General features: G+C 40.8%; 1 protein-coding gene across 1 annotated transcript; it reads left to right on the top strand.

Moving 5' to 3' along the window:
• The first annotated feature begins 17427 nt into the window (after nt 1–17427).
• HSPA12A (heat shock protein family A (Hsp70) member 12A) lies at nt 17428–58361 on the top strand. The gene is made up of 12 exons (XM_053984314.1): nt 17428–17491; nt 19286–19371; nt 21230–21357; nt 27600–27786; nt 28630–28734; nt 30579–30695; nt 45536–45707; nt 48743–48829; nt 49364–49468; nt 49962–50220; nt 51844–51947; nt 53217–58361. The coding sequence occupies exons 1-12, from the start codon at nt 17476–17478 to the stop codon at nt 53849–53851; spliced, it is 2001 nt and encodes a 666-aa protein (XP_053840289.1). The 5' UTR covers nt 17428–17475; the 3' UTR covers nt 53852–58361.
• The last annotated feature ends 9058 nt before the right edge of the window (nt 58362–67419 follow it).

A 67419-nucleotide genomic window follows, 5' to 3' on the forward strand; every position in this document is an offset into this window, starting at 1 on the left:
TTTCTGCAGTTGGCCTTTAAAGTTCTTTCATTCCTCTGTCCATGTGTGTCTCAGAGGGATCTCTTCTACCCCCTAGACAGAGGGTGAGATGGATGAAATATGATGTGCATCCCAGTTCCCACTTTTCCAGTTCATTCTGTTCTAATCTGGAGGATCTGGGTGACATTTTTATTAGGTTTGGATATTCTCCACACAGTTTCTCAAACACATTAGGGAAAAATCCCCAAAACCATTAAGCTGGTATTTCCCTACATAAAACCTAAATGTCTGTTTATGAGCAAACAATCTGTGGAGACTACATATAATTCTAGATTCAGATTTTCCCCTCGGATTCAATTTGTTTTGGGTATCATGTCAATCATGTGTTGCTTGTCTTTCAGCGTGCTGCCTTTTCTTTCAGCAGCTTCAGGAAGGAGCCTGGTAGCTCTCATATGTTCTGTGTATTTCTGTGATGACATTTTTATCTGTCACAGGTGCACAGTGAGAGAATGGACTCCCATGTCACCTCATAAGTCTGATAATTTTCTGAGTCCTTTCCCCTTTACATTAGTAAATTTTGTATCCTTGAGCTGCTTGCTGCAGGATATTTTTAAGGGACAGAACCCTTCCCTACACTGCAAAATAACCCTGCAATTTTACTAATGCTGTATAATTCAGTGAAGCAGTCTGCAAAGCAAGGGTGTGAACAATACCTAAACTTGCCTCCTGAGGGGTACAACTTTCTCTGAAACAGAGAAATAAGACATGAAGTAAGCAGATGATTTTGCAGAATTTTGTCCTACTCAATCGTAGTACCTTGGTTTTAGAGGTGGCTGAGCCATCTGCCACTTTTACTGACTTCAGTGGCAGCCAACATGCTCATCACTTACTTGAGCAATGTACATGTTCAAAAGAGCCATGTCACAAAACTAAATTAATTGTTTGATGCATTTAGAGCTTTGCTTCTTTTAGAGTGATGAGAAATGAGTAGTGAAACAAGCCAATATGGATGCACAATCTGGCTGATATTTTAAAAATGCCTTGACAGAACAGCATTTTTTACTGTATATGGATGGGAGCATGTTTGGAGAGTAATGATGGGGTGACAACGTTGTTATATAATAAATCTGTTTCATCTGTTATTTTGTTGTTTTTTTGACTTTTTTTTTTTTTTTTTTGGCTTTAATACAGCCAACACAGAGGAAATGGCAATGAATTTAAGGAAAAAATGGTGTTCAGGACACTCAGTATGAGTGGAGATTTTTGGGACTGAATTAATCTTTTAGTTCTGTGCACACAGCAGGCTACCACAGACCACTGGGTCCAGGAGAAGACTATAAAACATTTATATTTTGGGAGTGCTGGTCACACCCAGAGAGTGTGAGAACTGTCACACTTGAAAGTACTCTTGAGATAAGTAAGTGAGCCAGAGATCTGTGAGCACGACACACTTTCAGTGTCTCCAGCCCAGCAGTTTTCCTGAAAAACCATCCTGCTGAGAAATGCAGGAGAATTCTTTGCAGGCAGTGTTTCCAGAGTGATACACTTCCAACAGATGTTGGGATACTGGGAATGAAAAATGTATAAAAGACAGGTGAAAATTATATAAGCTGTTCCTTTTGAAGAAACCCTTCATGTTCCTCAGTGCACAATAAGCTTCTTTATTGAAAGGCTGTGGCAGTGATGAACAGTTTTTTGTTCTTCTTATCTTTATAGAGATTTCTTGAGTATTAAAATAAAAGGCTGGTTTTAGGGAGGGGGAAGATAAAATTGCATCTAGGGAAACAGATTGCCAGTTGGTTCTGTAACAAAAATAATTTCTAAGTTTTTATCCCAGGAATAAGCAGAACTGGAGAGGTTAAAGTGCTGTAAAGGTGAAAAATTGAACAGCTGGAATGAAGGAGGAAACGGCAATAACAGTTATACAGGTGACAAACAAAACCCAGGTATTGAATGTTTAGTGATACTCCAGAAACTACATAGGAGGAAATTCTGAAGCCAGAAACCGTTACTCTAGGAATTTTAATTGAGCAGATGAACACAGGGCTTGATGAGGGGTTCCTGAGCTGCCAAGATGCAAGGCATGCTTACCTGCCTTCTATTCTTTTGTTTTAAATGTGGTGTAGTTTATTTAAAGATTCAGCTCTCCCTGGGGCCAGTACTGAACTGGGTGTTGGCTTCAGTGGCTCACTGCTTTCTGTGCCTGTGATGTCTGGACATCTTGTTGCCAGGTGCATTGAAAACAATATTCAAATAACTGTATTTCTTCCAGATCTCTGTGCCTGGTGTTTCCAGCTCACTGATTTTCAGTGCTACCCCATCAGTGCCTCATTTAGACTCTTGTACTCAGGAGTGAGAAGCACGTAGCTCTTTTCACTGACCAGACACAGTCTTGTGCAGCTCTTACCATGTGTGGGAATGGCCCTGAGAGGACACTGTGCTGATCTCCAATTCTCTCATGAAATTTTTATTGATGCTAATGGATAACATCATGTGGTAGCTCTGCTGAAATCAGGGCTAGGTTAAGCAGCTATTTGTCTTGTACTGTCAGTTTATGCCAGTGTGTCTGAACCCTTTGTGAGATGAATGGAATGGATTGAGGCTGCAGCTTTCTGGGGATCTCCTAGGGTGCAGACAAAGAATACAGTGTATGAAATCACTTGATTGCTCCTGAGAGGTGCTCATTCCCAAGCAGATACAAGGGGGAATTAACTGCCCCAAGCTTCTGCAGAAACCTTGCTTTTCTCCATGGTCAGAGTAACACAGTAACAACTGAGTTGGTGCTTGAGTTGAACACTGATGGGTGCCTTGGTTGTCTGACAAAAAACCACTTTGATGTTTCAGGGTCAAAAAAAGGTTCTTCCTTTCTGCTGCTACTCCTCTGAAGTGTACTAAGCCAGCTGATGTCAGTTCCATGAGAAGGAAAGAAACTCTTTCCAGACCCACACTAAAATTGTCTCTTGTGCAAGGGACAAGCTAAGGCGTTTGTAAGAACAGGTGTTCAGAGGATGAAGATGACTACTCGTGGCATCCTTTTCAAAATTTGACCATCCATTTTTACATTTTGATCACTGTATTTTGACTAATTTTCTGTTATGCTTGTAAGATAACCTTAAAAACCACAGATTCCAAACAACCTTGCAAAATAACCATAAGAATGATAAACTTCCTATGGAGTAAGTAACAAAAATAAAACCTCACCAGCCCCAGGGCAGGCTCACTTGAGACAGTGACCTTTTCAAAATGTGTTTTTCTTTCACATGAAATGTGCCTTTTTTTCATTTCCAAGGGAGAGAGACATGACAAGAGAAAAAAAATGTATTTTATTGTTCTAGAATTTATTTTTCTACTATTTTTTTTGCCTTTATAAAACAAAATTAAATTTAATGGGGTTTAGTGCTAATTTTATATTTAAGATTGAGAATCTAATTTTACTTCAAATGCTTTTTTTTTTTTTTTTTTTAATGTAGTTCCTCTCATTAGGTTTTAAAAAGGACATACTAAGCTCTCTGGAAAAGGGTCTAATTTCTGAAACTAGCAGTCAGTCACATGCCTTCAAATATTCTCCTTCTGCATTATTCAAAACACCTACAGCTGAGTGTGTAACTTAGGCAACCTGGCTTGATATTGACTAATGTAGTCACTGCCATGACATTCGGGAAGATGTCTGTACCCAGTAAATGCTATTTTTGTGTGTTGTCTTGTTGCTTGAGGGATCACAAAACACTAGCCTGAGTACTACATTTTTTTTCCCCCAGAAAGTTTATGATTTGGATATGTGTTTACGAGTTTCTTGGTTGCTTCTTTTCTTTTGTCTGCCCTTGTTAATTACCTCAATACACGTTTAAAGCCTACCATTAATTGCTATTGTAGTGCATTTAATCTGAAGCAAAAGTTTCTGCTATTTAAGTCTCTTGTCAGGAAACAAAGTATTAGAGTTGTTTGGTTTCTTATTTCCGAGGCTGTTTAATGACAGCATAAATATTCAGCCTGACTCTGAATAGGTAATTAAAGCCGACTCTTGGCCAGATGTTCCCCTTTGTTGCCTGGTGTGGAGCTGAGGGAAGAGCAGGAAGCCGCAATTCCAGTGCCCGCTGTCCCACTGCACGCTGTCCTTGGCTTTGGAAATTGTGTGAGGGATCCCCACGTTACTGAGTGTCCCCAAGAGCAGAAGGTTACCCAGGAATGAGCTGCTGTCCCCATCCCAGTGTGCTTCTGCCCTTTCTCCTCCACAACAGTTTAGAAAATCCCTTTGTGCAGCTGATTTTGGGAGGTGGGAGAAATGAGTTCTGCATTTTCCCTGGATGAGACAATGGATTTCAGGATGAGACAGTCTTTTAAGTGTGTGCAGGGTAGGTGAGGGCTTTTGAGATGAGTCAGGTGTGTAGATGTGAAGATGTTTATTGCTTTAATTTTTGTGCCACACCTTCAGTCCTCAGAGGCAATAAAGCTCACAGGGAACAGAGCAAATGCCATGAGAGCAAGAAACCAGGGAACAAATGGAGGTGCTGAGTAAGCACCTGCAGTGCTGGGGGCTTTGCTTCAAAATTCCCTGGTCCCCAGGGGTTTCACAGGGATCCCACCTTGTGTGAGCAACAGCTTTGGTGAGGGGTCTTGGGAGAACTTTGGGTGGATTTTACACTGTCCTGAATATCAGTGACCTCCTGAGCACAGGAGTCAGCAAGGAACTGAGGCTGTGCTTGCAGTGAATGCCCTTATTTATTTCACATGAAATACCAGCACTGCTTTCAAAAGATGAATGGCTGCTGAGGCTGGAAAGTAAAGGAGAATTACACCAAGAAGCACGGGAGGACAAGAGGAAAAACCTTTTCTGGCTTCAAGATTGTTCATGGGACGATACCAGCCTTATTTTTACTCTCTTGTGTTAGTAATGGCTTCTTACTTAGTTTGTAAAACTCTTAAACTTCACCATGGATCAAGTGACAGTAGGGGTGTCTCTCTCCCAGGTCCTGGAGACAAGTAGCTAAAAATCACATGAAACAAGAAGTTCTTGGCCTGACAGCACTGCAGAACCATGTGTGAGAGTTCACTCCGAAGACAAAATATAAAGAATCCCACGCCGTACAAGCTGCCCTGTAATACGTGATGTCAGGGGACCCGTCCATGATTTCTGCCTGTCCGGGTAAGCTGTACCTACGCTCCCCCGATAAGCGGGGAACAGCTGGGGTAACCTTCGCAGCCCTCTCACGCTCCGTCTCTGCAGGACTCCAGCACCCTTTCCCGGCGCACGGGGCTGAGCCGGGGTGTCACCTCCGGCCACAGACAGGGGTCTCTTTCTATGGCTGTCACCGCGGAGGGGTTTCCGCTTCAGTGGCCGTGAAATCCGCATCTGGGGCCGGGCCGGCCCTCGCAGGCGCCCCCCCCCCCGCCCCCGCCGGTGCCTTCCTTGTGCGGCTGCGGAGCGGGCGGGGAGGGGCGGCGCAGCCCCGCAGCCGGCGCGGGAAGCCCGTCAGCGCCGGGCCGGGCGCGCAGCCTCTTCCCCTCGGCTCCGCACCGGCCGCAGGAAGGCGCAGCGGGGCGGGGACTGGAGCGAGCAGCGGAGCCTCCCCCGGGGTGGGCAGCGCAGCTCCGCCGCCGGCCCGTGCCCCGGCGAGCGCGGCGGGACCGGGCCATGTCGGAGGCGGAGAGCGGTGCCGCAGGTGAGGGGGCCCCGCCGCAATGCAGGAGCGCTGCCGGCGGCGGGCGCGGCGCGGCCCGGCGGGGCGGCCACGGCTCGTGGGGGAGAACGGTCTGGAGCCGGAGGGAGCCCCGTCCGGAGCAGGGGGAGGCGGGAGGCTGCAGACAATGTCCCGGCTGTGGCCGCGCAGGCGGGGCAGGGCAGGGCCGGGCCGCCGGCCCCGCGGAGCCCGGCTCGGGGGATGCCCCGCGGGCAGGGCCGGCCGCGGCGGCGGGAGGCGGCGGCTTGGTGCGGATCCCCCGCCCGCCGGGCAGCGCCGCCGCTCCTCCACGTGCGGTCCCCGGGGAGCCGGTGCCGCACCGCGGGGGGACCCAGGTGACCGAACAATGCGGCGGCACGGCCGGGCGGGGGCGAGGCGGGGCGGGCGCCCTGCCCGGCGCCGGGGCGCTGCGGCGGGCGCGGCATCCCCGCCGGACGGGCCTTTGTGGCTCCGTCCTCCCCGCGGGTCGGGGTCTCTCCCTTTCCCAGCATCGGCCGGAGGGAGGAGGGCTCGGACTGGAGCTCGGGAGCTGCTGCTAACATAGAGGCAGCACCCCTGTATAGCGAGAAGCCTGATACACTGGAAGAGAAAGACCTGGCAGCCGGGTGGGAGAGACGGCGCTGTCTGGCTGAGCGCCTGAGCATCCTGGCGCAGCCCCGGGGACCAGGCAGCTCCCGGCGAGGTGTAGGGGTGGGGGAAACCCCCACCGGTGCCGTTTTAACACGTTAAGGGGGCCACACGTCTCCGATTCTGCAGACTTGACTCGAGCTGAGCTGAATCTTGTTTTGCCTGAAACAAGGATGCTGTGGGTTTGATCCGTTTGGGGTTACAGCGCCCGATAGAAACGACACAGCCTTTGCAGGACGGGGTGGTCTCTCCTTGTGTGGGAACGGCGCTGGGGGCGGGAAGAGGGTTCCTAGGATACAAATGATATGGGTGAATAACCCTAAGGGAAATGCAGACTCAGCCTGATTTCATCCGATCTCTCCATGCCTTCTTCCTCACTCTATGCTGCAAAGGCTTGAGGAAACTGCAATGCTGAGCCAACGGTGTTGGCAGAATTGTATGGGGAAACTTAAAAGTTTAAGTTTGATTATAGTAGGATTTGGGGAACATTTTGAATGACATAGCTTAATTTCAGTGTAAGTGGAATAAAAGAGTCATAAAGTGTCCATTAAAAAACCCCAAACTAAACCAGAAAACACTACTTAGGATCTAGTTGAATCTTCAAGATGCTCTACTGGGTTCTTCCCCCTCCCCACATCTAAATGTTCTCTCAGTGCTTCCTAAATGAAGTCTCTAATGTCTGTTTGCTTTGAAGTAACCTATAACAATTTTCTAGCATGCAGCTGACAAAGAGAAGAATAGACTGACAGATTCATTTGTCTTTCAGATGACAGGGTATCACATTTTTTTTTCTGCCCAGGTTGCAAGGTTGGTGCAATGCAATACTGAAATGAAGTAACTTGTGATACAGGGAGAATCTGTGCAGGAGGGATTTGGTTAGAAGACAGAAGACCAGGTAGTAAAGCAATGATTTGTGATGCCAGAAATCTTTATGTTCTTTCCATGCTCTGGAATGCAGAGGCTGTCAGGGGAAAAAAAGGCTGGAGGGATAAAGTGTGATTTAGTGCTTGTTATATTGACAGTATTGAAGCTGCAGCCACTTCTTGCAGCACAGTACAATGCATAAAAGAAAGGTCTGTATGTGAAATAGCTGAATGCTGTATGCAGTGCCTGCCCATCATCTTTATAGCTCCACTTAGCACAGCACTGCGGTATCTGCAGCTCGGTTAGTGAAGTTGTTCATACCCAGGAGCTACTGCATGTAAAGCTTCTAATTATACTGATTTTTGGCATTTTTCAAGCCTTTGGCTTGTAATTGGGTAGTGCTGATTGAGCTGACAAGTTTTCCTTCATGACAGGCACCCTGTAAGCTTTCAGTCTGAATGTTTAGTTCACTCCCATGGGGACAGCAGTTGGTGTTCAACAGATCTGCCCTGCTCTGTACCTGCAAAGTCTCCCCAAAGCTCCAGTCAGCTGTAGAGAGGCCCCAAGAGGTCTATTCTGTCCAGAGGCATTTTCAGCTCATGCATTTCTGGGTGAAGGGGCTTTATCCTGGTCCACAGGGAGTGACCAGGGTTTCTGTCAAATGGAACTGTCACCAGGAGCTGGAAGAGGATGCTGCAGCCTTGGATGTCAGCTCAAGTTAGAGCAGCCTCTGGGAGGCCAGTTCTGTACAGCAAGACCAGAATCCTGCCTCAGCTATAAAAGACCTGATCCCTTCATGAGCATGTCAGGGTTTAGGATATGTTTTGCTTTCTAACTGTGTCACTGGTGGTTGGGGTTCTATGGGACTTGACTGGTGTCTCATCTTGTGCTTTTTTTTCCTGCCAAATGCTTCTTTTGTTGGTTGAGTTGATGTGACCTGCCATGGCCAACTTCTCCCACTTTCATGGCAATGCTGCTGAAATTTTTTAGGCCCCTTCTGGACATCATATCTGCTGTTGCACTTAAGTCTGGATTTCTTTTCTTTTTTCCTTTTAAAGTTACAGATCTGGTCAAATATTTTAAAATTTCCAGTTACTTATTCTTCTAAGCTGTTCCAGGGGATTAATTCCTTTTTGCTCCCCTCTACTATGATTTCACTTATTCTCTCTATAGATGCACAAAGCAACCATCCCTTTCTTTAAAAAAATCTGAAGAATATATTTTTTACTTTAAAACAATAATATTAAAAGATCCCATTGTGTCAGTTTTCTGTACCTGAATTGGTTCTGCCTTTTGACGATGTGTCAGATGGGATTTCACAAGTATTTGACTTCAAAGAGCATACCAGTTATGGTTTTAGAAACTTCTCCCTGTGGCTGTTTTAATCTGTAGGTATTGTGAAGAAGCAATTTGGCTTTTTTTTGATATTTAAAAAAGCTGTGCTGGCTCCCAGAAAATGTGAAAGGAATAAAAACAATGCACACAAACAATGCTACTTTCAATTAGGAGAATAAGGGTAGTCATGACCTTAATTTGGTTTGAAGCAGCGTGACCTTTTCAGGGAGTTTGCATCTGTTCCTTTTTTTTAATTTTCCTTAAGTGAATTAGCTGTTGATATTTTCTTTATGCAGCTTTAGTGAAATCTTTGTCCATCCATAGATGACTTCTTACATAATTACTCAGCTTTTTTTGTATGGCACTTGTCACGTTTCTATTAAACAGCCTGGCTGGTTGAAAAGCAGGATGGGTGAAGCTCCAGGTTGCATCAGGTTGGTGTTTCTGCAGTGCTGAGAGAGGTGCCAGGAGGACTTGGACTCTGTTTCAGGGATGAGCTCTGAAGTCCATGGGCCGTGGCTGTAAATGGTACACTTGCTTCACAGATGTTCCACTGCAGAGCGTGCAGCTGTTTGGTGCTGTAAGGTCACAGATGCTGGTGTTGCACTGAGGGAATGCTGCTGCCAAGGCTGAGCCTCGGTGATCTGAAATGCCTGTGACAGGTCTGCAGGCTTCATCTTCCTCGCTGTGACAAGTGTCCTGGCTCCTGGGTCATTGCATCCAATCTGCCTTTTCTTAGTGACCAGGCACAGTTTTGATATTGGAAGAACATTCCATAGCTCTCATTATTCAAAATGTGTCAGCTCTGGCCCATGTGCTGGGCTGTTAAGAATCATAGTAATACGCATTTAAAATAAATAAATGCAAGTTTAAAATTTTTCTGGAACTGCTATTAAAGCAGCGACTTCTCAGTGTTTTAAAATTAGTATGGCAGTGGTGATCTGTGTCACTAATCAGTATTAAAACAGGAAATTCCTTCAAAGGCTGTCCCAGAGGGATTTGAGAAACATTTTCATGTAAATGAAGAGGAAAATGCAGTCATTTCTAAGAAGTAAGCAAATAAATAAACGAAACTCCTCAGAATATGGTGGCCAGAAAGCCCAGAATGCCTTTGTTCTTCACCCGGGGCTGCACGAGGGTGTGTCAAGGACTGCAGAGTGGCTTTGTGAGCAGTGTTGGTGCTCCCCTGCCCTGGCTCACTGCTCTCCACTCCCCTGTGAGTCACTGGGTGCTCCCTGGCCCAGATCAGGAGCTCTGTTACAGATTTGCAGGCTCTGAGCACATGGATCAGTTCCAAGGTACCTAAATTTGCAAGAATGGGAGACCTGGAGAGGATTTTGCTTTTAGCTTTTAACTCAACCCTCTCAAGCTGTGCTCTGCAGATGCAGTTTCTGAGGAATATTGAGAGAGATTTCTAGTAATCATTACCAGTTGGAGTCCAGAAAAGTGTGGATGTGAATGTAGTTCAATAATAGCAATTCCATGTCATGTGAGGGAGTTAATCCACATTTTCTCTCTGAAAAAAATCAGTTCTTATTGCAGGAGCCTGCCCAACCTGCACTAGTTTCCTTGGGGAAGGAAGCAGAGATAAATTATTCTCCCCTTGCTACTTCCTTCTCCCAGAGGGAATGATCTGGGAACACAACTTCAATTTGTCCATTTCTGGATACATCCCTAGTTCTCAGTGCTATTCAGGACCAGTCTCTAGGGCTGAAGCAGTTTCTCTCAAAGGGTTTTTACAGGGTTTTCCTGTGTACTCTATGTCCACCTGTCCCTGCGAGGTTCTGTGCATTTGTATCCATGCTTTCTTTTTTTTCCTGTTCCCTGTGAGGTTGGAAGAGTGAATATTTGGGTGTCTCTTTCCTCGTTACAGGGATTGGGATATTCTTCTCTCTCAAGAGATAATAACACCATTAAAATAACAGTTCTTCAGTGCATCCTTGCCCCCTCCTTTTGTCATTGTTTGGGAAATGTGACCATTGGGTGGAGGACTCTTGATGCCTTCTCCATGATTAAAGATCAGAATACCTGTGGTTAGACTGGGCTGACTGGCAACTAGTCCCATTCCCTGATGCCAAACAGATCCAACAAATTTAACATCTATTTCTCAAGTTTCCATGGATACCTGAGTAGAGCACTCGCAGTAATCAGAACGGCAGGGCATGCCACTTACAAAAGCTTTCAGTATTGGCACTGTGGAAGTGCTGCATTCAAAAATCGACCTTTTGTAGGAGCTCTCTTGCTTACTCAGCTACGCTCCTGTTACAATTTTAGCCACAGGAACTCCTTTGAAGGTGGTGCCAGGGGCTTGTCACCGTGACAGTGTAAATTTGCAGTTGATTTTGTGGCTGGTCACTGTGGTCTCTGTGCATGCACTGTCATGGCACTTGAATGTAACCATGATGGGTGTTAGTATAAAAACCTCTGGAAGTGGATTTTGGTTGGTGTCTGCATTATTTTGTGATCTACTCTACAAATAATAATCAGGTAATTTCTTCTTTTCTCATAAGGTATTTTTTCTTTAAGCTTTTTTAAAGCCTGGTAACTGTGTTTTCAAGACCATCAAATAAGAAAGAAAATGTGGTTTTTGACGTAGCAATGAAATATTGCTCAGAAGCTAAACCAATAGCCACAGACTATGGTTTCATAGATGACTTTGCTAATGACTTTTCAAATGTGATACCTATATTTGATGTTTTGTCACAGTTACTATTTTATTTTTCCATCTTTAAACTTAATAGCCTTGAAGAATATGGAGGGATTTATATACAGCATATACGCTCATGCTGACTACTATAAGTAATGGCTATTCTAGTTTAGTTTTTCTTTCTACCCTGCCCTCTCCTTATACTTTTTTTTTTTTCTGTGAATTGATGAGAGTGGTTGGTTTTTTTTGTCAAGACTATAAATGTGTGAATCATGTTAAGCCTTCCAGAAGATTGTCAAAATGAAGACAAACATATTCAAATTTTTTTCCCCAATTCATGTTTTAAGAAAAAGGTGTCACTACATTCATCCAGCTTGATGCATTGCGAGATACTGTTGGAATCTAGGAATGCTTGAAAACTAAATAACCTTTTTGCCTTCTAAGGGAACAAATGCCCTCCAAAATGTTCTTATTCCTGTGTGCTGGATGCACAGTCTGAAAAGCTGAACACTGATTCTTTGACTATCTTGTTTGAGAAAGGTAGGATTGCATTCTTTTCAGGATACAATTGCATCTTGACATGGTTCTTAAGTAGAAACTTGTAGTAAAACAGGTTTATAACTGCAATATTTTGATGTTGTTTTTTAAAAAGAAAAAGCAGCGAACCAGTCCAGTTGAGCTGGGAAATGGTGTTTCTCTCAGAGTGATTAACATCACAAATGATCTGTTTTATGAGTATGGTCCTGGGAATTAGAGCATAATCTTAGTAGTGCCATTCCTGACAACCTTGCAGTGAACCAAGTAGAGGAGGTAGATGAGGACAGACATGATGATGAAGGAGAAGCAGCAGGAAGCCTTTTCCAGGAAGGTATCTTTTCACCTAAGTTCTGTACATCTTGTGGTTTGTTTTCTGTTCCTTACGTGTTCCTGGAAGCAGTGAGGGAGGAGGTGAGAGATACAGGAAGACAGGGCTTGCTCAGAGGCAAATCGTGCAAGGAAGTGTGAAGGAAGCAAGGTCAAAGAAGAGCTTGTTGAAGGAAGAGAGGTGTAGTTAGTGTGCTCTGAAGGTGTCTCTTACAGAACTGTGTCGGGGGAATATTTAGGGAGACCATGGAGAATTGTTTTTTACCACTCTGAGCTGCCAAATCTGTTAACCCGACTTTATCACAACATGTAGCCTGCCTTTTGCTGCAGGTAAACCAGGGTCAGAGTTGTCTCTCCTGGCAGTAGTGCATGGCTATGGAAGAGCTGGAACTGGGAAGAGAGGCATCATTGCAGGGCACTGCTGGTGAGTTCCCCTAACCCCAGGCTCTGGGGTATGAGCAGGTTTTGAGCACATTGGAATCCCATCAGGGGGTGGGGAAGGAAATGGGAGGGAAAAAGGAGCTGGCTGATCATAGAAGCTGGAAAACTCTCAGATCATTCAGGGTGGAGCTGGATTTGAGACCTTATGGTGTAGATGGTGAAAGGGTTTAAGTTGAGGGTGGCTTAAGGGCAGCCTTAGCTGTTGGTGAGGATTTGCTGGGGCATTACAGACCCAGTGAGTGTGATTGCTCAGCTTTAGTCCATCTTACCAAGCATTACAAGGTCAGAACAGTTGTAGGTAAAAGTAGTTTAGCCAATGTCCTGTCAAATAGAGGAGGAGTGAACATAACACATCTGGCATTTTCAGAAGGTTATTGCGAGTTCTTGTGTGTTTCTTTCATCTCAAATTAAGTTCACAGAAAATTGGTGGTGTCTTTTGGTCTCCTTTTGCTGCTGAGGCTCAGGAAAATGAATATTGTCCACAGAGTGAGTGATGGGATGAAACTGGGGTTGTTTTTTGATACTCTTAACAATAATGGTAAAATCTTAAAATTACCTTAGAAAGCATTCAGAGTGTAGTAAAATGCAATTCTTCTAGTCAAAGCATAATCATAATGGGAGACAATAAAGAAGCAGTAAATGGAAAAGGTCAAAGTTGTAATGACAAACATGTCTTATTTATAGAATTCTATGCAAAGTATTGGTAGATTTATTTTTTTTTTTTTTACTTAGGAAATCCTTGTGCTCTAATTGGTATCAGTGCAATGAATTCCAGTTCTTTGGGGGACTAGATATTATGAAATGGTATCAGGAAACTTGGATTTGTATCAGAGATTAGCTATGGCTGTATTCATGGAAGAGAAGTGTATTGCAGTCTTCAGCAAACCAGCTGGATGCCTACTGGCATTTTAAAACAAAGAACTGTAATTCCATTGATGGTCATAACAGTGGTGCCATTGGTTTCAGTAGGAACAGAAGGTTCTTCTGATATGAATTATGGGGGTTTTTTATTATGCATAAGAATATTCTAAGATTTTTTTAAATTTCCTTCTCTCCATCTCTTTTTTTATTGTTCTGTAATTGTTTTAAAAGGCCATCTTTGTATTTACAGTAAAATGCTCTAGGTTGTCACATTACATTTGGAAGCTCTGACATTTTGTGCTTAATGCAAAGGAAAATCTCAGCAATAGGAAAAGCTGAATAAGGTTTTCTTCATCAGTGCAGTAGTTGCCAGCTAATAGCAATATAGTAAACCCTTCTTGCCTTGTGCAAACATCTTAAGGAAGGTCTGCTTGTGTCAAAATTATTTTGATGCTCAAAAGGTTATAATCTTTTGAATGAAAAATAATGGGTTTATTCAATTCTTTTATTGCCTGATAGCTACTCTATACCCATGTTTGGTTCAGTACATCCTTATTTTCCCCTTTTTTTCCTCAATTTTAAATCCAGATATAGTGCCTGAATGGGAAATAAAGAATTTGGCTAAGATTTTGGTATTACCAGCAACCTGACTGAGAGCAGAGCAGTGTGTATACACACAGCAGCAGTCACCTTTACCACATGCTGGATGGCTGGAAATTCCAGACAAATGGCCATGAGATACATGCAAGTGTTTGATTTGTGACATGTTCAGTGTGTTCATGGTGAATTCAGTTAACATGGATTTATTGGAGCCACAAAGATCAGCTGCAATAGTGACATTTTTAGTAGGTCTAATGCATCCCAACTTCCTCTGTGCACCTGGTTCAGCAGCCTGCAAATAGCTGAGCACTGGGATGATTTGGCATTTGGAGCAGTGGATGTGCATTACACAAATCAAAAAGAGTTATGGCAGCTTTGCTTTTGAGCCAGGGTGGTGTCCTGCAGCCACTCTCAGCTGGGAGTTTGGGGGAGCCTGGAAAAGTCTGTGCTGGGACCCACTGGTGTCTTTGTTGTGAAAGCACTCATTAAAATACTGGAACTATGATCTGAAATGGGGAATGATCCTGTGGGAAGAGTTCCTGTTGGGTTTGTGGTCACTCTGTCAGGATAGAAATATAAATTAACTTGTGTTTATTGGGATATAATGTACACACTGGTGTTTAGGCATGTTCTTGCAGAGGTGATATCATAGTGATGCTCCTTTGCTTGTTCTTTGGTTTGTGAAACAGCTGTAGGAGAGAGATCCAGTCACCTGGGAGTGAGGTCTGAGAAGGTTTGGAAAGTGCAACTTCTCTGGTGAAGCCTTTGCTTTTTTTAGCCATCACTCTGAAGTAGTGCAGAATGTGCCTGAAATGGTGTCTGATGGCAGACCGGGGCTTTAGTCCTTATTTCTTCATTTTAAAAAGTTGTTTCTTTTCCATACACAGAACTGGTGACATGAGGCACATTGAGAAATGTCCCCCCTTCCCTGGTGTGTCAGCATTTCTGGGCATTATGCTGCAAAGCCCCACACCCTGATTCCCAGGTTCCTGATTTACTTGTCCTGTTAAATTCTGCCTGGTGACAAAGCCCACTTTAGCTTATCCATTGTTTATGGCACCTGGGTTGCAGGGAACCTTCTGTTAGACAGAATCCACTGCTCTGGCATCTGCATCACTGGGGAAATAAACAAGTTCCATAATATGTGAAGCAGAAAATTTTACTGATGCCTTATGTAGCTGAATTATATACAGATGAAATACTGAATAGAAAATAGAAGATTTTGTGTGACTGCTGAATTCTTTTTTGGTTGAGCACCACCATAGTGGCTTGTGACTGGGAGGTCCAGCAGTCACCCTTCTTTAACCTGCTGGCTTGAAACTGATTATTTGAGACTTTATTGGTCCATGTCTGGCTTTTTTAGTAGTTCCCTAAAGTTCATTTATTCAGTCCTGAATGGGAATGTGTGGCAGGGGCTCTCAAATACTCAGAACAGACTGATGGCCTTCCAGCTACCATTAACTGATTTTTCTAATTAAATAATGAGTTTGGTCCTGCTCTCCAGATCTATCAGAAAATCAGATTCAGCTGAACACGCAGTCAGTGAAATACCCACACTGCATCAGCAAAATTTTTATAAATGATCTGGACTTTGCTTTTAGTCTGCATTCTTTGACACTTAAAGGTTAATCCTTCATTGCATTTCGTCAAAATCTACAATTGTTGGTGATCATTTACTGAAAACCAGAAAGAGCTAAACAGATTAGGCATTGAAGGAAACCACAGAAAATAAACCCTTGCATCTGTTTAGATGAAAAGAAGGATTAATTTAAATTAAGTCTGCTAAACCAGCAATTGGAGCTAATGTGATAATGGACATGATTTCATTATTAATACAATATCTTCTGATCTCATAATTTAACCAATTCTGTAGTGGTTTGGGAATCTGCCTGAAAATGGGAGCCTTCTCTGTTTTCCCTTCAACTTCTGATCACCTTAAAATGCACAAGGTGTTCTTTGCCAGTTGCTTAGGATAGGACTAAAGTCAGAAATCTTAATGTGTTCAAATTTAGTCTATATACATATATTGAAATTACCCAAACCATATTCCAAGGTTAATATTCATATCAGAAGTAAATGTAAGAATTTTTATTCAAGAAGTTTGGATCATATTTAGAACAAGGTTATTTTAAATACTGGTTTGTTTGAGGACTTATTTTATTTGGATTCTAAATCAGATTCCTCAATTTAATTTGGTGTGTAAATTGGCAAGAATTTAAATGTTTATTTAGTACATACTATTTAGCTGTATTTTTGTCATAGCATGTAGTTTGACAAAGATCCTTAGTAAACATGGAGATAAAGCTGGAACTTGAGCTATGTAGAACATTACTTGATTATGGTTTTTGGTTGCCGAAGTCAAAGTAAGTCATTCTAAGTCATTCTGCTTTTAAGAACTGTTCCAAATACCCTGATCCTATCCAGGACAGTCTAGGCATCATTTTTCAGTTTTGTGATTGCAAATCAGGTTCCTTGTAACCTTTTTCCCATTCTCTGGCTTGGAACAGATGCTTTTGTTTCTATCAGATCAACCAATCAGAGTGCTTTAGAGATAAGGGATTTTTAAATATCCTGGAATATCCATGCATTTACTGCTCTTCAGAACACAGCTGTAAAAATTGTTAAACATGCACATTTTTTTCACCATGGAAACACTAACTCAACAAAATACAAAAGCTCCCACATAGACAAATACAAGTTAACACCTTGCAGTTGAGATGGGGTAGATAGTATAATGTTACAAATATAGTATAATGTTACAAATGTCCTAATTTCATTTACTTTTGACAGTCATTTCACTACCTGTTGAGAAGTTTTGGCATTAGATCCAGGATGCATTGTAGAATTATTTTATTTAGCTGGGTATTTGCAGGAGGAGCCATGAATGCAGTGCAGGATGGTCATAGGTTTGGAAGGGTCTTTTTTATTAATGAGCTTGAATCAATTCTTGGACACCACCCAAGTCAGTGGTTTCATTGGATGGATGTCCATATTGCTCTGGATATTTATTCACTGCTCTCTGAGATATAAAAATGTGTATCCTGTCACACAGAATTTTCTGGGTTGCACACAGAGATAAAAATAACTTTTCAAAGCTGATAGGTGAAGACAGGTTGGAAAATGCATCTTAGAAACACAGAATAATTCGGGGGGTTGGAAAGGAGCTTGAAGATCATCTTGTTCCAACCCCCTGCAATGGGCAGGGATATTTTTCACTGTCCCAGGTTGCTCCAAGCCCTGTCCAGCCTGGGTTTGAGCACTTGCAGGAGTGGGGCAGCCACAGCTTCTCTGGACAGCCTGTGCCCGTGCATCTCCACTGTCACAGGAAAGAATTTCATCCTGATGTCTAATGGAAATCTGCCCTTTTTCATTTTGGAGCCCTTACCCTTTGTCCTGTCATTACATGCCCTTGTAAAATGTCCCTCTCTGACTCTTTTGTAGGCCCCCTTTAGGTACTGGAAGGTGCTCTAAGGTCTCCTTGGAGCCTTCTCTCCCAGCCTGTCTCCATAGCAGAGGTGCTCCAGCCCTCTGATCATCTCTGTGGCCTCCTCTGGACCTGCCCCAGCACACCTCTGAAACATGAGTGCCGAAACAGGTAACCAAAAGAATTACTGGCACAGGGAAACACTGAAAACTGGTTTGATGTCTACATTTTGTGCTCCAAATCAGCATCATAAGTGTGGGTAAAGTGCAGGTTTCCCAAGATGTTGAGTCAGTGTTGCAGTGTCCTGGTCTTCTCAGGAAATATGGTTCAGCTTTGGCAGGAATTACAGCAGGATGCAAGGAATATAGTTAGTTAGTTTTTTTTTGTTTTTTTTTTTTTTTTTTTTGTTTTTTTTTTTTCCTGTGTTGAAATACTGGTTTTCAATTCTAAAATAAATAGCACATTGCTGGTGAAAAAATTAAGAGGTAAAAATGGCACAAAGGAGGCTGATAACAGCATCTGTTCCAAAGATGTCTTAATGAACTGAACAGATTCTGTGCTTGTTGCATTTGGCCTGTGACTTTTTGTACTTCACTGCAAGAGGAGAAACTTAATATATTCCTGGAGAACTTGTGTAGAAAATGCAAATACTGTGCTTCTGCAAATGCTTCTGAAAATCAGGCTGAACATGCATGTTATAACTTTGAGAAATAAATGAAGTTTCATGAGCAAAATTAAGATTTGGAGGAAGATTGTTTTTCCCTCCAGGCAAATTATCTCATACTTGCCCACTGCAGGGTTTTTGAATCTTCCCTGGGAAACAACACATATTTCATTACCATCCTTCCCTACATAATTTTGAGGTCTTGGAGAGCAGCTCCAGTGTCATCTTGGAGTGATACTCTGAATTGTCAGTCATATCTAGGAATTACATGCATGAATAAATGTATGGTGCGTCCAAGTAGATGATAAAAATACATTGAAATGTATTCTTTATTATTTAATTATTATTATTAACATTCAGAGGCCTGTTACATGATTCTTCTTTACATCTAATTATAGCTTGTATTCTGTGGAAGAGAATTCAGGAAGCACTTAGGGCTTAAATTTTGGAGCAGAGGGTTATGAGCGTGGACAGGATGTGTGGTACCTTTTCTACATTCTATTTTGATAAACTATTGCATTCTTCATAAGAGTACAGATTATATAAAAATCCATCTAAGCCATCAGTGCTTAATAATTTTAAGCCATTTCCTTTTCTATCATCAGCAATGTAAATGAAACAATGAAAAATAAAATTAGTGCATTACAGTATTTGGCCTGTGCCTTTAAATGAAGTTTTAGTATTGTATGCTGGGTAGAAATATTTCTTTGATGACTTGTTAATAATGCTTTCCTTTTTCCCAGCTGGATTCTGTCCTGCAGTAGTATTAACAGCTGCAGGAAGTTCCAGTGCAGAGTGTAGTGAAGGATAAATACAGAGACAGTATTGGGAAAGTTTCAGAATAAAGGTTCAGGATGGACAAATTGCAACTTACTCTTTCTACTTTCTCCAGTTGCTGTCAACTCCTCTTTTTCTTGTAATTGGGTCTGTCTTTTTGGATCTCACAGCTTGTGTTTAGTTTCTGCATTCATACATTTAAGTCTTAGGCAGTGTGGGTGATCAAGCTGCTTGTACCAATTATGATTTTTGAATATGTTTAGGAAGTCTTTTAAGATTGTACATGACAATGTAATAAAAGAATGGTAATAGTTATGAAGGTCAGACAGACATTGTAAAACTAAATCAGCAGTTGTGTTTTAGCATGGTTTAAAGGCAAAACATGTTTTAGATGGCAGCTGTGGAATTTGCTTTGTGTTTTAGCAGATTATTCACAACTGGAAGACAGTTTAGCAGGATGCAAAGTAACTGTTGCATTTACTCATTCTGCTTGCTGACACTGATGGGTGTTTGTTTCCTTTTAGATGCAGTTTCCACATCTGCTTACTCATCACCAGCCAAAAGCTTGGGAGACCCTGGAATAACTCCACTGTCTCCATCACACATTGTGGTAAGAAATGCACTCTTAACATATTCTGCATGCTTACATTACCTTCTCCTGCCTGTTTAGTGGGACATAATTTCTTTAGAGTTGTCATTTCCTCCATACTGATCTCCTTTATGCTAGCCATAGTATTAAGTGAGATTTTGGTCACACTTGAGTTGTTGACAGAGCTCTGATTTCTTTCATTGGACTCCTGGTTTTGCTGTTTTTCATTTGCTAAACTCATAGACTTGCTCCTGCATATTTTTATATCAAACACAGGGACTTCTTGATCCTCAGGGTTCCCAAGGTCTGTCCATGTGTTTATCACTGATTTGTTTAGGCAGCCCCTGAAAAGTCTTCTTTATTTCAGGAAAAAAAAAAAAATAAGGATATATATGGTACTCAACAGTAAAACCCAAATTCTCAGAGAAAAGAATCTGCTGCAAGAGAGAGAGAGGGGTAGAAACTCAAAATAGAAGTAATTGGTTTAATTTCTTAAGGAAAATAGCCACTTCTGTAAGCTTGTAGAACCAAGAACATGTCCCTTGCTAGTGTACATCACTAATCTCTTTAATCTCTTGCACATCATGCTAATTTTGTTGATAAACTCCTATTAAAACTAACTCCTACTCATTTTTAAGATCACTTGTATGATTTGTAACACAGCACATGCAGTGTATTTCATGTTATTGCAAGGGATTGTGTTCAGAGCACATTTTTATCCTTGTCAGCCTATGATGGAACACTGCCTTAGCTTTCTGATTCAAGTTCAGAATTGTGCAAAAACCCATCTTCAGGACTTCCAGTGCTCTCTCACATAGTTTTTGGCTCTTATTCCCTTCTTTCTCTATATACTCTTGAAATTCCTCTTTTACTTCTGTCATATTGATGAATTACATCATATTTCAGTTAGATTTGCTCCTTAAACTCTTTGAGGAAGACATTGTCTTAGTTGAAAAACTTTTATTAGGAGAATCCAAACAGGTCTTTTATGATTGGAGACTTGATGCTCTTGTTTCTCTGTTTCAAGTAGCAGGAGTGATCTTGGAATATGTAGGGATACAACAGAAAGTGGGAGGTGTGGAATTAACAGAGATCTGTGGTGGAACACTGCCCATGGAGTGAGGCCATGTGGCAGCTGGTCTGTGAAAGGTAACATCAGTTCTTTCCAAGTCTCTCTGGGAGTACAGACTGAGCAGCCCTGGTGGATTTAGGGTAACAAGGCTGGTGAAGGGTCTGGAGCATATTGCCCTTGACTGTGCTTTTCAGGGATTGCAGGATTACAGGTAAAAGGCAGGGAGAAGGATTCAAATTCATCATGAGCAGCTGAACAGCTTCCCACATTCCAGCACAGGCAGGAGGAGTACAGCATGTAGTGCTGGCTAAATAGGTGTTATATAAATTCTTCTTTATAACATGGGATATAAAGCTTATTGCTGCATTTTGGGTAGCTCTGTCTCTGTTATTTCTGAATGGTAATAGTATTTCATGTTCATACTTATGATATAGTTAACTCCTAAAACCACCAAGTAGGTCCCAAATATATCACATTGATGGACAAATTGTTCAGTTGAACAGTTTAAGGAAAAAAAACCAGCAAAAACCAGCCCCAAACTCCTAAGTTTTAATAATACTCCAGAAATGAGTATGAAGGAAGCTTTGAATAGAAAATGATGTATAAAAGGCTCTAGCATATATGTCATGTATTGAATTTCATTGGAATGTGTATCTTTCTGGTATCAATTTCAGTCACAAAGGCAAATTCAGGGAAGTCCTCATTTTCACTGAAGAGATATGCAGGTCTTGCAGAGCAAAACTTGTGACAGCTTACAATGATTCTGCTCAGTGACTCGGTGTCTATTTTGCTTCTGCTGTTTAACAGAAGGACTCTGATGCAGAGGATGCTGTGGAACAGTTATTTCTTGTTGTTGTGGCTATTGATTTTGGCACAACATCCAGTGGCTACGCCTACAGCTTCACCAAGGAGCCAGAATGTATTCATGTAATGAGGTAAGGGCTGCAATGCAGCATTTAGTTTGTGACTCTGATACCATGGGTTGCCTGCAGTAGCCATAGATATTTTCTACAGGAGCCTGAAGTGTCTGGATTTGTCTGGCATTACCACTGTGTGCAGATTTCTCATGGCTATGACTTTTTGTTGCATCTTATTGTATTCTGATTTGCTTTAGTAGTCAATGGGAGCACATCCTCTTTCTTATTTTGCTGAGTTTACAAGATGACAGAGTAGAAGGAGGCATCTGAGCATTCAGAATTGTTCAGGAAGCAGAGTTAATAAGTAAGTCAGGATGCCCTTATCACAGAGACTGATTTCCTAAGGGTCATGGCATCCAGGAGGTGCCCATCCCCTGGAATCACACTGTGTATAGTTGGGTGTACTACACCTGCTTACTTGCACTGGGAGTTCATTTGGCTGATGTGAGCTTTGTGGTATTAAATCTGAATCAAATCTATGATAATGATCAATTGATATTGGGAAATAAGCAATCAAAAGGCATGAATGTGAAAATGAAGGTTTGATGTGAAATCTGTCTGTGTTATATGTATGTAAAGGACAGACTTTAGATGCTGTGATGTAGGGAGTTTTTTTTATTTTTTTATTTCTTGATTAAGTCAGCACAATGTAACTCTATGCAGTCACAAATGCAAAAACTGTTATGGCAGCTACCTGAAAGGTTTTCCCTACAAACCATTGCTATAATATTTTATAGTCTTTAAAAAAAAAAACTTACTTATAACTTCAAACACATTTAATTCTTATTATAGTATATTTTAAATGACTGTATTGTAATGAGAGCAAGATATAGATAATTTTAGACATAAAAAGTATATATGAGAAGCTCAGCCGTAGATGTTCTTCTAAACAATGCTGCTGTTGCAGAAGTAGGTACTCTGCTGTAATGCTGAGAACAAAAGGTCAAAAAGCCTAATTTGCTGCAGTCCAGTGTGATATACTGCATTTTTTCTAAGCAAAGGTAGTAGCTGAATGCAGCTCCCTAAATCTCAGCAGACACTATTGATTGTGCAGTCAGCCTGCATAGTTGGTTTGTGTATGGCTGCAAACTAATGCAGCTGAGGGATTTAAAATACTGTCTAAAGCAAAGTAAATTTAGAAATGGTATTCTGCCATCCACTTGCAAAGATATCTGATATTTGCAGGATGGACAAGTAATGCTTTCCAGGTCTTTTCTGCATTTCAGCCATCTCTTGTTCTCTGAGCAGCACAGGAGGGTGCACAAGGCTGAAGTCAAAGGACACACCCTGTGTTGCTGCCTCAGACAGCTCTCAGGGTGGGCAAGCTGGAGCACACGTTTATCAATTCCTATTCTCTTTGGCAGCAAGTAATAATTAAAGTTCTTAAAGAAGTTTGATGGAATGAGGGAACACATTTCTGAAGCTGTATCTGAGCAGACCTAAGTTGTGTTTGGAACAACTCTGTGTTGTTCCTGTAAACGCTGGAGATTTTACGGTGTGGGATCATTGCTGTTTCTGGGGAAGTCCTTAAAGTGCCTTGGGCTCAAGTTTTACCTTAGGATCTGGTTTTGCTGCTGGATTCACAATATGGATTAGATTCTCCTTCCCTGGGGAAATCCCTTCTCCTTAATAGGCTTCCTGCTGTCAGTCACTGGGACATTGAAATCCAGGTTCCGATTCCAAATCTTAATTGACATTTTGCTACTTGTGATTCAAAACATGACATTTTCCTCCTTATGCGATAATGGCAGCATGACTGTGATTTCAGAGCTATGTAGCTATGATATGAGATACTAATGTTGATGAAATTATATAAATTACTTCATGTGTTTCCAACCAGAGGGGAGGAACTTTTTTTTTTGGGGGGTGTATTCATATTTCCAACAGGTATTTCAAACAATGGCAAATTTTCATACCAAGAATTATTTTAACTTTTTTATTAAATAGGTATTTCTATCTGGGAAGGATTTTGGCAAGATGTAATTGAAACGATCTTACAAAGTAATATATGTAATATTTTTATATGTATTTATATATTAATACTCAGAAATCATGAAATTCAATCAAAAGATTGGTATATTTACTAAGGTAAGTCTGCAGTAGTTCAGAAGGTATTAAGGGCTGTATATAATGAGGCTTACATGTAGGATAACTTGAAAATATTTCAGCAGAGTAAATGTAGCTTCCTGCCGGCACTCGAGAATGTTTACATTAAAATAAAGGGTACCAGTGATGCATGGTCCTCTCTACTTCCTAACATTTTTTCCACCTTCCCTCCTTAGTGTTGATTCTTTCCAGATACTTAGATTTCTGACTGCCTTTTAACAAAGCTGCTTTTCTCTAAAAGGGTAAGATGGGTTTATTCAGAAGGTCCTCCTTTGGATAAGAGTGAACACACAGGGCTTTAGCACCAGGTTTGAGTGCAGTGCCAGCAGTGCCATGATTCTTGTTATTTAGGAGGCAAACAAAGTCACATTTTTTTGACTGTGTGTTTATTTGCTGTCATGCCCAATGCTAAAAAAAAAAAATAAAAGAGTTTGTACGCATTGACTGAACAAAGTTCTTTAAGCATATATTTATCTTTAAATGTATGAGTGGCCTCACTCATCTCAGCATGTTTGGAGTTGGGTGTGGGTTTGTAAATGTTCACTGAATGACTTCACTTTGATTGCAAAACACTGGTTACTGTTTTATCAGTTTTAGGTGGTACTGACAACTCTGCATAGTTACCCCAGCTTCTGTTTCAGGTAGCTGTGGTTCAGGTTCCTTTTGCAGAGTGAATGTGTTACAATGAGTGCTGTTTGCAGCATAACTTGAGACTGGAGCAAAGGCATCTGAGCTGCCTGGCCATGAGCTCGGCACTTCGGTGAGCAGGGCAGTGCCAGAGCCACATGGAAAACTTGCTGCTGTAGAATGAGTTAATAACATCTCATTCGGAGGAAATACATTAGATATTACACAGTTCTGAGAAACTCCTCCTGAGTTATATGCACTTACATGAAGTTACAGATGTTTTGGCTACTGGCTAGAGAGCTGAATGGGAGTATTTCGCAAATGGAGAAGAATAAATGAAGAAATGCATGTGGCTATGAAACAAATGGCAGTCTGTCTTTGGAAGGAGGGAGAATGTGGTCTCTTTTCAGTGCAGCTTCAGCCTTCAGGTTTTTCCCTTTTCCCTCTCTTCCCTGTTTGACTGTAATTATTGGGAGGCACACACCTGCCTTTTTTCTGTATACACACTGCTGGTGGCATTCAGCAGTGCTGTGGTGCTGCAGCTCTGGCTCAAATTGTCATCACTCTGCACAAGTCCCTCTTTGGTCTGTCTCAGCCAGATTAAAGTGCAAGTAAAGGCATTTTTCTAACCCTTGTATAACCTCGTGCTTCTTGCTTCACTGACTCTCTTGTCTCTATTTTCATTTCTAGTGTACAGTTAGATGCTCTGTGTCTATAAACAGGTCTAAGTTGTTTATATTTGTGTTCAGATACTCCACTTTATATCAGCCTAGGAACTCATTTGTCTGCATTTGAAAGAAATCTACCTTGGTTCTCTTTGAATAGTTTTTTTAAGTGTGATTCTGCACTGCAAAAATATCCCCCACATATATTTAGAGCAATTCTGGCTTGTACAGATTTATGCTTTTAATAGGCATTTCCTTTTTCTATTTATTTTTCCCAATTTTTACCATTATTTTCCTTTTATTGGTACCATGAAAGGAAACTGCAAATGAAAGTGTTGCAGTCCTAGTCCTACTGACTAAAATCCTCCTGCAACTGGAGTAAGGCCAGGGCTCCACCTGGCAGGAGTGCTGCAGCCAGGAGTTACTGTTCCCATGCTTTTGCATCTGCTTCTCTCTAGAAAAACATCACAGGAGAGTGTTTCTAAATCTCTGATTGCAAATGCTAGAGTCATGTTTCCCCTTGTCTTTCCTTGCTGTCCTTTCTGTGACTGAACAATAACACAAGCTGAGGGCTTTAGAATGTGCTGAGCAATTACCGTGTCCAGTTTCCATCAGAAACTCATCAGGAAGCAAACATCCAATTCTCCAGGTGGCTTTGAAAATTTCATCCCATGGCATTGAACATAAATTTGTCTTCACTGAAACTGCACCTTAAGCGTGCTTGTTCCAGAAAGTGAAAAAGTGCCTGGCCATAATGAAAAACAAAGAAGCATTGTTATTAGCCACAGCCTATTTATGGCATTTCCCACCAGTGACTCAGAATGAATCATTAATGATTCCAAGCAAAAACGATATCAGTCTGTCTCCTCTGTGCTTGCAGCGGGTGAGTGGGATTTAACAATCTGGTGGAATAACAGTGTTTTCTGTTCATGAGCTGTGAGATCCCAGCTTCTTCACACTGGAACCATATGTTTGCTGTAACACCTACTCAAAGATTTTGGAGTTGACCAAATGCATTTCTAGCAGCAGGTTAGAAGAAATTACCTGGAGCAGAGCCCTTGCCAGCTGATCATGGCTCAGGGGCTGAGCAGTGGAACTAGGCAGATTTAGGGAAGTTTTTTGAAGTGGATGAATGTGGAAATCATTCCACTCCTCATCATGCTGTTTTTGCTTTCAGGGCAGTGGAATTGTCCTCTGCCCTAAAAGAAGTTCGGACATGTTATTATCTGCTGTTTGAGCTTAAAAGAGAGATTTTTCTCTGCTTGATCCAGTTTAATGATCTGAAGGGGTCCCAGCCATTCAGAAGATCCCATTCCTTGTTACTTTACCAAGTACCAACCCCTTAAATTTCAGTTTGCCATGTCAGTTTTCTGCCTTGGTCTGGAGGTCAAGTAATTTTCAATGGATTCAACTGTTTCTGAGAGTGAAATGGAAATTAATTTTTCTACATACTCTTCCTATGTCATATAAACAGCTACCACAGAGCAAGGCAGACTTTTTATGCTTCAGAATGAGGGTTTGGCAGGAGTATGTTCTGAAAGTACGTTTTGCTATCTTTAGAAAAAGCAATTGACGTGTAGTTTAATAATGAATGCAGTTGCCTGTGTGATCTTAACTTGGCTCCTGTTTGAGCTGTTATGATTATGTCTGAGAGCATAAACAGATTTTCCGCTGATGCCTTTTTAAGAAAATATTTTCTGGTAAATGTTTGTTTCTCATACAGAAAGTACTTGTATATGCTGGGGGGAGGAACAGTAATGTGAGTTTCTTCCATTCTGCCTTTTTTTTGTGATGGAGATGGAATACTCACAGCTGTTTCTACAACTTTCTACTGTCTGACCTTTTTGTCCTGCAATGCCCCTCTTCAGTTCCTGCTGCTGGGTGTTCCCATATTCAATGTTCTTATTTGTTTCCTTATTTATTTCCTTATCCGTTCTGTGAAAGCAGCTTTGAGTTTACTTTTGCCTTAATACGTCCATGGGTATCCCCCAAAGACACCTTCACAATTTTGATGAGATAGGATAGTTTTATTCACCAGTGACAGAAATATTTTGGTGCCTTTAAGATCCTTGGAGATCCTTAAGATCCTGCTTCATTTTTGATAGTTTAAAACTTGTACAGCATTTTGGGTCTTTGAAACATAAAATCCATCAACTTCACATGAGTAGAAAGTGCAGTGCAGAGAGCTCAGCATCTGCAGGTATGGATGCCTTCAGAGTTTCAGGTGTCTAGGAAATGAAGCACGTGATCAGATGTTGGTTGAACTGGCTTGTCTTGTTTCAGGGAATATTCTGGTAGAGAAATGGGGATTTAATCAACCTCTGCCTGGTGATGTTAGATGACTTAAGCAGGTCCCTGCTTATGGGAAATTCAAAATGGGAAAAATATCCCTTGCAATTAACCATTCATGAAGTCTGAATCACAATTGGAAAGACCATATTTGGGGTTTTATTAGTAGTGTTCTTGGATAATTACTAATTTATTTTATTTTCTCTACAATATTTATTACATGTGTTGGCTTAGGTAGAAATTTTAAGTACAAAACTCTTTCCTTAATTGTGTATGGCTTACTTCAGGGAACCTGTGTTCTTATCTGAGTGTGATATATCCTTAAGAATTATACATAACCTACCATAACATAAATGTGTTGAATTACGTGAAATGAAAATTGCACTTCTTTTTTCTTAGGTGGGAATAAAACCACTTGATTTTGGTATTGTAAGGTTTGAAATTACTATCTTTGGAGGGAAAAGCAATCTGTGCAATTTGCCACCGCATGGCTTTTTCTCACAATACACTTGTTTTTTCCTGCTGCTCTAACCTTGAGCATCACTTACTGGAGCTGTTTCACTTTTTGGCCAGGCGATGGGAAGGTGGAGATCCTGGTGTTTCCAACCAGAAGACCCCCACCACCATCCTCCTAACACCAGAGAGAAAGTTCCATAGCTTTGGCTATGCAGCAAGAGACTTCTACCATGACTTGGATCCCACTGAATCAAAGCACTGGTTGTATTTTGAAAAGTTTAAGATGAAGCTGCATACCACTGGTGTAAGTAACACCCAAACTGTGTTTGCTACTCAAGTTGTTTTCCTTTGAACACTACTAAATTTTTGTCAACTAGAAGTGAAGCATCTCTACATTTAGAGAGTAGATTGAGTAAATTAAACTCTTCAGTTAGCATTATGATTCCTTTTGTTTCTCACAGCATTTGGCTACTGTATCTTGCCAGCTTTCCTTGCAGATCTTAAAAGTTCACTATCTGCTTTGCTTAGATCTTCATGTCCTGTCTGGGAAGTCTGCATGAGGTTGGTTTGTTCAATAAATCTGATCAGTAGAAATGGGATATAAGAGCCAGACTGAGCTCTAGAGGAGCCAAGCAAATTCACCCAGAATTTGTTGTCAGAACTGCAAGTGCCAGTAGGGCTGTTAATTTGACATTATTCCTACTGATTGTATTTTTGTCTTTAATTCATTTTAGAGCTTTGGGAATTGGCCAGTACTGTCTGTTTTGAGGTGTTTTCTGGTTTCATCTGTTGGTGGGCAACCAAAAATCTGTATTTTTAATTTGGATTACGTTATCTTGCACAGGCAACTTTATTGCAGTTATTTACAGATGTATCTATTGCAATTGTTTAATATTTAGTCCATATTTCTTTCTCTGCCTGCAGTTATCTGTAGGCATGGTAAGTGTTTAAAAACAAAGTCTAAAATAAGCAGCAAAATGTCATGCTCCAGGAAATTCAAGTGATGAGTTAAATCCTCTTCAGAATAGTTTTGTCACTTTTTCCAAATCAGGTGAATAATGAAGAGTTCGCTATCCTCAAGCAGTGGGAATTAATTTGATGTTTGCCTTTTTCTTTTAATAACTTCCAGTTATTTTCTTTCATGTAGAATCTTACCATGGAGACAGACCTGACAGCTGCGAATGGCAAAAAAGTCAAAGCACTTGAGATATTTGCTTATGCTCTGCAATTCTTTAAGGAACAGGCATTAAAGGTGGGGTAATGCTTCCTTATCAAGATTTTCTGTATTTATAATTAGTATAAATATGAGCTTAATATTTTTAGCCTTGCCAAGCTTTGACCTAAGTTGTATTTGATGTAAACAAAGTGAGGCAGGTGGAGAAACTCTGGACAGGCTGTGGACTCTGGAGAGCTCACAATAGCCTGAAGTAATTTCCCCTTGCCCAGGCCAAGCTTGATTCATTAATAGCATCCCTGTGATGCAGAGTTCTGAATAGCTTTTTACTGGTTTAGGTATTTTCTACTCTATTTTTAATGGGGAAAAAAAAGGTACATTTGACAAGAAAATTTAAAAGCTTGTTATTTTCCATTTCTGATTTGAAATGTTGCAGTGCTCATTTCTTGCAGTGTTCTTGGATCACAAGATTGTTTTTCTTACTCTCCAATGGAATACATGTCCCCAGTAAGCAGATTTTGAGATTTTAAATCTTGTGTAAATAGTCAATTGTGAGTTAAGTAAACATTGGCTTCCAATGTGCCACTATAATGTCAGTGTGAACAGAGGAATTCCTGGGCCAAATTCGAGTATCCATCCAAGCAAGTGTTGTTTAAAATAGCCTTGTGGTTAAAAGCTAACCTACTTTTTTGAATGGATTTAATTTATTTTCTCTGAGATCCCAGTCTATTCCATATGGCTGCAGAGAAACAATCCTGCCACTACAGCTCAAATGCCTCATCTTGTCAGAGACATTTTTAACTGTACTTTTCTGGGTTGGTTGTGGAGTCACAGACTTGGACCTGTGTGTAAACTGGGGACATTCTTGGGAAATACGAATCTTGGATAAAGTCCCATATATTTGCTGTGCTGCCTGCTCAGGACTACATCCTTTTCCTGATGTTAATAACTAAATCCCTGGTATTTGTGAGTGAATCCTGGAGGTAATTAGACATGCCATGTAAGTGAGCTTTTACTTTGCACTGTACTGTGTCTGTCTGTGGTGCCCTGTGCAGTATAAAGGTGCTACTTTTCCAGCATGGGTTTTTGAACTGCAGCATAGCTAAACAAACACAACACCTTGGCTCAGCATATGCAGAAACATTTTTTTTTTTTACATTCTAAAGGCCTGTTGTCCACCTTTCTGAACCTTTCTCTGTTTGGATGGAGATTTAGATAGGACATATGGTAATGACATTTTACTTGGAACCTTGCCCAAAACATGTCAGTGTATCACCTAATTTGCAAATGTAATACAGACTTTCCTCTTTTTTAAGGAGGGGGGGAAAGGACAATAAAAGTACTAAACTAGCCTTGAATGTTTGCTTAAACCAAAATTTTGAAGGAGCAATCAGTCATTTTTTTTTAAAGGGGTTAACTGTAACTTCCCCTTGTTAACTGCATTATAAAAGTTTGATTTAAAGGTAAGTGGTATATAAAGAAGACATTGAAAAATGCAGATTGTAAAACATAAATGTTCAACAGTGGTACCCCAAATATTTTTCTGTGTATTAATCAAGATGTAAGTGTGAATTCTTCAAGCTAACAGCAAATCCTACACCATGGCTAAGGATGTACATAAATGTGCCGTAGTATTCTGTAAATTGCTGCTTTTGTGAAAGCCAACTTTTCTACTTTATTTTGAGCAGTAAACTTTTCTATAGGCCTCCTTGAGAAAGCTTCAACCTTAATCCCACCTTTTGGCACAGTAAAGCATTCTTGGCAGGTTGGAAGTAATTCTGATTTGTAGCATGGATGTAACAGGAAAAAAATTGAAAAGAGGGTTACTGTTATCAGAGCCAGCAGAAAAGAATGTTTTCCTGTAGACACCCATCATTTTACATTCACCTCTATTTTCCTTTTTTTTTTTTTTCCTTTTTTAGGAGCTCAGTGACCAAGGAGGCTCGGACTTTGAAAACACTGAAGTAAGATGGGTCATTACAGTGCCTGCTATTTGGAAGCAGCCTGCAAAGCAGTTTATGAGGCAAGCTGCCTACAAGGTAATATTACAGGCTGAATGTAGAAATGCCCCTTTAAAACCTTAGTTTATAAGCAAAATGATAAAATGTATTTGGGGCAATTTAGTATAAACTGTATAAATACAGTCTAGAAACACTAAAAGAAGAATTAACTCTACCAAGCAGTAGCTGTAGGTTGTATGTATTCACCTCTTAAATGCCTTTTTCTTACTATTTACTTTTATATATTGGTGTCCCTCACTGCAGACTCTGATATTTTAGTCATCTTGGACAATGTATTCCTGCTGAATTCACTGCACATGGAACGGATGCAGTTTTGAGACCCTAGGGAAAGTTGAGTTGAAAATACTGGACACAGTTTTGTTTTGTTACTTTCTTTAGGTCATCACAGACTTTTAAAGTTTAAAATTAAAAAAAAAAAGGAAAAAGGAGGGAAAAAAAAGAGCCTCCTTGGTGGGGCTCTTTTTTCCAGTTTCCATTTTCCCACAGTAGGAATGAAAGGACTGTGAACCGGATAGTCTGGATATAAAATTAAATTCAAATGTTATTTTTGCCAATAAGAGTTTTATCTGCATTTAATTCTTTCCGCCGAACTGCCCCTCAGATATTTGCACTTTCCACATGCATGTCCTCTATTTCAAATTCAGTTTGTGTCTCTAATACATGAGATGTACCCATTCTTCTTTTCATCAGGATATTCATTTTTAGGTTTTTTTTTTTTAATTTTTAGTCAGAGACTTGCGTAACCCATTGGCAGCAGCTATGCAATGCACAGTTTGTAAAATATCTTCTAGCTCATGAGTAATTTGCAGAGTGCTCCTGGGAAGCACCCAGATTTTTCTAACTCTGTTTCTAACTATCTCTAATGTTGAGCAACGTTTTTCTTAACAGTCTGTATTGTGGGATTGCTAATGCTAGTGCCAGAAGCAAAACACTCTTAAAGTTCTGATGGAAGGACACGGTTGTAGGTAAATCTGAAACACTAGAGACCCATTCATTATCTCTGTATATTGTTGTCTGCCTGCTGTCTGTGTGCATGTGTGCTCGTGAAGTGGGAGCTGTGTAAGGAGCAGGGCAGGGTGCAGGTAGATCTCTTGGCATTTCTCATTTGTGGCACAATGGAATGTTGTTAATTAGTGTCTGTGTCTGTGGTTGTGTCTGTGGTTGTGTACTTCTGTGGGCAAGCTTGACAAACAGCAAGGGCTGACAAGGCTTTTTAACTTGGGGTGTGTGATCCATTGCAGGAAAACTGGAGTTTAGGGAAATAATTCATGTTAACTTGACACACGGCTGATTTTTTTCAAAGCAGCGGGGATGAAGAAACAAATGCAGAAAACAGAATTCTGAATTGCCATTCAGTCTTTCAGATTCCTATTGCTGCATCCAAATGTTCCTCGTGGGTGGATCAGAAATTACAGCTCTTGTTGTTAGCTACTGGAAGATGGAAGCATCTTGAAAATGAGGGGCAGAAAAGTGTAAAAAGGCAGTGGTAGAAACCTTGTAACAGGAGACACACTGAAGTACAACAGCCAGTCTGAGCTGAGAGTTAACTTGCAGAAAACATTAAAGAGCTGTGGAAATCTGCTGAGCAATCTGTGTCAAATGAGGTAGCTCCAAGAGAGCTGAAGTACTAAAACAGCTTCAGTCACTGGTTCACAGTGTAAAGCCCAGCCTTTCTGGAATGGTTAAGTAGTTGTCTATGCAAAGCTAATAGAATTAATAAAGTAAAAAGTGTTGGAAATCTGATTCTGTACTCAACATCCATCAGCTTTTGACCAGCCTATGATCTCAGTGCACCTCTGATGTCCCCTCATCTCTGCTTTGCCTTAAACAAAACCTTGCTAACCTGGAACTCATCTGCCCAAGGGCTTCTGCATTGTCCCCTTCCAGCTGCTGTGCTGCTTCCTCACTGAATGAGTAATCTGCTTGTTCCCTTCAGCTCACAGCTCTTCCTCTCTCTTTCCATCCAGCCTATCAAAATCCTGCTAACTCTGTCTGCATGACAGCTTTTCCTGTCTTCGCACACTGCTGAGCTTTCATCCAAGCTGTCAGTGATTTTGCATCTTGGTTATTGCAACATCATTTCCTTGGCTTCAGCAGCTGTAGTCTGGCCTGGTTTGTACCTCTTCAGAATACTGCCACTAAAGAGTTTTGTAGCCTTGCTTTCGACAGGGAATCAGCCCACATTTGACTCCATCTGTGTCATCTCAGACATAAGCTGCATGAACATTTGTATTGCTTACTTATTTTCCTCTTCTGAAACTCTTTTTAAAATGCTGGGTTTTTTCAGCTTCTTGCTGTTACTCTGCCTGCCCTATCTGTATTAATCTTTTGTGCTTTTTGTATCCTTAAAAATTTTTATAGCTGAGTTACTACCTCTTTGAAGCAGGTATTTTTTTCTTCTCTCTGGGGCCTTCTGAGGGACTCAGTCTGGCAGGTTGTTGATAGTTGCATGTCTTTACAAATTATATTGCTGAACCAAAATTACTTTATTTCTGAATGCAGTTCACAGATGCTTTTTCCTGTGCCTCATGTTTAATTCCCATCTGTCCAGAGATGGCTCTAAGGCTCTGGGACACATTGAGGTCTGGTCAGAATTGGAGAGAGCTCTGTGGCAAGAGCAGAGTGTCAACTCTGTAAGACTCACTTAGCTTTAAGTTTCCTTTTCTAAACCATGTCTGCTGGGATTAATGTGCATTGCACACTAATTCACTACATCCTTAGGAATGACTTTCAGGGTTTATAGTCATATTTGCTGTTCTCCCCACTAGTAAAATATAAGACATCATAAATAGCATCAACTTTTCTTGTTTCTGTGTCCCAGTTCTGCTTCACATTCTTTGGGCACAGGAAGTGCAGAGCAGAATCTGCAGGCTGGAATTCCTTGAACATACTAATGGGAGCAAAGTCTTAAGGAAGAGTTTGGAATGTGGCAGGAATATATGAATGCAGAAGCTGTAAGATAAGAAAGTAAAACATGGCCTAACAAAGGCATTCAGGGCTGGGCAAAAGAAAGGGGAGGCTGGTGCATTTTCATAGGCTTGCCCAAAATACTCTCTGGGCTTTCAAACATCAGTCATTTGATCTAGTCTGAGATACTGAGGGTTCTTTTCTTTTTAATATAAACTCTTAAGTTTTGAAATTGAGTTCTAGAGCTCTGAAGTAGATTTATTTTTCAATTACAAATAGCAAATAAAATCATTTGCATGGTAAGCTCACATAAACAAAAAGAGAGGCAGTCTAGGTTATAGGATTAAAGCATGTGAGCCTAAAATTCCAGAGGCTTTATTTAACCAGCTCCTGTGCTGAACATTTATTATTGTTTTCACATCAGTTTTGTCATGGAATGTGCACAATGAGAATTATTTAACACATTGTGTTCTGGGGTCAATGACATTACATTGATCAATACTGCTTTACTCTGGAGGAACCTTTGGAGAAAAATAAACTAACTTGGCAAAAGAATGATGTGACAGCACAAGAAATTCCTTGCTAATAAAAATGTGACATGAAGTATATTTGATTTTTAAAAGGTGGCTTGGGAGGCTTAACCAGATTGAAATTTGTGAAGCTACTCTTATTCCCTTATAAGTCTGTTCTGTACATAAAATACATGCAACTAAAATTTATTTGTGTGGGGACAGTGTGTCAGGCTTCTGCTATAAACTGCCTAGGAAGGTGTAAACAGCACTGGGAAGCTGGTTATTTTTCTGAAACAGTACTTGATGAGGCAGAAATGTGTTACTATCAACCATCCTAATTATTTGTAGCTTGTGAGGGTCTGTTGAGTCTCTGATTTCACTTTTGTGATATTAAGATCTTTTAAACCTGACTCTTAAATTGTTTATTGAGTGATGTTGGGGAGGATTCTGCATCTTATAGCTATGCTTAATTAGGAAAAGATAACTAATTGAGGGATGAAATTACAGAGTGGAAAATGGGTACTAATTGATCTCTGCTCACACATTTGAGTTCCTCAGCCAGGTTCACATGAAGGCAGAGACATCTGGTAATCCAGTTCTGCACCTTTCTGTTTGTCCACTTTTGTAGCACAAGTTGGAGCTTTTGGAGTTTTTTCTTTTGCTAAACAAGTAAAACAAGAGGTTTTCACAGCATTCTGTAAGAGTCGACCTGTGCGTTACAAGGTTTTCATTTCTCAGTTCTTAGAAATTGACATTTCTCAGCTCTTAGAAGTTGACTGAAAGCAACAGAAATAGCCAAAAAAGAGAATCTTCATTCTGCCTGGTGGAAAGGCTGTGCTAGGTGGCATTTACCAGCCCAAAAAGAAAACGATGGTCTGAAAGGCTGTAAACTGCAATCATTAGGGAGTGATAGAAAGCCACAAATGTAACTCAGTGTGGACAGGGTCTAAAACTAATGGATTTTGATTGTAATAAAGTCATAGAAAAAATCAATAGATTGGTCTGAAAGACATCTTGGATGCCAGTATTCAGTTACAAAGAAAAGAAATACGAGCTGAAATTGGAACTGTAGTGAAAAATGTTAAGGTGAAGTGAAAAAGCCCAAGGTGCAGAACAAGATGCATCTTACAGAAAATAGCAAGCAGGTATTTTTCTCAGTGCAGGTCCTTCTCAGTGAGGGCCACTTGTGTCTTTTTAGTAAAATCAGCCTGGGCTATAAGGACCCACAATGAGGATGTTTCTAAATAAAGGGAAGGAGAGAGCCTGAGACATTAGGAAGAGACTTGAATAGGAAGGGTCAGGCTTTGCTGTTGTGCTAACTGGTGCATGCCCTGGGTACAAAAAGCATTTCTAGAGTTTTATAACATTAAAAATTGAAAAGCTTATGAGAATTTAATGGCTTCATTTTTCTAATGCACGCTACTCATCAAACTTGCAAGTAGTGTTCTCCTGCACCTTGGGGGATATAATGTAATGCAGCAAAAAATTCTTGGTAATGCCACTTGGAGCTAAGCTTTCAGTTATTGCCCAAATGTGATCTGTGACAAGAGTCCCTTGGGAAGGAGCTGCAGCAACATCACCCTGGAGAAATATGGACCAAATGCCACTGTGGTCCCATTTATCTTCAACTTGTCAAAGACTTCTACTGGGTATCATTGAGCAATATGTAACTCAGCTTTAATAATGCTAATTTGGATTTATTTGTGGACCCAATACCTGAGAAACTTTTTGAGGGCACAACAAAACTAGCAATTTGTACAAAGAAAAATGTTGGTGATTCAGTCTCTTGTGGTTATTCCTTACCTAAAAAATTATCCAAGATTCCTCTCCATGGAAAATTGTGCCTGGGACCAAAATGTGATAGACTGGATCTAATATCCTAAGTAAGGGCTGTTGCAATTACTGGTATTCTTTCATGTCTCACAAAACAAGAAATCTTTTGCCTTGCCTGAAAGAAATTATCTGCTCATAAAAGCTTTTTGTCAAATAGGCACAGGTAAACTCCAGAACCTTCTCCATGAATTGTAAATAAAAGTGTGGGTTCATGACTGGTAGCCAGTGGTCATAATTTCAGATATTTCCTGCCTTATGTTCCATCTTTCTTCCTAAAAGAAAAAAAAAATGTTTTTATAAATTAAAAAGGGGAAATTGTAATACAAAATCCAAAAGACCCAGTAAGTATAAATTTTATTAATAGAATCAAACAGTCTCTGCAGTTCCAAAGAAGTCCAAGCTCAGTTTGAAAATAAAAGAATAGATAATAAAAGTAATGTATAAAATATGAAGTATAGAAATGCTCAGGTAAAGCAATTTGTATTCTTAGCTAGGTAATAGCAACACAAGCAAAATAAATTGAGGCAGTCTGGCTGTGCTTAGCAAAGGCATTTATCTCAATCAGACAGCCAGGCTGTCTGTAACAAACTGGTTCATCTAATCAGTGGCCACACAAATGCAGCAGTTCTGGCTGTAGCCAGTGCAGCTCCACACATTCATTATTTTAAGTGTTCTGAAAATAAAAGTCACACTTGATTATGGTTCCTGGTGCCCCATTTGTTTTCTTGCTTTTCACAGTGAGATAGTGCCATAGTTTCTAGGCAGCCATTAAGAGGGAGAAATGTTCCATGTTATTTCTTACCACAGGAATAGCTTTACTGACAGGTTAGCAAACAGAAGTGAAATATCAAATGGATTCTGCTTTGGCCCAAAGTGACTTGCTAAGTAACATGGTCAGGTATGTGCATGCACAGACAGCCAGGGTGATTATTTAGAGCCTGAGCACCCCTCATTCCAACAAACTTCAGCAACTGCTCCACTGAAAACCTTAGTATTGATTTGGGTACTCAGAAGTTGATGTTTTTCCATTAGTCGGTTGTTTCACAAAATTTGTTCTTAGTGATTTACAAAACATTCTATAGGAAGCTTGTAGCAGAGCTGAATGCAAAAGCTGGGTTTCAAGTCCATGTCTGCTATTTGTATCCTCATGTTTTTAAGCATAAAGGCCATTTTTACCTCTACAACCAATGAATTAATTAGGAACTGAATTTCCTTCTCTGACAAGACACTGGACTGAGGCAGATAATTTTTTTTGAGTGCAGATTGTGTTAGTGTTGTAAACTCAACCTGTGTACCCCTGATGCATTGAACTAATTGATTTCCATATGTTGCATCACTTTTTAATGTGCCTCATGGCTGATGTTTAGGATTACAGGACTGCTTGAGGCTGTTGTGCTCTATATATTTTTAGCTTTTAAAATAAAAAAAATATGCTGTGACAAATGTTTCCTTTTGATTCCAAGACGCTTGAACAAAAGTTCTAATTACAATCCATACAGAAACCTGAATAACTGCAGCAGTGAGTCTGGTACTGCTGTCAGCCTGTCAGACATGATGGGCTCCCTCTCACTGATACACACAAGGCTTTGACACAAGAGTCACAAAGACAAGGAGAGAAAAAGTATCTAGGTCCTTATCCTTTGGGAAGGATTCCTTCCTACAGCTCTGGCCTTTCTCAGTGTGGGATACCTGCAGCATTTTTAGTCATGGAAGCATTAATTGGGAGTGTTGGTTGGACATCATCTAGCCTGACCTTCCAGTTGAAGCAGGGTTATTGCCTACACTGGGTCAGCAGTGGCTTTATCGAATCACATTTTAAAGCTCTCCAAGGACAGACAAGCCTTTCTGAGCAGCTGTTCACGTGCTGCATCGCCATCTTAGTAAAAAAAAGGGGGTTTTAGTGCCCAGTTTGGACCCCACAAGCTGCAGCATGTGGCTTTTGTTCCTTCTTGTATCTCCTGGCAAGACTGAGAAAAATTGTGTCTGCTTTGGACTTGCGCTTCAGAGAGCTGCAGGCAGCTGTTCAATTTCTCCTTGGCCTACAAGAGTCTCTTCCACCATAAAACTAATTTTAACTGTAAGTAAAATGCTAATCTAAACCTCTTGGTCCTTCAGCATACATGGCCATGCACAACTATAAAGGGGAAGTAGTGTAACTATTAATTAGAATTAATTTCTGTGCTGTCTAGTGGTGGTCACCAAACCAGCTGTACAGCTGCCAGTGTGAGGTGCCTTATTACCATCTCTCCTGATTGGCTGCAGATGGGAGGATTTCACCCAAAAACCCTTCACAGGAGCTCAAAGCTTGTGAGTTCCCTGTTTGAAGTGGGAGAGCAGTGGGTTCAGCTCAGGTGAAAACTGTGGGAAGGCTGTGAATTTTCTGTGGGTTAAGTTCCTTTATACAGGCTTCTGGTAGGGGCAAGCCCTGGGAATTCAGAAAGCACTGCCAAGCCTACACCCTGGTATTTTAAAAGGAGGGAAATAGTGTATAAATATATAGTGACAGTATCTGTTTCCTCATGGCAGAAGGGAAAATGTCTGAGGCCCCAAAAGAGCCCTTTAGGATAAACCCAGAATCTTAACGAAGGTTTAAAGGCTGATTTTTACTTTGGATTTCATCCTTTTATGCCTTTCATGTTATTTCATCACTTATGTTTGTGTAAAGTGAGTAAATGAAAACTATTACAGGGGTCTCTTAGCTTCCAGTTTGTGCCCCTTTTGTGGCTTTTTCATCATCCATAGCTTGTATTCCCCTTGTCTGCAAAATGAAGTTACTACTATTTCACTTTTTAATTTTTTTTTTAGCCTAAGATGTCCTTTTTGCTTTCTCAAGCAGTTTTCTCACAGAGAGATGAGTATCTTTGTCCTGTCCCTGAGCTGTAGAGATGGGGAAGCTGACACTGAAAGAATTCTGCAGCTGTGATAATTATCCACAATGTTCTCACTTGTGAAATGCAAAGTATCAGTGACACCTGATCAGACTGGGACGAAGGACAGCCTGTGCCAGAAGCCTGATTTTAGTTCAGCCAGCAGTAATAGTGTGAAAATGTATGCATTCATGTATATCTGTTAGCTATATGCATGTGTGTGTAGTGAATGTTAAGAGAAAGCAAAATGCTCTTGTTTCTGTATTGTAGCTGTCAGATCTTTGCAGGATCATCTGCCACCCAAACGTTGTGTTGATTGGATTAAAAAAAAAAAAAAAAAAGTCAATATTCAGTTTTCATCTAGGCTCTTCTATCCAGAGTACATAATTTTGAAAGGAGGGAAGCACCCAGCAGCTCTTCCTCCTGCCTTTGGCAAACTCAGCCTCTTTGCTGTGGTCACCAAGAGGAATCTTTGAAAATCCTTTTTATTTTGTGGCTTTTGAGCAATTTTAAGAATCTGTCTTTGAAGAGATAAGAGGGCAGAGCTAACTGGGCTGTCTGACCTCAGTCTATTCTATTTACCCACGATATTTCCTGTACCGCAGCACTCCTCATCACTCTGAAGTCTAAGGGCAAAGCATCAGGGTATGTGATGGTGTAGTGAGTTTCAAACATTTTTTTAAACCTTCTGCAGGCTGAGGATCCAGCAAAATGCCTGCACTGTGCTTTTCCTGCAACTTTGTGGTACCCACTCACCCCACTCCCTGCCAGCCCTGCTTCCCCTCCAGTGCCTCTGGGATAATGCTGGAGTCTTTTCCCATGTTGCCCATCTTCTTTCCTGGCACGCTCTGCCTCCGTAATTAGATCTCAGTCATTTATTTGTGACATCCCAGTCTGATGCCATAGGACTGGAGAAAGTGCTAGCTAGTGAAAAAGGAGGAGGATTAGAGGAGCTCACTTACCAAGGCACTAAGTGGATGGTGTTATCATGAAGCCCTTAACACAATGAACTGATTAGTTTAAACAGTGGAAGTTTCACAAGGCACTTAATTTCCTGCCGCTGTTTTGTCTTGCCTTGATTCAGCCTCACAATACTTTCTTCATGCAGCCTGCACAGTGCTTAACTTGCAATCATGCCTTTCCTATTGTTACTAATTATAATAAGTATCTTGGAAAATAGGAAAATGTTGATTTTAATTCTCAGCTTCTCTTGTTTTGGCTGAACGGTGCTGTCCTGCAGAGCTTCGTTTCCTAATGAACCCCATCGTCTTTACAGAGCTGTTTCATGGGATCCACGGGATCCAACTTCTAAATTTTATCTCTGGCTCTTACTAATGGGGCTTTAGTGGTAAAACAGGTTTTAAAGGTTTTCCCTACCAACCAGAAGAGTGGATCATTGCACTTGTCTGGTCTGCAGCATCACTTCGGCAGTGATTAAAGTAGTGCAGTTGGTGGAGGTGACAAAGAGGGAGAGGAGAGTGGGGACCCAAGGCTGTGGAGGTGATGGATGGATCTGTTCCTGCAGCTTCTGCATGTGCTCCATGCCACAGGCAGAAATGGAACCTTGGCTGTGACACTGAACTGGAGTTCTGGGGTTGTGGAGGGAATTCCCTCCTTGTCATGGGTTCCTGTGCAACCTTAAGGAAAGCCTTTTAATCTCTGTGCCTTGTTTTTCCAACTGTGTAATGAGGGTGGCTCTTTTGCATGTGTTTATCTGTTTATTTTATTTATGCTACATTTTTGTATCTGGAAATGCTTTCTTAATTGTGAGTGCAGTGCCTACAGCCGTGCAGCAGTACTGAATCAGGTCGTAGATGACTACAAAATACATCAAAGCAGAAAAAACATAGAATTCATCTAATTGTTCTTTTAATAAGTTTTGTAACTCAAAAGAACAGGTGCACTTCACATAAGACAGATTCCTTGTGTTACAAATCAGTGGTCAGGCTATTTTATTTCTCCCTTTAAAAATCTAGCTGATGTATCTTTCTGAAAAACCAAAAGAAAAAAAGGAACTTCACCTGTTGCTTTCAATAATTTGCAAGGATAGGAATAGGAAACAGGTATCTTGTCAGTCAGGGTGTATTTCCTAACACTGTACTTCTTTTGAGGTCACTGTGGTGTAATAAATAAAGACCACACTGGTGTTCTATCTGGCTGTGGAGAACTGCAGCTAAATGCTGATGCTTCTAATTACAGCAGCATTCAGAGATGGGACATTTTCATCTAGGCCTACCTTAAAAAGACTGACTACATGGAATATTCTATTATAATGCTGTCTTTAATGTCATATACATTACAATATTAAAAAGAAATAAAAGTGCATTGATTTTTTTTTCCTGTATGTTGTGGCATGTGAGGCTGGGTTTTAAAAGCAGCATCTTTTAATCTGTAGTAATGGTGATTCTGCATGTGGAGTGAGTGAAAACAGTTCTCTGAAGGGCTCAGACTGCTGCAGTGAGCTGCAGTCCAGACCTCAATATTTGCTAGTGGTGAACTACTCTAACAGTTGGCAGCTGATGCTGTTCAGGGAATCAGGAATGTGTTGTGGTCAGCTGTGGCTCTCTCTGGTGACACCTCTCTGCCTTTAAAAACAGAGCTGGTGGCCAGGGTGAGAATTCACCTGCATCTGGATGGTGAAATTATTTATGCTGCAGTACATGAGACTTTGAAATACTTTGAAGTTTGCTGTCCATGATGCATCTTGGCAAATGAACAGCAGTGCATTGGCACCAGCACACAGACCTGTGCTACTGGAGGGAGTGAGGTCTGGGAGTTCTCATGTCAAAAAATGAAATCCTAGTCCTCAGGCATATGAGCAAAGTTGAATTTTAGAGCAGTTCTTTTCATAGTGCTCTTTGCTTCTTACAGGTGTATAAATGCATCAATATCTTGCAAATTAATTGAAGAAATTTCTTGTGCTCAAATAGTTTTTGTAATCCCATAATGAGTTTTCCACTTTTGTGTTTTTGGGGACACTGCTGTCTGCTGCCTTCATGTTCCATAAGTGATGACTGCTAGTGAGTGTTACGGGAGCAAGAAAATCTCCTTAGCAGGATGCAGTCAAGACACTGATCTGTTCCAAACTCTGCTATGAGCTGCCCTGGGCAAAAGCAAATTGGTGTGTCTGTCCCACTGCCAGAATGATCTCTAAAATGTTGAATATTGAGACATTGTTTAGATCTGCCCTGCTCAGGCCTGTTAACTTGTGAATCCCTGGTCTTTATTACAGTAGTGCTTGGGCAGCAGTGGGGCAAGAACACTGAGTGAGGCAGACAGAAAGTAGAAAGTGTAAAATACAGCAAATCCCCAAATACCTGCAATTAATAATTTTAACAAATGCATCACTGTTTCTTCATGTTGGCTGCACTCCTCTTTCTCTGCATGTTCAATATTTTTCTCCCATCTGTCCCTTGGCCGTAATGATGGGACAGATGCACTGCCTAAGTCTTCCTCTTGGAGCTTGTATTAAAACAACCTCATTGCTCCATTCCTCCCCAGCAGTATTCATGTGCTCATGTTTCTTTATCATCTCCTCTTCCCCCATTTTCTCTGTGCTGTGTATAGATGTATAGATATATATGTAATGTGCTCTCTTTCATGGTCTAAGTGGAAATACTGTATACATGAGGTATGAATTATTGATTGCTACATATATATAGTTTTATATAAAAATATGTATGTGTGTATATATGTACATATATATGTGTCTCTACATATAAAAATATGTGTTAGATGCCATATACCTTTCACTGTAGAAGATTCTCTGTATAGTCTTTTTTTTATGATGTGAAACAACACATTCTTCATTGTAACTGGCCCTTCAAACTGTAAGAAAAGCTTTTAAACTAAAAACCTCAGCATTTTCTTCATGAGGTTGTGTTAGGATCAGCTGTGCTTTGAACTGTTAAAAACTGTCATTTCTGTTGCATGTTTTCCTCAGGAGATAATTTAGGTATGTTAAAATCATAGCTAGAGAAAAAAAGGAGCAAGAATAGCATCTGCTGTGCATGGAGGGTCTGAGAGCACAGATCCCAGTCCATCCGCTGCAGCTCACTGCCTTCCTCTCCTGACTGCAGTGTGAAAAGTTCATGGTACAGGCTGCTGCTGGAGGAGGGGAGGAAGCAAATGTTATTGTTAATGGTTTACTGTTTGCTTTTAGCAGGACCAGCCTTGGGAGTTTGTACTAAAATTCCCCCTAGAACGGATCATTTGGCAATTAGCACAATCTTCTCCCCACCACCTAACTGGTGTCCAGTCAGGAAACACCAGTGCATTCCACGTGTGTGCAACTCACTTCTGGTCACCTCTGCAAATGCTTTGTGTTGTAGCCGTTGAATTTTAATATCCTTGGCAACAAACTATTTTTCCCTAAAATACAGTTTTGTCTTTAGTGCTTAGGTTAGCCTGGCACTAAGAATTGTCTGTGCTGCTGACACATGCCCAGTACAAGGAGCAGACTGAGCACTCTTGAGTTCATCCACATTGCTAGATAGTGAAAAAAACCCACTTGCTGCTCAGATTCAGAGCTCTCGCACAACATGATAGTGGATTTAATACAAGTGAAAACTGAAGCAGGGTAGTCAGGAGCTATTTGTTCTACAAGCCCTTACTGGATAGAGCAGGAAGTGCTGCCCTTAGAACTGCAGCAAGATCCAGATCAGGCTTTTAGCAAAACTCTCCAAAGGCAAAGACAGTTTGTGTGCAGACACCATACATTTGTGGAATTCTTAAGCAGATCAGACAGATCTGTTTGTCAGAGACCCGAGTATTGATTCATATCTGGAATGCTGCTCTTTCCAGTGCAACAAACCAAAACTTCCTGTGTGGAGAAGCTCAGCTGGAGATAAGTGATGTTGAAGTGAGCTGGCATGAGACCAGCCCTGCCTGTGCCTACTGCATCCAGATGGGTCACAGGAGGGACTGGGTTTATCCTTAGGCACATCTTCATCCCCAGTACAGCTCCAGGGCTGCATCTGCCAACATGCTCACATACAAGTGATGTGATGGCAGGAGAGTCTGTGCTTAATTGATGCTCTTTTTATACATTTTAGGGTTACTCTGGCTGATCTAAATCTGTTTTCCAAAGTTTGAAGGTTTGGTTGCAAACATTCTTTTCAATATAGTATTTTTTTCAATATGTGTTGCCACAGAGCTGGCAAGGTTTGAAATTCTGTAGTATTTGCACAATATTTTCCTTCCCACAGAGTTCTGCTAATTTCAGATCATGCTGTTTAGTCCAGTGGATGTAACTGAAGCAGAAAGGTTTGCCCAACAGCAACACAGGCTGTAAAGTGACCATAATCCCAGTCATGGTGTACTTGTAAAATAATGAGCAACCATGATTTAAGAGTTTAACTCTTAACTCTTTCTTATTTTAGAACTTATTTGTTGTTGTTTTGCCTTTTTTTTTTGTTACCAACAGTAACAAAAAGTGAGGAAGTGACTTTCTTCAAGAATCTGTTTATGTTACTTATTAGGGTGGAGAGGGTAAAATGAGTCAGTAAATATGAAGGACAGTTTTGTATCTCAAGTCTTATCCTGGTACTGCATTTTAAACCAGCTTTACGTTGAGTTTCTGGCTGCAGGTGTTAATGAGACAGCAATTCCCACAGCACACAATGTCGCTGTATGAAAAAAGTCAAATTCCAGTCCAGGTCTGCAGACTTTCCATGTCCTTTTCAGTCCTTCTTTTGGGAATGCTCTAGAGACACCACAGTGTGTGTGTGTATGAGTTGAAGGCTGGAAGACTGACTGTGGAAGCAGAAAAATGTTCACTTTGTTTTATTTGTTTGCTAGCAAGCTTTAGTGCTCAGCACTTAACTGAAAAGTAATATAGTAAGTAACCAAAAGTTGGCAGAAAGAGTTGAAAGATATCTATTTTCTAGGCAGAAGTACCAGGGAAGAGAAATTAAAACAGAGTTTTGTGAACTGTTCTTTGAATATTTTTCTTTAAGCCCAATTCTGAGATTGATGTAGTTACATAAGAACTTGTGGCTTTTTGAAAATATCTGTGTCTGAAGGCTGAAAACCCACTAAGAAAGTAGAAAGAACGGCAAATGCTGATTTTATAATGTAGTATTATTTTTAGGTTTGTTCTCATTACATTTTAGGGAACCTGCCCTGTTGTATTTTGTCTCCTTGAATATACTGAGCATTTTGAAGATGTTAAAAAAGCAAATACTTTAAAGCAATGGATTTTGAAATAGAAAATGCTGGTTGTAAGACAAAAGATGAATTACTGGTAAAGTGTATTGTGTATTCCTATAGAGTTAAACAGTGCAGGAACCTCATTTTGGCAAGGACTGTGAATATCTGGGACATAAAGACATACTTAAAATATTGTGGCAAGGAGAGGCAAAAGGACGCTGAAAGGAGGCTAGGGCCCCTGTTAGCTGGCAGATTCACAGGTTTATTAGAATTGAGTTCAGGTTTTAGGCCAATTATTACAGGTTTCAATCCAATTTTCTTCGTTTCTCCACCTGTCATGTACACAAGTGCTCGGTTAGACACTTAGCATGGTAAGTGCATGCGATCCTCCCTGTTACAGCCTGTGGACTTGTGCTGTGCAGTGTGGGCAGGACAATTCCCAGATGCAGACCTTTACCCCTGGCAGCAGCTCTTTGCTGGGGTGAGCTCTGAGGGGTGAGCCAGCGGAGCCCAGGGGCTGGGGACAGCCTTGTGCTGAGAGGGGCTGCAGGGTTCCCACCCCACTTCTCTGATCCCTTCTCTCTCGCAGGCAGGAATGGCATCTCCCGAAAACCCCGAGCAGTTGATCATTGCCCTGGAACCCGAGGCTGCCTCTATCTACTGCCGAAAGCTGCGCCTGCACCAGATGATAGACCTGAGTAGTAGGGCACCTGTCAATGGCTACAGCCCGAGTGACACTATTGGAACTGGATTTACACAGGGTACTTCTGTTCATTCACTTTGCAGATTCTCGTGCCTAAGTTTGCTTTGTCCCCAAGAGCTGGTTTCTCACCGTTTCTTGTTGTCCTGGTTCTCTTGAAATGTTTCAGGCTGGCATCAGTTTGCTTTTAAAAACTGTTTTGCTGCTTACTGTATTTAGACTTGTTTATATGTTGACCCAGCAGACATCACAGAATGATTTGGGTTGGAAAGAAACTCAAAAATCATCTAGTTCCAATCCTCTGCCATGGGCAGGGACACCTTCCACTGTCCTAGACTGCTCCAAGCCTTGTCAACCTGGCCTTGGACACCTCCAGGGATGGGGCAGCCACAGCTTCTCTGGGCACCCTGTGCCAGGGCCTCACCACCTGCACAGGGAACAATTTCTTCCTAATACACACTTGAATTTTAGCATGCAGGTAGCTTCTTTGTCTTGTCTTTATTTGGATGTTGTGGTGGTCTTTCAGTATTTTCACAACAGTATTTTTCACAACAGTATTTTACCTTAATTTAAATTAGTACTTCATGTTGGATTGTTTTTTCCATTTAATTTGTTGGAAGCGATTTTGTGTTTGATTATCTGCATTATTGAGGCACTGCTAAATAACTGGATCTGCAATGAAACAATTAGTCTGAGGTGTTCCCAAGTTTTGGCAGATGCTTTTTGATTTCATCTTTATGAAATATCATTAATGACTTTAAACACTCCGTGGAACACATGGCATTGGAATGTTGCAATTAATTTATCTCCATGTTGAAGAGCAACTGGATAATGCCCTTCTGATTTATTGAGCTGAGATCTGTTGCTACTGTTGCTGTTTGAAGGGCAGGGACAAAGATGGGAGCACTGTAAGTCACTTGACAGAAGATCCTTCATCACCAGAGTTTTTTGAGCTTGCAGCCTACTGAAACTGGAAGGAAATAGAGGAAACAAAAAAGGAAAATAGCCTGCAGCAGTAAGATTTGATAGCTGCTTAATGTGCATATTTCTCTATATCTCTGTGAATTCTAACAGTTGCCCTGATACTGATGGTAGTGTGACAATCTATCCTAGAAGGAGTTCTTCAGAAGATTCTCTATTTTGTCATATTTGCTAGGTCAAAACAGTAGAGGCAAGTGGGAGGTTAAGCTAGTAGAGCTATTCCTGCATTTACCAGAGCATATTTTTTTTAGTTAGGCAGAGTGACTACATCATTCTCTCAAATCCATGGCTCTCCCAGCCAGCACTTGTCAGATGTGTTCAGTGTTTGGAGGCCCACGCAGAGTACAGGACACAATCTGTTTTCAGGATTCTGTCCCTTCAGGGCCCCTTGGCTTCTGTCCCCCTCATTCGTGCCCTGAACTATTCCAGTTCCATGTGATTTTTCATGAACTCACTTTCAGACAACACAGGGATTTGCTTCTGGGAAAATAATAAAGGAGTTCATCTGGTTAATGTTTTGAAGCTGGGCAGAATCTGGCAGATCATGGATTTCTGCTAATGGGCTTTTTCTTAGGTGGGGGTACCATTCTTATTCTTGACTTTGTATGGTAAAAAGCTATTGGGGATGAGAAAGGTTTCATGTCAAAATTAATGAAAACAAAGTTTGGAGTGAATTAATTTGGGGTTGGAATTAAAATTTCATAAAGGCATGGCAAGCACCCAAGACAAGCTGAGAACAGATTAAGGAGAAAAACCCTTTAAATATAAACAGAGAGAAGCACTCCAAGGACCATATTATTGCTGTGAAGTCAAAACAGAAATTTTAGTGTTCATAGTAGCAAGGGTAAGCTTGCTTCAGTTGTAGTTAAAGACTGGCTCTTGTGTTCTCTCCTAGCACAGGAGGGAATGAAAGGATTGCCATTGATTTCTGTGAGCTTGACAGGCCCTCACTTGGATTTAGTGCTTGTCCTGCCATGGAATGCTTTATCTGAGCTCTCCTGTGGTGCCCAGTCAGTGCTCTGAGGCTGGGGCAGCTTCTCTGCATCGTGGAGTCTTTTTGGGGAGGGTGCAGGAGCAAGTGGAGCTGATGCTCTATTTTCTGATGACAGGCACTATAGAAATAGGAAGCAAAGTGCATTCTGTGATTTGCATGCTGGTATTTTCAGAAAAAAATTCTACTCATGACAGGCTGGTTCTCTTGTAGTGTTTTATGAAGTACCTTTGAAGGTGAGTGATGATAACACAAGGAATGTAGGTTTTTTTGATAGTTCAGTTATAGAGGTTGATTTGGAAGCATAAATAGCAGAGGTTCTCACTACTCTGCTTTCTCTTGACAGACTGTTCTGCATCTTTTAAATGTCTAAGTAGCAGTTAAGTCTTGTAAGTTAATGGGTTGTTACAATAGTCTTGCAAGATTACACTTAGTTTTTAATTGGAGTATATTTTAAATATTGTGAGGGTCAGCCCTGGTGATCACTGTGGCCTTAAGATTAATTCTAATTCTTACTTGTCCTTAAGATTAATGCTGAATAATCTGAGCAGCAGTGCTTCTGGCTGCTTGTTTTGGGGTAGACTGACATCCTGAGAGGCTGGGGAGCCGTATTTGCCTGAGCACTCAAAATGAGCAGTGGCTTTTGGAAATGTGGGAATGTTCTCCCGTCCCGGGTGGTGGGGGTTTGTCTGGGCGTGGGCTGGGGCTGCCACCTGCTGGTGCAGGCTGCTGTGAGCACAGCTGGCTGCCAGCCCCCCACCCTGCTGCCAGCACACATTTTGCAAGCCAGAGTGTATTGAAAAACTGCAAGTCAGACCTGTTTATAGCTTTCTTATTATTAGATTGTTACGATATATTATTAGTTTGCATTATTTGTATTAGGTAATTAGCACAGATTAAAAGACAAATAGGTATATATAACAATGTCAAGGAAGATCAGGCTGGCTGTAAACCATTCTTCCTTCTTTCGTGGAATGACATTCTAATGTTCCTGGTCCCAATGCAATAATTTTTGTACATTTGTTAAGATCTGTCAGCCTGCTTGCACTTGTTTCCTGCAGTTTTTGATTTTATTTCTTCATGCTTTTTTATACTCAGTAACTTTTTTTTCTGTCAATCACTAGGGAAGGAACACGTGCGCCGGAACCGGCAGAGTCGGACCTTCATGGTGGAAAATGTCATAGGAGAGATCTGGTCTGAGCTGGAAGAAGGTACTGTCCTTCTTGAACAAACTTTGCTCTCATTGGTTTTGTATTGCAGGCAAATATTGTGTTTCCCACAAAGGTGCTGTGCACTGCATTGTTCTCACAATGGTTATAAAGAGGAAAAGGATAAAACCCACAAGTTCACATGCTGCTCTTAGTTACAGGTGCTGAATTGCAATTCTGTATGCTCTAGCATAAGATTTATTAATGAGATGGTAGAAAGCCACGCAACTGGAATATTTTCCTCAGAACAGGCTTTGTAAATATGCTATAATATTTGGTAGCCCACTAGGATGTACACAGCAGCATGAGCAGTCCCACTTTTCAGCTGTGCTACATTAATAGCTTTTGACATCTGACTTTGATATTTGTTACCAATCATTGTGTTGTAATTACTAGCAAAGATCAAGTCTTCAGCACGGCCATTGCTAGCTGTCTGTAGGCCCTTATCTCCCTTATCTGGTGCCCTCAGGAGCTCTCACTGCAGTGAGCTGAAGTGCTCACAGTGGTGTAAATGGCCCTGTCCCCTTGGCATTCCAGGTGATCGGTACATCGTGGTTGACAGTGGAGGAGGCACAGTGGATATGACTGTCCATCAGATCAGGCTCCCTGAAGGACATCTGAAGGAGCTCTACAAAGCAACAGGTATTCACAGAATTCACAGAATGACTAGTTTGGAAGTGACCTTGAGATCACTGAGTCCAACCCATGCCCTAACACTTCATGTAATGTCACTTCCACTGCTTGCTTTATGTAATTAGATGGTGCATTATATATTTATGTAATGTTTTGGCTTGTTAGTGAAGGAAATGTGTGCCTTTATTGCATTTTATTGACAGTTCTTCCTGGAATGAGACCAGCACACAAAATTAGTATAACCCAGCTGCTGGTTGGCTGAATCACTCATAGTGATAGTGTTGGAATGGCTGTGATGATACAGGAGTAACAGTGAGGCAAAGTTAAGATCATGTTGTGTATTAGACCAACTGTTACATTTAGCAAAGATCCTCTTTTTGTAAACCTTCTCCTATGACAGTCCTGAGAGTGTTGTTCTGATGTGTGTGTGGTCAACTCGAAATGTCATAGGAATATTAAAGAACATCCAGAATATTAAAGCTGTATTTTGTCTGTGCTATAGGTGGGCCATATGGTTCTCTAGGTGTGGACTATGAGTTCGAGAAGCTCCTGTGTAAAATATTTGGGGAAGATTTCATTGAGCAGTTTAAAATCAAGCGCCCTGCGGCCTGGGTGGATCTGATGATCGCGTTTGAGTCCCGCAAGCGGGCGGCAGCTCCCGACAGGACCAACCCCCTAAACATCACCCTGCCCTTCTCCTTCATTGACTACTACAAGAAGTTCCGAGGTCACAGTGTAGAACATGCCTTGAGGAAAAGCAAGTGAGTAGACAACCGCATGGATGCAGAATTAACTACTGGTAGCAAAGACAAATAATTAAAGTATCTTAATTACATTACGTCTGAAAGGTAATAGCGTAAAAGTGTAGTGCAAGGATGAGAAAATGGGGTTGCATCTGCTGCAGTTTCCAGAATGAAAACTTCTGATCGATCTCTTGCAAAAGCTTTTCTGTACAAGACTTGCACTTTTCAGGTATTGCTTTCTAAGACTTCTCTTAGGCCACCACTGCATCACTTTCTTTGACTCTCCACTGAGAGTGTTTTGCATGTTAATTAGGAATGTCAGATCAAACACAGAATTTCTTGCCCAGAGCTTTAATTTGTAGCGCTGAAAAAAGTCCAAGATTGTGAGATGTGTAAATATATTTATGGCTTGAGGGAAGTTATTAACAGTATCAGATCACTGGAGAAAACATACACTACTGCATAAAGCTCTGTAAGGGGAAGCATTCAGCTTTTGAAGTGATGGCAGGCTTTTGCTTCGTATAGTATTTAGCAAGTTTGATAATTTGCTTGGTAGGCAGGGAGACAATCCCCTCCAGAGATCTTAATTCACGATTGTTAATATCAAGAATTCACCCTAAATGACAAGATCGTGGACTGCTGTAGAAAAGGAAATGAGCAGAAAGTAGAAATGGGCATTTTGCATCTCTTGAAGTTACATATTACAGAAAACGTAGAGTTTAATGAGAATGAACAAGAGAACCTGTGAATCTGGGAAGATTCCCAGAAGGCCTGGGACCTGAGAGGGAAAAATATGATATTTAGTATCTGTACCTTAATTTTTTAAACTAGCCAGTGTTGAATCTAGTATGCAGGCTGGAACTCCTGCATCTCTTTCAGAAGTCATTGGTAAATGTACTGGAAACTTAAGTGACTTGGAATCCAGCTAAAAGTTACTTTCTAAATGAGACTAATGTTCTGAAATCATTAAAAAATTCTGGAAATCATCCTCCTCACAAGGCTATCTCCTTTTTATTAGTAGTCTTAATGATGAATCTTAGAGGAAATGATAAATGCTCCCTTTAAATGAAATTAAATCAGTTGGATAACTGGATAGAAAGAGTGTAAAGGTTAACATATAATGTGCATGAATGTAAGGAATATTACTGAGCTCTACAGATGTGTATCAGTGATAGAATAGCATAATGCCTGTGTTCACTTAATAAATGTTATGCCTCGTTAAAAATGCCATTCTCTCTTCTGCCTCCTGAGGCTTCCCAACTTGCTTGTTTTCCTTGTGTGTTTCCAGTGGCTTTGGCCTGCCACTGCTATAATCTAAATGTTGCCCTTCTGGGGATGAATCAGTGCTGTTTCAGATGAGCGAGCACTGCATTGACTGCCAGCTGTTTCAGAGAGCAGTTGAGCATTGCTAATGCTGCAGAAGGCAATCAGGCAAAGAAAACAACAATTAGACAAGCCAAAATAATAATTGTCCCTTCAAATTTTACATAACTGCTGTTGGTGTGGGGCAAGGGTGAGGTGGGGCACTTTGTGCCAAGGAAAATGCAGGCAGATTCTGTAAACTCATTAGTTTATTTAATGCTGGTTGTTTCACAGCTCAGCTGCAATGCTTTAGTGTTCTTTCTCACTGTTCCTTTGCAGTGTGGACTTTGTGAAGTGGTCCTCCCAGGGAATGCTGAGGATGAGCCCGGATGCAATGAATGCTCTTTTCAAACCTACAATTGACCAGATCGTGCAGCACCTGAGTACGTATCTGTGTGTGTTTCCACTTCCTGGCTGAGCTGAAACTGAAGCTTTGCTCACACATTTCAACTCAGTAACAACCCTCCTGGTATGCACCAGCTGTTGACAAGGAATTCAGGTCTGAAACTTGCAGCTCTCTACAAATCAGCTGGGAAAAGAATAAAAGTAAGGGATGTGTCCTGAGCACATATTCCTGCCTAGCTCTAGGGCTAACTACTGCGTGTGATTCAGTTCTGTTGCTGCCTAAGCTTCAGTTACTCTATGCTTCCAGGGCTGCAAGCATTCAGAGGGCTGACATGCACTGGGAAACCCAGATCCTGCCTTTCTTTTTCCTGGTTCAGGCAACAACCAAATTATACCAGAGTTGTAACTTGTTTCTGACTATTCCAGCTATTAAGACCACCAATTCGTTCCTCCTGAGTGGAAGGTCACATTTGTTCATGACCATCCAAATCACTGACATCTCTAAAGCACAAATAGTAAATGATGCATCATGGTAAAAGTACTTCCAGGCATGCTTTAAGCAGCAATGAATTTATTTGTCCAGTAATGGAAAGTGACAAGTGCTTATTGGGCAAGTTACTATTTAAGGTCTTCCTACCAGAAGATGAAATTAGTATCAAGTAGAATATAATGTTTGTGGTGAGAAAAGTGTTTCTTTCTACTCATTACAAAGCACTATTTGGAATAAATATCCAGCTTTGCTCATCATATGTGAGGGATTTCTAGCTAAATTTCAGAACTTAAGAAGACAACAAGTATAGAGCAGCTTATCTGTGAGCAGGGAGGGAGACACCTAGGACTGCAACAGTTGTGACAGGTAACTCACTTGTTTAAACTAAAAGTAAGCCTACAACTGAACTGCAAGGTTTTCTTGAAAGTAAGAGATGTGAGCTTAAGCTAAGAAAGAAAATCTGTAAAAATGTAAAGAGGGATTATTTTGCAGGTGATATTTATTGTGGTTAAGATGCTGGAGTCAGAAATAATAAGTGAATTTGAAATTGAGTGATCTGGAATGCAATAAAGTGTCAGTTTTAAATGCCACTTCATAAATGTTGTATGGTTTGAGGTCAGTGAATTCATAGTAAATAGTGAAATATACTAGAGATAACAGGAGTGGGACTGGTGCATGCTGATGGTGGCAGTGTGGGCACGGTTGTGGCAGTTTCAGATCACATACATGGAACACTCAGTGCACTCAGACATCGGCATTTTCACTTGCATTGCCTTATAAAAGTGGATTTTATTGCGTGGTCTCTGTTTCTGTTCAGGTGAGGTGTTTGATAAGCCAGAGGTGACCAATGTGAAGTTCCTGTTCCTGGTGGGCGGCTTTGCTGAATCCCCCTTGCTCCAACAAGCCGTCCAGAGCGCCTTTGGCTCGAGGTGCAGGGTCATCATTCCCCAGGATGTGGGTCTGACCATCCTCAAAGGAGCTGTTCTCTTTGGCCTCGACCCTGCAGTGATCAAGGTGCGGCGCTCCCCTCTGACCTACGGCGTCGGGGTGCTCAATCGCTTCGTGGAGGGCAAGCATCCCCCGGAGAAGCTCCTCGTCAAAGACGGCACGCGCTGGTGCACCGACGTCTTCGACAAATTTATCTCAGCCGACCAGTCTGTAGCCCTGGGAGAGACTGTGACACGCAGTTACACACCTGCCAAGCCTTCTCAGTTAGTAATAGTGATCAATATCTACAGCTCAGAGCAGGACAACGTCAGCTTCATCACCGAGCCCGGCGTGAAGAAGTGCGGCACCCTGCGCTTGGATCTCACAGGAACTGACGCTTCCGTGCCCAACCGGCGCGAGATCAAAACGCTGATGCAGTTTGGGGACACTGAAATCAAAGCCATGGCTGTTGATGTTGCGACCTCTAAAAGTGTCAAAGTTGGTATTGATTTCTTAAATTACTAACGGCCCTTTCCCCCACCACAGCCTGTTTGTGAGACTGATCTTCCACTGTTCCATTCTTTGACTTTTGTCTGTCATGTCATCACCTTGAATTTCAGCAGGCTATATGAGAACAGCTAGTGAGGTGGGGTATGTTGTGTTTGTGTCCTTTGGTGACCAAGGACTGCATTTTGAAAGACCCTTAAAAAGTTTTGGGAGCAAAAGTTCCAGAGGTAGTAAAAGTTACCAAGTTACTCACGCATGCTTAAAGATCTACCTTTAAAAAGTAAACACTGATTATTGTTGGGTCCTGAAGGTTAGTTAAAAAAATACCGAGTTGTAATCTCTTTGCCTTGTTCTTCTTCCTCTTCGTCCTGAGAAAAACTCAGTAACCCACGTGGCTGTTGTAGGGGGTGTATCTGTGTGGGATATCTGTTTAAACAGCACCATTCTCTGGCAATGGGAACAAATTAGTAGTTTTATTGTATTCTTTTGATTTTTCCCAGTGCTTTCAGAATTTAAAGTGCTGAAAATGCATGACTCAAAGAAATAGGATCTCAATTACTTAAATTCTGAGTAAAGATAATCCCCAGAAATCCTTAAAATTACATTTAGGAAATATGTAACAAATACATATTTAGGAAATATGTATTTGTTTTGGGGGCCTAATATTGATTGCTTCAGGTTGAAAACAAGGCATTTGTTGTCAAAGCTCTCAGAACAAGCTGTCAGATTAATTAGCTAGCATTACCCTCATTATACTTCAGAAAATAATATTAAGAACAAACCTATTTCTCTTTTGGGTCTTCTAAACTTATTTTTATTAGTTTCCATCTGAAACCACAGAATCACAGAGTAGTTGAGGTTGAAGGGGACATCCATTGACTATCTGATAAAAGCTGTCCATTCTAAGCAGTATCAATCAAAACAAGTTTCTTTGTCCAGTTTTTATTGTCTCCAAAATGAAGATCCCTAAACTCCAGGCAACTTATTTGATAGCCGTCACTGAAAAGGTTTTTTTTTCTTATGCTTAAAAGGAATTTCTTGAGTTTAAATTTGTGTGTGGTCCCTCTTTCTTGCTCCTTCACTGGATACCTCTGAGAAGTCTGGCTCCATCCTCTTTCCTGTCTGCTCTCAGACATTCCTAGCATCCCCTGAGCCTCCTTGAGTCCAGCAGCCCCAGCTCTCACAGCCTCTCCTCACATGAAAGATCCCCCAGTCCCTTCTCCCCTTCACAGCCCTTTGCTGGTCTCAGAGCTGTGTGTCCAGGGAAGCACAGAGCTGGACCTGGCACTCAGAGCTGCTCTCAGCAGGGCTGAACCAGGGCAGTGATCACTTCCCTGGAGCTGCTGACAGTGCTGTTCCCGGTGCAGCCCGGGGGCTGGTGGCACTCTCTGTGCCAGGGGCACATTGCTGCCTCTCGCTCAGTGTCTGCCACGATGCCAGGGCATTGTTGTGCTGCCAGGCTGCTTCCCAGACAGCTGGGCCACAGCTCCTGCTGCATGGGCTCCTTCCTGCCCACGTTCAGGACTTTGCACTTGCCTTTGCTGAACTTCATGAGGTTCCTGTCTGCACATTTCTCCAGCCTGTCAACATCCCTCTGACCCATCTGCTTTATATAACAAGCACTTCCCCAGGTGATTTTATTTCTTTTCTTGTTCATTCCTGTGTTAAGATTTGGAAGCACAGCTTCCAAGTGATGAATGACAGCTGTCCAGAAACATTTCAACAATTCAGAAGAGACAAAACATTCAGATCTAAAGTACCGTAATACATTTTTTGTAGCAAACATTTTAATTCAGTAAAATATATTGCTAGGTTGAGTTGAATGGCCAATGAAGTGGAAGGCAGAAGCCAATAGAATGAAACTACAAAGATTAATTAAATAAAACATTCCTTACCTGACAGTGAGCACAGAGCTCTTGAAGCAAGAGAAATGCACTGATGGCCATGGTAGCATCTTTGTGAAAATGTTTCCTTAAGCATGCTCACCTGGCAAATTTCTTTTGCAACTAGAAGAGTTTTTATTTTGCAAAATGCTACAGGAGGAAAATTCTGAAACCTGCATTCCGCATCTGCCATGAACTGACAACTTTCAAATCCTAATTCCACTCCAAATTAGCAGAGTGGTACCAACCTGTAGAATCACCCTAAAATGCTGACACTTTCCAGTGCATTTATACAGAGCTGCCTGATTACCTGCTGGAATTCATTATATTTTCAAAACATTGTTAATTATTAACCTAAACCTTCCTTTTTAAAAAGTTGAGCATGAATTAAATCCATAACTGACACTTTTGGGAGATTAAAGCTTTATCAGTTATTTCATTAATTTATGTTCCAATCCTGCACTTAAACTTTCTGTATTTATCCTGGAGTTTTGCCACAGTAGAGAGCTGGACAGCTGATCCACTGCATTTGTCATTGAGTTTTCTGTGTCTCCTGCAGAATTCCCTGATTGAATGGGAAATGTATTCTGCATTCAGCTTTAAAATAAATAAATAAAGGACTATGGAGAATGCTAGTCACAGTATCCTGCTGGATACTTTCTATAATTACAAAGTGTGCTTGCTAGCAGTCGATTTCCTGCTGCCTGCTAAATGCTTTAAAAGCTAAATACTGGGAATTTTTTTGTGTGTGCTGCTTTCCATGGTTTACAAACAAGAGAAACTTTAAGATGAGTTATGAACAATATAATTTTATGTATATACAATATTTAAATATTGTACAGACTCTTTCTTTCTACAGTGCTATTTTCTTGTATAAAAATGCACTTTGCCTCTGTTGATTTCATTCAGCTGTTAATTTTAAATAACACAGTTTCTCAATCAGCTTCTGTAATTATAGGCTTTTAAAGATGGTAAGATATGAAATGTAAAAGGCCAATCTTATAATAATAGGAAAGAAATGTTGGTGTGTCAGAGAATACAACATTCTTCCTGCAATGCAAGTCATACCAGCTAAGCACATCACACAAATGCAATAGTCTGTTGCTGGGATTTTCATTTCTTTGTTTCAGATGGTGACCATTCCATCTCCAGCAATTCTTCATAATAATGGATGAATCCTCCTGTAAAACCAAAAATCAGATTGTAAAATCTGGGTATACAGCTTCTTCTCACTAGGTTTTGGGTTTTTAATAAGGATCTTCTCTAGTTTAAAAAACAACAACAACAACAACAAATTAAAAACTACCTCCCAAAGCCAGGCAACACTCTTGTATTGTAGCTGCAGGTAAGACACAGTCTCTACCACTTCCACCTGCCAAAAACCAAACTTCTTACAGAAAAATAGGCTTTGCTGTCTTTGCATATATGTTAAGCTGAATCTGTCCAGTTCTGCACAGGTTTGTTTTCAGTGGCCTTAACACAGGATTTGGTCTAATAAATGGCTGCCACCCCCTGTCTCCCCTGTGAAGAGGAGCTGACCTGCAAGATCAGGTGGCCCATGATTTTTGTGCTGTTTCCAGCCTGTCTGCAGGGAAAGCTACAGGTGGTTTCTGCAGCTCTTCTGAAGCACAGTTCCGTGCACAGCAGCGATTCTCTGCCCTTTCTGATTCACCTTTTGTAAGATCCCATCTGGATCCAAGCAGGGGCTTGTTGCTGAAATCCCTGTAAAACGTGGTTTACATATTTTTGCACTTCCTCCTTCAGTCTGGTGAGAACACTGTCAAGCTTATCTTTGCAGAGCACTGAACTACTGAACAAATTCCCAGCTGTCCTTGTTGCCCTCTTTCAGAATGGAAAATTAGCTTGTCTCTCTAAGGAATTAGAATTGTTAAGTAGAATATTATGCTGTGGTCTGTAGACTGTAACCCAGTTAAACAACTTTACATTGTAAGAGGCATGTGGATGCCCATTTCAATAAAGGATGTTAGGCTGTAAAATTTATATGAAATTTACTAGGAAATGAGGCATTATTAGAATTGTAGTTGTGATACTTTGCAGGACATTCCCCTGCAGAACATTTTTTTGGTAGGGGTTTCAGATGACATTGTGCAACTTAGTGTTGAAAAGACAACAAGGCCAGCTATCCATAGGGAGAGCAGAAGGTCTTGGCAGGAGTTTTGCTCTAAGCAGCAATTTGCAAGTTTGGGTCCAGGTTACTGAATTAGCAGCTAATTGTGATGGAATGATTAATTGTGCTAGAATATGATAAATGTGCAGTGGTGGTTAGGACAGTTTTCATTGGTATGAGTATACCAATATTCATATACAGGAGTTTTAATGCATTATTATGAGAAGGCTAATTATATATTGCAGAGATTTAATAGCCAAGATAAGCTGCATATTTATGATATGAAGTGGCTTAAGCGGATGAATAGTATAAAAGTTGTTGGGCATAATGTCACAGTACTCACCTGCTTGAAATAGTCTTAAACTATATTATAAAACCAACCATTGTGGTCTTGTTCACCTCTGTGCAAGATAAATTCAGATTTCACTGATACTTGGAGCTGTTCACAACTTGTCTGGATTGTATCTTGAGTGTTCTTGTGTCTTCAATCATGTCAAATAAAATACCTTAAAACTAATTTCTCTTTTTGAGTGCTAATGTTCTTATGGAAATGGCTATAAAAAGAAACCTAATTTATTATGAAACCGAGACAGGCCAAGTGGTTATGCTTGAATTTGGGTGCTCCTTCATGTGTGTAACTGAGCAGAAGTGACACCAACCATCTGTACAGCTTTAGTTCACTTGTGTGCCCAAGGTGCAGCTCCACTGCTGCTCATGACTCAGCTTCCAGCAAAATTGGGGTAGCTCTCTGAATAAGTTTGTTTGTTGGAGTTCAGGCAGAAAGACTTTGGGTAATACCAAAGGAGAGCTGTAATCTCTTAGGTCTTGTATTATTAAAAGCTGTTTTATTGTTAAAAATGCATTATCAGGCCAATAAGCTGGCCAATAACCAGGTATATTAGCATGAGAATGTGCCTCTTTATAGATCTAGGGATGTTCAGTAAGGTCCAGCTGCACTGCAAAAACCCTTGCACAGCAGTTTTACAGTATTACATTTTTCTGCTAACAGCTGTAGGCTGTGTCCCTCTGAAATTCAGCAGTGTTGGCACAAGATCTGGAGGTGATTCAGTGGCACAGGTGACCTTGGTCCACGATGCTGCAAAGATGCAGAGAGTGAACCGAGATGCTTTAGCAGCCACTACACCCAACTTCCACCTATTTGCTGCAATGAAGGTGTTTTACAAGTGCTTTATGACTATAATTATAAACACCATCCTAATAGGCTAGGTACTGTATTTAACTTGTAATGAACTTGATTTCAGCTAAACATTCAATTAATGTTACTAGTACAATGGGAAATATAATTACAGTCTTCAGAGGCACATTAAGAACCAAATTTTGCTTTCGGTGTTCTACCACACTGCTGAAGATTCCAGTGGAGTTTCTTGTGTGTGCATTCAGAATTTGGTCCTTGCACTGGATTTTTCTAAATCTTAAGGCTTTCTCATAGGAGTGTGTTTAGATTTAAAGCTACAGCCCCATCTTGATAGAAGGGATTTTGTGTAAGTTGTTGGTTCTACAAAATCACCTAAGTCCTTACTGAAATTTGCAGATTTTGTATTCATGTGAATAGCTACGGAATAAAACAGCTTGTAAAACAGCTTGTGAATTCCCTGACAGCAGTGTCCAACTCTCTGGCTTAGGGACAATGGATTCAGAATTCCTTTACTCAGTGCAAGAACTGCTTGGTTTTCAAAAGATACAGCCTGGATAAATTAGTGAGAAGTGCAGATGCTTTGTGTGACTGGAATTCAGGCCTGGTTGTTGCCAGTCTTGCGCTTCATTTTCTTTTAGGAATAAATTTTATTTTATTAGTCTCATTCATGCCTTGCTGTGTTCTAACAATCAAACGCAATTTTGTGGTGGAATCAATGCAGAGTCACAATAAAGGTATTGTGCTTTTTTCCCTTCAAGTTAGAGACTTGAACATGAGTATTTAAAAAAAGGAAGACGTTTCCACCACAGCCTGTGCAGTTCACAGATACAAAGATCAATTTCTTACAGCAAAAGCTGTCTTGTGCCATCCTTATGCCATATATTGGGTCAGTTAACTGCAGACATTTTTCTGCAAACCAAGAAATTCTGTATTGTCTTTAATTAACGTACAATTGATTAGGTACTGGCTGTGATTTTAAAGTAGTTAGTACCTGTTTTCTAATTTTTCAGGGATTGTAATACTAGGGAAAGGTTTACTAGATGCCATATCCCAGGAGCTCTGGCCTTGTGTCCAGAGCAGAAGTTACTGGATGAGGCCATAGTGTTCATTACCATGTGATGACAAAAAAATAAGAGCTTGGTAGATTGCAGCCACTATGATCCTTCTATCAGTGTCCACAGGTGAGCTGACACAGACATGGAGAAATGAAAAATAAATCTAAGCTCACTCTGGGAGTATTGTGTGCTGCAGCAGAGCCAAGACACCAAAGGAGGATGATGCCAGATGGAGTGTAAGGATATGGGAATAAATCACATGGGCTCCATTTTCTTCATGGTGGAAAAAACTTATTCTTTATTCATGTAATTCGTTTTTATACAGTTTTACTGACCTCGTGTGTGACTCAATTGGGTGGTAGCTTTCTTGCCAATTACTTTTATGGGTTAGTAACAAGTTGTTATTCTGCATTGATTGGTCACTCGGACCCCTGGTGTGTACGTGGCAGGAAAAGTTGCTTGTGAGAGATAGCTTTCATTTTTCTGTCCAATGGTGTAAAAACAGTTTATACAGGTGCCAGTTGTTTTTTTCACCCAGGAATAGGTTATTATGCTAACGAATTGCTCACACCAGGATTGCTTTCACATGGGAACTTGCAGGGTGCTAGCTTCCCTTAGACGAAATGACAGGCTAACAGAGCAGGCCTGATATTATGAGGCCTTTTTCTTATAATTTTTCCACTTTACTGCAACACAAGGAAACAAAGGAATTGGCTGGAGAGGTGTGTGAGCAGGACCTGGATGTGCTAGAACAGATGTTTGGAGTGCTCCAGCAGTTCCAAGGCCAGGGATGGTTTCAAAGCACAGTGGTGAGATAGAGCTGTGACTGCCAGGGTTTGTTGAACTGCAGCAATCTAAGGAGTTAGAAAGGTGACTCTCCCTTTCCTAAGGGCAACAAGGATTATTTCCTTCCCTTTGAGGAGTAATCTCTGCACCTCTAGTAGCAACTTCCGTCTGCCATCAGCCGATAAGAGCAGACACAAGACTGAACACATCCTCTTCCTTTGTAGCCCAGAAGCAGCCTCGGTGCTTCTCACACACAGCACCCTGCAGGCACTTGGTAACACACCCAGGGCTGCAGCTAAAGCACTGCAGGGAATGGATTGCTCGAAGGTTTATTCTTCATCTTGTCACAATCATCATGGATCTGTTTTCTCAGCCTGTGTCTCCCCACCAATACTTTGCCTAGATGGCTATTGACTCCTCAAAATGAGTGGAGTTGAAGGAAATTAGCTGTAACTAGAGCAGAATCCAGCAGAGAAGGTGCTGGTTCTGCATGATCTATGCAGGAGTTGTATCTAAATGTGTTTTTTTTTTCCCACAAGCAACATTCCAGCATCCTTCCTCAGATGATTTTCTCCCTATGTTCTTTGTGTTGGCAGAGGTCTGGATTGCAGTACTGTCTGCAGGGTGTTGTGAACACACAGCCTTGTCTATGAAAAATTCCTTACACAGTGGGCAGAAGAATAGATTTGTCTACTCAGGAAACAAGGTCAATGTTTCAGCCTGATAATTGTGTAAGGCAGCTGAAGAATCAGGTAATATCACTGAGGATGTTCCAAAACACTTTAATGTTGCAGTTCTTTTGTTTTGTCTTATGGGTGAAACACATGAGATTGAAGATCAAAAAGTACCACACACTTATTGAGGATGTTGCAGGACTGAGGGGATGTACAAACTAGGCTGATAATATCCCACCAAAAGAATTTTAGTTTCTTCCCTTCAGAGTCAAGTAGCATAATAATAATTCAGGTTTTTTTTCTTTTCTCTGTTCAGTTCCATCAAGTATTTTTGCCGACTGCAACTGCAGCTCTGTCAGAGCATCACAGGTGTTTCATGTAGGTGGAAAGGACTTCAGGTATCAATCATGTATCACCTTCTGCTGCAAAACAATATTAGTTCTGCCTAAACTACTCCCTACTTTTGTTTAATCTGCTTTTAAAACTTCTGATGTTTAAAACTTCTGGCCATTCTGAAATGGTGTTACCTGCTCGGGCAATTTGTTTGTTTCACTGTCCTCATCTGTCTGAATTCTTACATAATGTCAGCTTTGACTCTCTGTGCTTGTCCTACCCCTGGAGAACACGGGAACAATTCATCTCATTCCTGCCCTGACAGCTTTTGACATATCTGAAGACCAGTTTCATGCATGCCCTGAATCGAATTTTTTAATTAAATCCCAAGTCCTTCAATCATGTTTTATAGACCTGTGATCTTTTTTATGGCTCTGTTGGGAGCTTTGAGGATTAGGCAGTGCATGCTGGTTTCTGGCAGATAAGCATCTTATTGCTGGGAGGAGATTTGGAAACTGATGCTGAAGTTGTTCTGTGGGAACACCCGTGAAGGTCTCGTGTTGGGAGCATCCCTCTCCAAAACAGCCCTGGTGAAGCATCAGCAAACAATGACATGGGATGTGGGGGATTTGAGGCACGTTGTATTTTGTCTTTTGCAAGCATTGATTAAAGCTGTGTTTAAGCCGAAAGGTATGTGTTTAAACCTTAGGAGCTTGTTACAGGAGTTCATGTTATATTGGCTGGGTGTGTTTTGGATAAATGGCACTTAGGAGGTAACCACAAGTCATGGTTGTGAAGCAGACTGTGAGTTTTCCACTCAGAGTGCTTTTAGAATTTGCATCATTAAAGCATTTTCCTTGAACTCCTATACTGTGGAGGTTCTGATGAACTGCTTGTGTTTTGCAGGCCTTAAGTGTGTCGAGCTTTTCAGCTGCAGGAAAAGTGCTGCAATGAAAAACTTCAAAGAGGGTGACAAATCCCTGACTTCATGAATGACTTGAGGGGGAAGTTTTGGCAGGATACATTGAGCTTTTTAGTCTGAATTTAAAATGCAGGAAAACACAGAAGCACAGAAAATCGGGTTCCACTCTGAGTTAAAGATTAATTTAATCTGGTAGTCACCCCTACTTTTGACTAGATGTCAGCACCTCTGGGTGTCTAAATCTCCCTTACACACCCCTGTTATTAAAATCCCTGGCTTTTCTCTGTGACTGTTATGGGACATCCTGACCTTTGGAAAATGTAGATCTAAATGGAGAGTTTTGGAAGACAGTGCTTTAGACTCAGTTGTTTAATAGCTATTTTACTCCAATTGGTGGCTGGGGAAGAACCACATGATCTCTTGGGAGATTCCCAATACCCTATCACCTAAAGCAATGAATGGTTTGATGCCAACAGTGAGTGATAAACCTTGTGCATCAGTATTTCCCCTCTGCTTAACCAGTGGAGAAAGAAAAGGTGCTGTAAACAAGAAAACAGCTCACTGCAGTGCAAGCTCTGCACACAGGATTTATTTAATCTGCTCTATTCTACTCCTTCAAAGCTGAAATAAAGCATTTTTTACAGTCTCCATGCCCAAAATACCTCACAGGAACAAAGAAGATTATGGGACTGGTATGAGCAAATTGGTGTGCCCAGAAAACCCTAAAAAAATTTGCCCTGTAGGTGAGCAGTCCTGGTTGGGAACACCTGAATAGCTGGACCAGTTTTGATACTGAAGCAAAGCAAAAACAACTGGAGAAACTCCTCAAGTTTATTGAACCTTCTGGGGGCTTTTTGTGTGTGAAGTTATGTTAATCTTCCCAGAGTACTATTAGCATATTCACCTACATTTAAATAATTAATTTCCTTGTTATACGCCAACTCTTAATTTTTTGTTCTTACAGAATTATTGAAATCTGTGACAAGAGGTAGTGATATGAGGAAATGCTTGGTTTCTGGTTTGTTAATCAATTCCATAATATCTCATTCTTCACAATTGCTTTATTTAATAGCACCAATTTCTGCTTTCAGGTCTTGACTTCCCTGTTAAGCATTTAAGTTTCAGAATTTTTTTTAATCTTTTAACCTTTATCCCTTTGATTTTTTTTTTCTCAGCCTATAATTTATTATACAGTCTCCTGTCAGAGGAGGAGGTAGACTAGGTGATTTTTACTGTATTGCAAATTATAATTATTATAGTTATTTGCATTAGTAATGGATTCATTCTTATCACTGAAAACAATTCCATTATCTGATCAGACAGTTATCTTCACACTGTCCGTACTCATATAGTTTTATTAGGCACCTCTTTCTCTGTGGGTCAAAAGGAGAATTATTCTTTGGTGCAGTCACTCTGCTCTCCACTTTTAACATTTTTCCCTGGTTAAAAGGAAGTTTTTATTACCTCATGAGGATCCTCTGCAATACAAATATGCTGCTTTCTGCTGCTGTGTTGCCATCCCTTCAGACCCAGCAAGGGAGGGCCCATGAGCAATGTCCCCTCTGTCACAGCCACTGGGAGAGGCTTCCTAATTCAGGTTCTGTGGGAGGGGATGAGAGGCTGGTTTTCATGACCCAGCAAAGATATTTTGGCTCGTTTGGAATTAAAGCAAAGGCTTGAGGATCTATGGTCTGGCCTTAATAAAGGGGAGAAGCCTCCTCTGCCAAGCCTTCCCTGCGTTCTGTGGGAGGTGGGTGATGGCAGAGGGAGGGTGCAGAAGGGCCAACACATCCTCTCTGACTCCCTGCTGAATTTGCTGTACCTCTGCAGGGCTATAAAATGGTCAGGTGCACTGATTTCTGAACTGCAAGCAAGGGGGAGATGAGAAAGGTTGGAAAGAAACGTGAGGTCAGGCCACAGAATCCCCCAAGGGACTGAGAGCACCTCAGTGAGAGCTGAGGGTGGTGGAGAACCCTTGTGCACTTCCCTCCTGATGATTTTTTTCCTCCTCATCAAAAGAGAGGAGGCTGGTGTTTGGGTAAAGAATTAAAGTCAATACAGAAAAGGTTAGTCTGAACAGAGGGTTTGTTTAATTTCTTTTTGAGCAGCTCCTGTGGTAGTTTCTGTAGTGTGACTTGGGCTGCAGCCAGAGGAGAGAGTGCTTCGTGTTGGGAGCAGGAAGGGGTGGCTCCTGCTCTTCCATCACCCCAGGCAGGACAAGCTTATCCTGTGTTTTGCATCCCATATAATTAAGGTTATGACTGTATATATTCCTCCTCCATGAAGAACCTCTTCTGAGTGAGAAATGGTGCTGCACTTAGGGCTGCACTCACTTTCCAAAGAGGATAACCAGGACTCCCAGAGAATCCATCCTCTGAAACTGCACACCCCAAGCTGAGGCACCCAAGCCACCAGTAATGTTCATTACTGTTATTTTTCATGTGGAATTGACACTTGGGTTATATAAATTATATGCTAAATTACAGTAATGTGAATTATTAGCTGAACAAATGCATTACTGTGGAGGTTTAGATCCCTTTTTTTCCCCTTCACCTCCCTAATTGGTTAGATGTGAAGCCGTTATCTACTTAATGCAATTAAAGGTAATATTTTTCTTAGGATAAACACACAACAATAATTCCATGGGCCAGAGCACAAAGAGGTACTTGAATGCAACTTTTGTCTTTGGGTCTCACAAAATAGAGGTCATCAAAGTGATAGCAAGTGCAGTAGCCAGCCAGTTGTTACTGTGTAATTGAACACAACATTTAGACGAATTTAAAGAGTACTTTACTTCTTGTTTCTGTTTGTCTGCAAGCACAGTTTAGAAGTGTCACGTAGGGCACTATTAGTATTTTTTGATTCAGAACTGTGGAGCATCACATCAACCCTCTCCTTTCTTCCTCTGCCTTCTGCTGACCTTTTTCGACATACCTTTTTTGACTTACCTTTTACTTGTCTTCAAATTTTAGAAGAAAAATGATATCTGAACTTATTGTATCATTTCTTTGGCAAAAAAAAGGTATTTTTTTCCAGTGAATATCTCTTTTGTCAAAGAAACTGCTCCCGGTTTATATCAGCAACAGGATGTTAACAAATTTAACCTTGTTTTTCCACACTTTAATGCAACCACACGTAGTATATATTTCTGAAGGATGAGGGTGGGGAAAAACAGTTTGGGAATTAAACTCCAATCAAGAAAAAAACAGCCTTCAAGGCACAGCATCATAAAATTCCTATTTGCAACCTCTGAGGACACATCCCAGGAAGGTATGGAAATAAATACACAGCCATAACACCGTCAGCTGGGGCTAGGTGATGAAAGCTCCAACATGACAAACTAGATTAAAAAAAACCCTCCAGAGGTTTGGGAAGGAGAATTCATCAATGCCAAATTAAGATATGCTCAAATATTTCTTGAAAGATAGAACCTCATTGTGCTACTGATTTATGGAGCAAAGTAATGACTGTGGACGGCATTGTCTGAAGACAACAATGAGCACTGCTATAGCCCAGTAATAATGAGAGTCACACAAAATCTTCAATTTTTATTTTTTTTTCTCTAATTCTGAGATGATTTGTAATAAAGGGGGAAAATGAGTCGTACACTGTAGTCTAAAATGTAATGGAAATACGTGGCCCAAGTTGTTCCCATATTTAAAATATTTAAAATTCTTCTTGCAATGCTGCCCACCAACAAAATAATAGTAATTTCTGGCAGGAATTATAAAACCTTAACTATAGCACAAAGCGTTTTTCACCAAATTACTCACTCTATATCCACAATTACAGCCCATTTTTTTTTTCTTACGCTGATAACAAAAGATACATTTTAAGATTCTCGCTGTGCTACTCTTCCTTTAATAAATAAAGTGAGCTTTTCAAAAGCCGCAAAACGATGCAGCTAAAAATCAAAACATTTCTACATTTAAGGATGCAATCAAAGACTTGCCGTGAATGGTGTGATATTAAAGTTAAAAAAAAAAAAAATCAATTTGCTGTGTATTTTTGACCATAGTTTGTCACAAATACCATCCCCAATAGATAAGAATGATTATATGGTAAAGAGCATAATTTATATATCTCAAGCGTTCTGCTTTTGTCACTGCCATCGTTAAGGAATTTGACACGTTTGCAGGAGAACAATATATGTCAACTGAAATATATACCAATTAGCCCTAAATGGGACACTGAAATGAATGATGCATGTGCATGCTATACTTACAAGTAATAACATGTGGTTTAAAGTCGCTCGCGTTTTCAAACAAGAATTCTTTTTATGTTGTCATTTAAAAAATCTAATATTTCAAAAGGTCAGGAATAAATAGCACCATTAGCATTAAAAGCTAGCTAAAGGGAAAGTAATTTGTTGTTCATTTAACATTGCATTTTATGTAATAGCTTTGTAAAGTGTTCGGGAGGGGGGGAGAGATTTTACTCTGCTAAAACAGGATGACGGCAGCTCCAGTTCATTATTAAAAGGAGATTTTTTATTATGCTATTGTCAACTTTAACGTCTTGATTCTGTTAGGTGTTTGTTAAAATTACATGGGCTGCTGAAGTGGCTATGGCAAAGGATAATGCTGAGAATATCATAACTGTCAAAACAATTGTGTAGGCAAGAACCTGCTTATTCCAAGATAATGGAA

The sequence above is a fragment of the Vidua macroura genome, chromosome 8 (genome assembly GCF_024509145.1).
Source record: "Vidua macroura isolate BioBank_ID:100142 chromosome 8, ASM2450914v1, whole genome shotgun sequence".
In the NCBI taxonomy this organism is placed as follows: domain Eukaryota; kingdom Metazoa; phylum Chordata; class Aves; order Passeriformes; family Viduidae; genus Vidua; species Vidua macroura.

What these genes read in the sequence shown, in the direction of transcription:
- HSPA12A (XM_053984314.1), top strand. An exon ending in TTAAGGAACAGGCATTAAAG is followed by an intron (nt 28,735 to 30,578) that starts GTGGGGTAATGC and finishes TTCCTTTTTTAG; the next exon opens with GAGCTCAGTGACCAAGGAGG. An exon ending in CTGGTCTGAGCTGGAAGAAG is followed by an intron (nt 48,830 to 49,363) that starts GTACTGTCCTTC and finishes TTGGCATTCCAG; the next exon opens with GTGATCGGTACATCGTGGTT.